This window comes from Mesoplodon mirus (assembly GCF_964341445.2).
Source record: "Mesoplodon mirus genome assembly, chromosome: 8".
NCBI lineage: Eukaryota > Metazoa > Chordata > Mammalia > Artiodactyla > Ziphiidae > Mesoplodon > Mesoplodon mirus.
This window is the reverse complement of record NC_138984.1, coordinates 15,772,705-15,834,057: the sequence shown is the minus strand read 5'-3', so window position 1 is coordinate 15,834,057 and position 61,353 is coordinate 15,772,705. Positions and strand designations below refer to the sequence as shown.

The 61,353-nt window shown below is 41.6% G+C and overlaps 2 protein-coding genes and 1 pseudogene across 3 annotated transcripts; all 3 read left to right on the top strand.

Annotated features, from left to right (window-relative positions):
• Nucleotides 1-10,127: 10,127 nt before the first annotated feature.
• Nucleotides 10,128-11,660, top strand: LOC309809399 (glycerol kinase-like; the record flags this gene model as incomplete). Its single annotated transcript, XM_082630453.1, has 1 exon — nt 10,128-11,660. The coding sequence occupies one exon, from the start codon at nt 10,128-10,130 to the stop codon at nt 11,658-11,660; it is 1,533 nt and encodes a 510-aa protein (XP_082486579.1).
• Nucleotides 11,661-13,376: 1,716 nt separating this feature from the next.
• Nucleotides 13,377-40,533, top strand: MOGAT1 (monoacylglycerol O-acyltransferase 1; the record flags this gene model as incomplete). Its single annotated transcript, XM_082630076.1, has 6 exons — nt 13,377-13,470; nt 26,803-26,981; nt 27,560-27,764; nt 29,952-30,126; nt 30,683-30,882; nt 40,335-40,533. 6 exons carry the CDS (start codon nt 13,377-13,379, stop codon nt 40,487-40,489), a joined length of 1,008 nt encoding a protein of 335 aa, XP_082486202.1. The 3' UTR covers nt 40,490-40,533.
• On the top strand, nt 22,390-23,642 carry LOC309809185 (oligosaccharyltransferase complex subunit OSTC-like; annotated as a pseudogene). Its single transcript has one exon. The product of its transcript is annotated as an oligosaccharyltransferase complex subunit OSTC-like (transcript).
• Nucleotides 40,534-61,353: the final 20,820 nt, after the last annotated feature.

Here is a 61,353-nt window from a genome sequence, read left to right as displayed (position 1 = left end):
AATTCCCATATATATTTGGGTATATTGCTGAACTATCTATTCCATTGATAGTACTAAACTATTTTAATTATTATAGCTTTATAATACATTTTAATATTTGAAAGTGTTCAATGCTTTTTTTCAAAAATTTCCTGACTATTCTCTCATGTTACTTTTTCTACATGAGCTTTGAATTCTGTCAAGTTCTGAAAAACATTCTTTTGATGTTTTACTAGGAATCAAATGTAATTTATGGGTTAATTTAGGAATTTTTCTATCCAAGATCCGCAGCCTCCATGCAAGTTTTTGAACATGTCAGGCAGTGGTCCACCTTAGATGCAGCAGTTTCCTCTGTTACAGTGTTTTTGCCCCCAGACTCCTGCAGGGCCAGCTTGCTCAGCTCCAACAAGTCTTCCCAGAAAGACCTATCCCTGACTATACTATTCATTATGGTTATTAGATATAAATGTCTCTCCCTGATAAAACATAAATTTCATAGAGCAGAGACTTTTGTGTACTAATATACACCAAGAGCCTTAAACAGTGATTGGCACAGAGCAGACCCTAGATAAATATTTGAAGTTTTCTTTTAATGATAGGAATATCATATATTTATATAATTAATAATATATTATTATATATTATATCTATTGTATCATCTTTTCTTTTTTAAAATAGATACTTCAGTAGAAAAAAATGGGCAAAGAGTAGTAACAAACAATTCAACCAATAGAAACAAAAAACAAAAAGTGAGGAGGGGAGGAGAAATGCAAATTAAAACAACAGTGAAAGCAGGGATATTTTCTCCAAGGAGACTGGCAAAGATTAAAGAAATAAATGATCCGCCCTCATGCTGGCAAAGATTTAGAAAGCTGCCACTCTTAGGCACACCTGTCAGGAATATAAACAGTAGCTTGACAATAAGAATCAAACTTTTAGATATGTATACTCTTTGATCCTGAAATTCCACTCTTGGGATTATTTAAGGAAGTAATCAAGGAAGTATTCTTCTGTTTGTAATACAGAAAATTTGGAAACAACCTAAATGTACAACAATGTGGGACTTGATTAAATAAATTCTGATACCTCCATACAATAGACTACCATGCAAACATTAAAAATGATACTAAATTTTTTAACATGAAAACGTCTACAACATATTGCATGAAAATGAGTTACTAAACAATATACTTAAAATGATTTTTTAAATGCATGTATGTATGTGAGTGTGAAAAAAAGTAAAACGGCTAGGATGGTATACAGCAAAGTGTTAAGTGGTTATATTTGGGTGGTGAGATAATTTTTGTCATTGTACCTTTTGTATTTTACAGAATTGTAATTAGCAGGATTATTTCTATTGTGAGGAAGAACCAATCGTGTTTGGTTCTTCTCCTTGCCTCATCAAACATTGGTAGACAACCTCACTCTTTCATCACCACATAGGTTGTGTAGATCTGTGGGATCATGTTTGCTTTTGTCTGTAAAACATGTAACGTAACACAGAGAAAGTTTCTGAAATGATTGGGCCACTTTCCTGTAACGCTTGTGGGTTAGGCAACAGTTGAGAAAGAGATTTGTCAGATCTGAAATTCTTCCTACATAGATCCTGAAAATACAATGCTGTGTTTGATGACATCTCACACTAGAGCAGCAGAGAGTGGCAGCCTGGTCCATCAACAGATGAATGGATAAAGAAGATGTGAGATACACACACACACACACACACACACACACACAATGGAATACTACTCATCCATTAAAACAATGAAATTTTGCCATTTTCAACAACACAGATGAACTTGGAAGGTATTATGCTGTCAGACAAAGACTGTATATCACTTATATGTGGGATCTAAAAATTAAAACAAGTGGGTAGACCTTCAAAATGGCGAAGGAGTAAGACGTGTAGATCACCTTCCTCCCCACGAATACATCAGAAATACATCTACATGTGGAACAACTCCTACAGAAGATTCCCACACAGAGGATCGGTGCTGACCGGCACTCACCAGCCCGAGAGGCTTGTCTGCTCCCCCGCTGGGGCAGGCGGGGCTGGAGCTGAGGCTCGGGCTTCGGTGAGCACAGGAAGAGGACTGGGGTTGGTGGCGTGAACACAGCCTGCAGGGGCTTAGTGCGCCACGGCTAGCCTGGAGGGAGTCCGGGGAAGGTCTAGAGCTGCCGAAGAGGCAAGAAACGATTGTTTCGCGGTGTGCAAGGAGAGGGGATTCAGAGCACCGCCTAAACGAGCTCCAGAGACAGGCGCGAGCCGCGGCTGTCAACGTGGACCCCAGAGACGGGCATGAGACACTAAGGCTGCTGCTGCCGCCACCAAGAAGCCTGTGTGCAAGCACAGGTCACTCTCCACACCCCTCTTTCGGGGAGCCTGTGCAGCCCGCCACTGCCAGGGTCCCGTGATCCAGGAACAACTTCCCCGGGAGAACGCATGGCGCGCCTCGGGCTGGTGCAACGTCCCGCCGGCCTCTGCCGCCACAGGCTCGCCCCGCATCCATGCCCCTCTCTCCCCGCGGCCTGAGTGAGCCAGAGCCCCGAAGCAGCTGCTCCTTTACCCTGTCCTGTCTGAGCAAAGAATAGACGCCCTCAGGCAACCTACACGCGGAGGCGGGGCCAAATCCAAAACTGAGCCCCCGGAGCTGTGCGAACAAAGAAGAGAAAGGGAAATTTCTCCCAGTGGCCTCAGGAGCAGCGGATTAAATCTCCACAATCAACTTCATGTAACCAGCATCTCTGGAATACCTGAATAGACAACAAAGCATCCCAGAATTGAGGAGGTGGACTTTGGGAGCAAAGGTATATTATTTTTTTTCTTTTTCTCTTTTTGTGAGTGTGTATGTGTATGCTTCTTTGTGTGATTTTGTCTGTATAGCTTTGCTTTTACCATTTGTCCTAGGGTCCTGTCTGTCCGTTTTTTGTTTTGTTGGTTTTTTTTTTTTTTTTTTGGTTTTTGGTGGGGTTTTTTTGTATAGTTTTTAGCACTTGTTATCATAGGCGGATTTGTTTGTTTCTTGGTTTGTTTGCTCTCTTCTTTCTTCTTTTTAAATTACTTTTCAATTTTTAAAATTTTTATTACTTATTTTTTATTTTAATAACTTTATTTCATACTATTTTATTTTATTATTTATTTTTTTCTCCCTTTTCTTCTGAGCCGTGTGGCTGACAGGGTCTTGGTGCTCCAGTCGGGTGTCAGGCCTGTGCCTCTGAGGTGGGAGAACCCAGTTCAGGACATTGGTCCACCAGAGACCTCCCAGCTCCACGTAATATCAAACAGCAGAAGCTCTCGCAGAGATTGCGATCTCAACACTAAGACCCAGCTCCACTCAATGACCAGCAAGCTACAGGGCTGGACACCCCATGCCAAACAACTAGCAAGACAGGAACACAACCCCACCCATTAGCAGAGAGCCTGCTTAAAATCATAATAAGGTTATAGACACCCCAAAACACACCACCGGACGCGGTCCTACCCACCAGAAACACAAGATCCAGCCTCATCCACCAGAACACAGGCACTAGTTCCCTCCACCAGGAAGCCTACACAAACCACAGAACCAACCTTAGGCACAGAGGGCAGACACCAAAAACAACAGGAACTACGAACCTGCAGCCTGCAAAAAGGAGACCCCAAACACAGTAAGATAAGCAAAATGAGAAGACACAGAAACACACATCAGATGAACGAGCAAGGTAAAAACCCACCAGACTAAACAAATGAAGAGGAAATAGGCAGTCTACCTGAAAAAGAATTCAGAGTAATGATAGTAAAGATGATCCGAAATCTTGGAAACTGAATGCAGAAAATACATGAACTGTTTAACAAGGACCTAGAAGAACTAAAGAGCAAACAAACAATGATGAACAACACAATAAATGAAATTAAAAATTCTCTAGAAGGAATCAATAGCAGAATAACTGAGGCAGAAGAATGGATAAGTGACCTGGAAGATAAAATAGTGGAAATAACTACCACAGAGCAGAATAAAGAAAAAAGAATGAAAAGAATTGAGGACAGTCACAGAGACCTCTGGGACAACATTAAACACACCAACATTCGAATTATAGGGGTCCCAGAAGAAGAAGAGAAAAAAAAAGGACTGAGAAAATATTTGAAGAGATTATAGTTGAAAACTTCCCTAATATGGGAAAGGAAAGAGTCAATCAAGTCCAGGAAGTACAGAGAGTCCCATACAGGATAAATCCAAGGAGAAACACGCCAAGACACATATTAACCAAACTATCAAAAATTAAACACAAAGAAAAAATATTAAAAGCAGCAAGGGAAAAGCAACAAATAACATACAAGGGAATCCCCATAAGGTTAACAGCTGATCATTCAGCAGAAATTCTGCAAGCCAGAAGGGAGTGTCAGGACATATTTAAAGTGATGAAAGGGAAAAACCTACAACCAAGATTACTCTACCCAGCAAGGATCTCATTCAGATTCGATGGAGAAATTAAAACCTTTACAGACAAGCAAAAGCTAAGAGAATTCAGCACCACCAAACCAGCTTTACAACAAATGCTAAAGGAACTTCTCTAGGCAGGGAACACAGGAGAAGGAAAAGACCTACAATAACAAACCCAAAACAATTAAGAAGATGGTAAGAGGAACATACATATCAATAATTACCTTAAATGTAAATGGATTAAATGCTCCCACCAAAAGACATAGACTGACTGAATGGATACAAAAACAAGACCGTGCTGTCTACAAGAGACCCACTTCAGACCTAGGGACACATACAGACTGAAAGTGAGAGGTTGGAAAAAGACATTGCATGCAAATGGAAATCAAAAGAAAGGTGGAGTAGCAATTCTCATATCAGATAAAATAGACTTTAAAATAAAGACTATTACAAGAGACAAAGAGGACACTACATAATGATCAAGGGATCAATCCAAGAAGAAGATATAACAATAGTAAATACTTATGCACCCAACATGGGAGCACCTAAATACATAAGGCAAATACTAACAGCCATAAAAGGGGAAATTGACAGTAACACAATCATAGTATGGGACTTTAACACCCCACTTTCACCAATGGACAGATCATCCAAAATGAAAATAAATAAGGAAACACAAGTTTTAAATGATACATTAAGCAAGATGGACTTAATTTATATTTATAGGACATTCCATCCAAAAACAACAGAATATACTTTCTTCTCAAGTGCTCATGGAACATCCTCCTGGATAGATCATATCTTGGGTCACAAATCAACCCTTAGTAAATTTAAGAAAATTGAAATCATATCAAGTATCTTTTCCAACCACAACGCTGTGAGACTAGACATCAATTACAGGGAAATGTGTAAAAAATTCAAACACATGGAGGCTAAACAATACAATACTTAACCAAGAGATCACTGAAGAAATCAAAGAGGAAATTTAAAAAAAAAATACCTAGAGGGCTTCCCTGGTGGCGCAGTGGTTGAGAGTCCGCCTGCCAATGCAGGGGACACGGTTTCGTGCCCCGGTCCGGGAAGATCCCACATGCCGCCGAGTGGCTGGGCCCGTGAGCCATGGCCGCTGAGCCGTTGCGTCTGGAGCCTGTGCTCCGCAACAGGAGAGGCCACAACAGTGAGAGGCCCGCATACTGCAAAAAAAAAATAAAATAAAAAATAACCATATGCAAAAATTCTGATTAGGGAAAAAATAATAAAGTGGTAAGCTTTTATGTCTGTAATTTCTTCTCCAAAAACAAACATTGTCCAGTTCCTTATCCATAAAGTGAGGGTAGGACCTCTCCGGATGGTTTGGGGATAAAGTATGTTGAAACAATTTGAAACATGTTAAATACTTTTGAATATTAGACATTTATATTCCAGGTAACAATCCAAGTGATCTGAGACTATTAATTCTCTCTGGTATTAAGCTTAGTAAAAGTGGAGTTGCTGCTGTAAACTGAGGTGATAGATGATACAATTTACAATAACTGAGTTTGTTGTAATTGCTATGTATCCAAAAGGAGTTCTGTTCTGGCTGAAATCTTTTATGCGTTTCCTGTAAGTCTCCTGGGGCATTCTAATCCCTTTGTAGATTACCCTGAAATTTTTAGGACTACATTAGAGTTTGGACTTTATCTTAAAAAATATTTTAAGCAGAGAAATGACATGATTGACTTGGTATTTTGGAAAGGTCACTTTGGGTGCATTGTGGAGAAGGGATTAGGTGTGGTAGTTCAAGGGGCAAAACTCAAGGCACAGAAATCACTTAGGAGGTTGCAATAATCCAGAGGAGAAATGATAGCAGCCAGGCTGGGGAAATGGCATGTGTTGGGGAAAAAAGTAATAATAATAGATCCGAAGAATCAACAGGTCCTATACCAAGTAGCCATAAACAACCAGAAAGATACAAACATGAGTGAAAGCCCGTCCATTGGATTGGACCTTCTTGGAAACTGGAAGTAAATGATGGAGCCTGCTTTGCCACGCCTCCAAGGACACTGCTGTTTGAGTTGCTGACTGCTTCATTCAAGAGCCTGTCCTGGACCCAAGTTGGTTGCAGTAGGCATTCCCAGTCACTTTCCCCTAGTTTTTCCCTTGTTTGGGTTGCTGGGGCCCCAGTTAGGTTCTCAGGCCGGGTGCAAACAAAAGGGGGGAGAGGTTCATGAGAAAAGAAAGGACATTTCATAAATATTAGTGATTACCGTAATAATTTCTCAGAGTGATTGTTCATAGTATTATAAAAGTTTAAAAGAGCAGCTATGGAAGCACCTGTTTTGTAGAGCAAGTAACAAATATTAACATTAACTAATGGAAAGATAAAAATTGAACCTATATCAATGGAGCTTTTAAAGGAGAATGTGAAAAGAAAGCACAGTATACAGAGTCTGAGAACTTGTATGTGCCTATAGCAACAAGAAAACACAGAGGAAAGGTAAACTTCAGACCATTATCATGGTGGCTACAAAGTCTCACTCTCTTGGGAAAGACTCCTGAAACTTTGCCCAGAACAAACATACTCCAGCCCTGTCAGATTGATAACATAGTTCATTGAGGAGAAAATCAGAAAACAGAGGGGCCTGGGCAAATTTCTTGAACTTTGTTCAGAAGAGCCTTGAGAATAGAATTTCGTGAAGGACATTCCATCGAAATTAACATAGTGATGGTCCTCTATTTGACTTTAACCCAAGCCAGTCACTCTCAATGAATTATGGTAACTGTCATGGTTGGGTTCACAGTTTATGTGGTGTGTGTGTGAATGAGAGAGAAATATTTATCTTTATGACTAAGGCATCTTATGAAAACCAGAACAGTGACCTTTGTCCTAAACTGTCCCCTTTAAGGACTCTCAATCTAGAGAGAATGCTGTTTCCTTTTAAACTGAATGACAGGCACATTTTAACTTAAACTACAGTAAAATAGAAAAATGTCATCTTCTTGTTAGTAGAAGTTAGCTATGGTAAAATGCACAGGAAACAAAATAAAAAAAGGAAGTGATTTTTAGTTATTCATTTCCAAGGATAGGCTTTTGTAATCTATAAGGCAATCTAAACGATCACCTTCTCATTCCTTAATTAGAGTTGAGAAGTGGAAAGAGGAACCACACTCGATTGCCGGAATCTCAGATCTTCAAGCCAGACAGTGTTGATTTCCTTTCACCATGGCCACTTCAGGACTTAACCACGGCAGAGGTGCTTTATAAATTTTTGTTGAATTATTGAAAAGTTATGCATGTTTTATTCACTCATATGTACCCAAAGCCAAGCACATAGTATATGACTGGTAAATATCAATATTTGTAGACTGAATGAATAACTAACCCCAACCCAAACCATGACAAAGTTGGTCCTCTGCATTCTTCTACCAGAGGTTCAGTGACCGGTTCCTCTGTTTCAACATCCCCTTCCTCCCTCGTGGTATCATTTGAGGAAGAGCTTAATATAGCAGTTACTTGCTCAGGCTCTAGAAACAGACAAGCCTATTTTCAAAAAACAGAAACTTAGTTTTACTACCTACTAGGTGAACAATTAGTTTGACCTCTAGCCTCACTATCTTTACTGGTAAAAGGAATAATAGTACCTACCCTGGAGAGTTGCTGTGAGGCTTAAATCAAACACAGCACAGAAAGCATGTAGCCCAGTACCTGGTAGATGGTAAGCACTGAGTAAAGTGTATATATCACATATAGTTTTTTAACTGCAACCCTGTTTAAACTTTGTATTTCTCCAAATATTAGCCTACCCACCACCACCAAAAAAAAAAAAAAAATGTGGTTTTCAACCTGGGTTTTGCCGATCCCTCAGAGGTTCTGTAACTGTTTGATATCAGTTTCATTTTGCTAAAGATACACCTTGGGAAGGAGGAAGATACTGAGAAGGTGGGAGTCAGGATCCCCCTTCATTTCCAACAAGAGCAGATTCACTTTGATTTCTTTTATGAATTGGAGTTATTTGAAGATTAAAAAAAATCCCCCTGCTAAAGTCAAAGTTTGAAACCATGATCCTACATGACATTGCTTCTGCTCATCTGTTGTTTGTTTGTTTTTTTATTTTTATTATTATTTTTTTGCGGTATGCGGGCCTCTCACTGCTGTGGCCTCTCCCGTTGCGGGGCACAGGCTCTGGACGCGCAGGCTCAGCGGCCATGGCTCACAGGCCCAGCCGCTCCGCGGCATGTGGGATCTCCCCGGACCGGGGCATGAACCCGTGTCCCCTGCATCGGCAGGCGAACTCTCAACCACTGCGCCACCAGGGAAGCCCTGCTCATCTGTTTTAGTACAGTTGTAAAGAGATCTAGGTCTACTCCTTGCCAGTAACTGGCTGGGGTACCTTGGACAAATCCCTCATCTTCTCTGCTGTAAGCTCCCTATTCCACAAAATGTGTAGTTTGGAAAGAAAACGTGTAAGGTTCATGTTTTCCTATTAGTTTTATTTCTAGAGATCAACAAAACTTCTACAGAAAAGTTGTTTTGAATAGCTTGTTGAATTAAAACGTTTTGAATAGCTTGTTGAATTAAAAGTTTCTCACCATTTAACTCCAATAATCATTTAACTCCAATAACCTGGTACACAAATAAACATGTGTTGACTGTTAAACAAATGAGTGAATGATTGATTTAGTTGCTCATTAAAATGGTGATGGACCCTCATGGGTCCCTGCTTTGCTTAAAGGAGCTGTGATGGGGTATGACAGTTCTTTTCTACCTGCTGAGGGCGCGAGGACGATGACAAGAGCATGAATCAGATGAGTTAGCTCCAGGTGACTCGGAGCAGGAGTTCCGGGTGTGCTGCTCTTCTTATCTCCTAATAGACTGTGAACCCAATTAATCAATCCATCCTGCCATTCACATCTCCCAGGCTTATGTCAAATCCATCTCTAGTCTCCTTTGCTAACACAGTAGACCAAGCCACCATCCTCTACTCTCACCTTACAACAGCCTCCTTAGGGTCTCCCTACTTCCACTCTTGTTACCTCCAATCTCTTCTAATTAGGTGCTCATTCTCTATCACTGGAACTTGCATGTTTCTTTCAGGGCACTAGCACACATTTGGTTTATTTTCTGTTTCTCTCACTGGACCGTGAACCCCATGAGGACAGAGACCTTTCTTATTCATCCCAACTTATTCAGCCCATCTCCACTCCTCACCTAGTGCTTAGCACATACCAGCCTTTCCATAAATAATCAATGAATGAATGCGTGTGAATTCTCAAAGGCTCAGAGACCCTGTCTTAATTCACCTTTGTGTTATCAGCACACAGGGCAATGTCCGGTACAAAGCAGGAATTCCCTACATATTTTTTCCACGTGTGGGTCAACAGATGAAGGGATGACTCCTTTCCAGGTTTTAGACAACAAAACCGTATTTGAATCTTCACTCTGCCAGCTGTGTGACTTTGAGCCTGGCCTTCATTAACTCCCAAAGGCTGGTGAAAGGCTCTGCACAATGTCTGACACGGTGTGTACTCAACGCATCCCCACTACCAGTGGGGTAAGGTGCAGGGAAGAAATCTAGAAGAATCTAGAAGAGAAGAGGGAGGGGCGGGGCGAGAAGCTCCTTGCCAATACTGCGTTCTACGGCCGCCCGCCGGCTGGCCCTCCCGGCTCGCCTTCCGCCCCTCCCCCGCCCGCCGCCGTCACCCGGGAAACGGGACGCTATCGCCCGCCCGCCGACCTAAGTGAGTTTCATGGCAGCCACGAAGAAAGCAGTTTTGGGGCAGTTGGTGGGAGCAGTGGACCAGGGCACAAGCTCGACGCGCTTTTTGGTTTTCAATCCAAAAACAGCCGAACTACTTAGTCATCATCAAGTGGAAATAAAACAAGAGTTTCCAAAAGAAGGATGGGTGGAACAAGACCCTAAGGAAATCCTGCAGTCCGTCTATGAGTGTATAGAGAAAACGTGTGAGAAGCTTGGACAGCTCAATATTTCCAACATAAAAACTATTGGTATCAGTAACCAGAGGGAGACCACTGTGGTCTGGGACAAGTTAATTGGAGAACCTCTCTACAATGCTGTGGTGTGGCTTGATCTAAGAACCGAATCTACCGTTGAGAATCTTCGTAAAAGCATTCCAGTAAATAATAACTTTGTCAAGACCAAGACAGGCCTTCCACTTAGCACTTACTTCAGTGCAGTGAAACTTCGTTGGCTCCTTGCCAACGTGAGAAAAGTTCAAAAGGCAGTTGAAGAAGATAGAGCTCTTTTTGGGGCCATTGATTCATGGCCTATTTGGAGCTTGACAGGAGGAGCCAGTGGAGGCGTCCATTGTACGGATGTAACAAATGCAAGCAGGACGATGCTTTTCAACATTCATTCTTTGGAATGGGATAAAGAGCTCTGTGAATTTTTTGAAGTTCCAATGAAAATTCTTCCAAATGTCCGGAGTTCTTCTGAGATATATGGCCTAATGAAAGCTGGGGCCTTGGAAGGTGTGCCAATATCTGGGTGTTTGGGGGACCAATCTGCTGCATTGGTGGGACAACTATGCTTCCAGGATGGACAAGCCAAAAACACGTATGGAACAGGCTGTTTCTTACTATGTAATACAGGCCATAAGTGTATATTTTCTGAACATGGCCTTCTGACCACAGTGGCTTACACACTCGGCAGAGACAAACCAGTACATTATGCATTAGAAGGTTCGGTAGCTATAGCCGGTGCTGTTGTCCGCTGGCTCAGAGACAATCTTGGAATTATAAAGACCTCAGAGGAAATTGAAAAACTTGCTAAAGAAGTAGGTTCCTCTTATGGCTGCTATTTTGTCCCAGCCTTTTCAGGGCTATATGCACCTTATTGGGAGCCCAGTGCAAGAGGGATCATCTGCGGGCTCACTCAATTCACCAATAAATGCCATATTGCTTTTGCTTCATTAGAAGCTCTTTGTTTCCAAACCCGAGAGATTTTGGATGCCATGAACCGGGACTGTGGAATTCCACTCAGCCATTTGCAGGTAGACAGAGGAATGACCAACAACAAAATTCTTATGCAGCTACAAGCAGACATTCTGTATATCCCAGTAGTGAAGCCCTCGATGCCTGAAACAACTGCCCTGGGAGCTGCCATGGCAGCCGGGGCTGCAGAAGGGGTTGGCGTTTGGAGTCTCGAGCCTGAGGATTCGTCAGTTGTCACCATGGAGCGGTTTGAACCTCAGATCAATGCCAAGGAAAGTGAAATTCGTTATTCTACATGGAAGAAAGCTGAAGTCCATGGGTTGGATTAGCACTCAGTCTTCGTAAAATGGTGACCCTAGCATCTTCAGTAGTTTACCCTTGGGCTTTTTTATAGTGAGTAGTGTGGTAATGTTAATCGGAGCAAGGTACCTATCAGGTGTGCCATAAATAATTCCAAGTCATGGATTCCAAAGATGCGAGCTCTTTACCTAACAAGAGAATTCAGTGATTCTGTCTCTTAATGTGCTGACACTATTCATAGACTCTGATTTTATTTATAAGCCACTTGCTGCATGACCCTCCAAGTAGACCTGTGGCTTGAAATAAAGAAAATGCGGCACACACAAAAAAAGTGATTTCTCAATTAGGAACAAAAAAAACAACCGCAAGTTTTGCATACAAAAAGTCACAAACAACTCCCCTGAACTACCCAGTGGTTGTTATTTTTATCCAACTTTCTATTAAAATGTTGAAGGAGAAAGGGGCATGGTGGGGGGATGGGTAGTCAACTCTGTTGTTTTGCCCTCTTCCAGATCCCTTCTAGCAATGACTTGACAGCTACCTGCCACTTGGTGTTGGTCATCTATACAGGAAGATTTACAAAGAAAATATAGTGGGTGCTCACAGCATGAGGCACAATTTAGAATCCATCCATTTATTTAACACATCATAATTGAAACCCTTCACTGGCAAATCTTAGGGTAAAGACTTGAACCCTAAACACAGCCTGCAAGGATCTGGTCCTTGGCTACCATTTTTGACTCATTTCACTCCATTCTCCTCCTTGTTCCCTGAGCTCCCACTATATTGGTCTTCTTTGAGTTTCAGCCACAGGACCTTTGCACATGTGCTTCCCTTTGCTTGAATTACATTCACCGTTATAATTAAAGTCAAGGTCACTTCTTCTGAGACTGACCTTCCAGTCTATGTCCTAGAACCTTCTCATTTATTCATAGTAGCATTTCACTTTGCAATTACACACCCAATTGTGTGGTTATTTTCTTTATGTTTCTCCCCCCCCCCCCATAATTTGTACCCTCTGAGAATCGATGAATGATTTGGTTACTGAGTGTATCCCCAGCGCCCAGGATGGTTCCCGGCACGTGGGAGGTATTCAATAAATGTCCTTTGAATGAATAAGCGAAAGTTTTCCAGGATTCGTCTAGGAATCTGAGACACAAAGATGAGGAGGCCCCAGAGTTTGGGGGTGGTGTGGGGAACACAGACCAACAAACAGATGGGTACCAAGCTCCAGAGAAGCTAACTCCTGCGCCTTCCTCCAGCTGGTGGGAGATCCTAACCCTTCCCCAGCTGCAGACATCCTCGGAGGAAGAGGTGGGTTTAAAGGCGGATGCTGAAGCCTAGCGTACGGTAATCGACCAGCTGAACAAGGGTCAGAGCCCGGTGGAGATCCCAGGTCTTGGGCGAGGTTGCAGGAGCCCGCGTCGCCGAGCTCTGGCAGGCTGCCAGGTGACCCCTCTCGTCCACCCTTGTGCCCCAACGCGGCGCGCTCTCATCTGCGCCCGGGCGCGCCAGCCAATGCGCCCCGGGCGCCGCAGCTGCTCCCGAGCCCGGGCGCGTGATTGGCAGCCTCCAGCCTCAGCCCCGGCGCGCCCTCCCACCCAAGACTAAGTCCAGTCCGCGCCCACTCCGGGGCGGTCGCCGCCTCCTCTGCGCCGGGGTGCCGGGCGCTGGGCCGGCAGGCGCCGCGGAGCAGCGAGGTCCCAGGCGGCAGCGCTCGGCGCAGTCCTCGCTCCGGCCGGGCCATGAAGGTCGAGTTTGCGCCGCTCAACATCCCGCTGGCGCGGCGGCTGCAGACGGCGGCGGTGCTGCAGTGGGTCCTGTCCTTCCTTCTGCTCGGTAAGGACTCCCGGCCGCGCAAGATCCGAGCGAAACACCGCGGTGCCTGGGGCTCCGTCTCCCCCGTCCCGGACATCACTACTTCCCTTGTAAGCCAGAGCAGGCAGGTCACAGAGGGCATTTGTAGCTAATTTAGGACTCCCCTCTTTGATAAATCTTTCCACGTGAACCTTATAGCAAGCCACTGATTGGCGACTTCATTTTCCCCTGTGCTGTTTTTAAAACTCGAGGTGTACTTTACCCACAGTAAAAGGCACAGATTTTAACTCGATGAGTGTTTACAAATATATACATCCAAGTGTAACCACGACCTAATCGAGCTATAGGACATTGCCCTTAAGCCCCTCAAAAGTAGATAAACTCGTTTCTTGAATTATTGATTCATAAATGGAAAAGCAATGCCCAAGGATTTGAAACCTGATTCCTTCCTTATCCCCACCCTCATAACAAATATCTGTGTTAGCTTTCCCGTGTTTAAGATTTTCCGGATGCAGAAAGCTACCTTGGTGCAAAGAAGACTGCACCACACGTTAGGTTGGGTTGGATGGCCTCTGTCTGTAAATAATTCGACCCAGGAGAGTGTGTTCTAGCCAGTTCCCAAGTTAAGCCCATGTAGAAATGCACAGGAGCCAGTCACTAGATGGGGCAGGGGGTTTATCTGGGAGCTTTTTCTCTGGATGTTTGTTCTGCTCTTGGGGGGGGGCGGGGGCATGGGGAGGGTCAGGGAAGAGGAGGGGGTATAAGAGGACAGGAATTACTGCGAACTTAAACTCTTCAGAAGGCTAAAGTCATTTGTCTGCTATAAGGTCATGGGTTGTACACTGTCCAGGCCACAGTGATAAGAAATTCAGTACACTGTAGAGGTTTACAATTTTGAAACCATTTTACATTTTGAATGCCTGGATCAGTGGTTCTCAACCCTGGCTGCACATTAAGATCACTGGAGGAATGTCTAAAAAATAAGATGCCCAGGCTCTATCCCTAGAATTCTGAATTCATTTGTTTCAGAAAGGAACCTGCACATCGGGATTTTTTTTTTTTAATAAACTCTCCAAGTACAGCTAGAGTTTACTTAAAAAGGAAATTCGAATAATTAACTCATTAAGTCCTCCTAGGCCAAACTGTTGAGACAGCATTACACTTTGTTTTGCTCTAGGCCAAAGTACCATTGAGGTAACAGCTACACTTATCGAGGGCCTCGTGTGTGTCAGGTCCTGTTCTGCCAGCTACAGCTTGGCACTTGCCATCTGCCTCTACAAATCTAAGCACCATACACTAGTAACCATGTAATCTTCACAACAGCCCTATGAGGTAAGGACTGTGTCTTCCTGCGCTCATTGTACAGATGAGGGAACTAAGAGGTGAAGTGAACTCTTCAAGGTCACACAGTTAGTAGGAGGTGGAGGGGCTGGGTGCAAACCTAAATATTGTACCCAGAGTTCCTGCTTTAGCCACTACGCTGTCCAATTTAATGCCTTGAACCTGGAGACTGACTTTCTTGCCCATCAGCCAGCACATCTCTGATAGCCCACTGTCCTTTCCTTCCATAGCCCTTATCATTGCTTGTATTTGTGTTATGTCTGTGGTTACTTGAGAAAGGTCTCTATTGACATCTGTAGGAGAGCAAAATTTGCCATCCCAAAATATGTCTCTTTGGTATATTAATTATTTTAAGCTGGTTATTTTCTAAGAAGCAGCAGACATAGGAAAAATTCTGAAAACCTAGCGGGAGTTACCCTTTTGTAAGAAACATTTACACTTATAAGGGAAATCTCTATTTGTAAGGGTGTCTCCCTTGCTGTACCAGGAAGAGGATGATGACCAAATCTCTAGAAACCTACCAATGAAGAAGGCAGGGACTTAAATTTGCATAAAACCTTACCCTTCCTTACTGTGCTTTTCCTGATAACGTCTCATAACTGACTCAACCCACGTTCAATATCCTTTTTTGTCTTTAGCTGAGGATGGTATTTAAGGGGAGGGTTTTGGCCATTTTGGCAAGTTACTCAGTTTTCCTGGGTATCCCCCAGGCATACATATTATTAAAATTTTGTTTGATTTTCTCCCATTAATCTGTCTCATGTCAATTTAATTCTTAGATCAGCCAGAGGAACGTAGGAGGGTCGAGGAAAATTTCTTCCTCCCTGATACATCCTAGTTTACAGGCTCAGTGAGGGAGTACCCAGCACGGGCCTGGCCCATGGAAGGCACACAATAAGTACTGGTTGAATGTCTTCACTCTGTCACCCAAAAGGGAAGTGGTCCACCCCACATGTCCCTATTTGTATCAACTCATGTATGTAAATCCCCACAGCGACCCTAGAGGTAGGGGCTAACCCCTGTACTCATTTTCCAAAGATAGAGCTTGGAGGTGTAGTAACTGCTCAAGGTCACAAGGTGGGTGGTAGAGCCTTATGTGTCACATGTGAATGGACTAATGACTTAGACGTGGCCCACCAGTCCTAATTTGAATCAAACTACAGTGGCTTGACAGACAATTCATTTAAATGCTCTTATTGCATGCATTTGACATTCGTGTTACTAGGAGCATATTATTTTGTATTATCATATATTTTGGAAATTTTATTATGAAAAATTCCAAACACACAGAAAAGTAGAGAAGGGTATAAACTGCCATATACCCATCACTTGGATTTATAATTATTTTAACAATTTGCTATATTAGTTTTACCTATTTTGCAAAAATATTTTAAAGCAAATCACATTGAATTTTAATCCCAAGTACTTTAGTATGCCTATTATAAAATCGTTTTACATAATTATAGTAACATTGTTCCCATGTAGCATAATTAACAGTAATTGCTTAAAATCATCTAAACCAAGTCAATATTCGTATTTCCTAAAATTGAGCCCCCGATACACTTTTATGTGTGACTTACTTGAATCAGGATCCAAAAAAGCCCCCTGGGTTGCATTTAGTTTTTAATTTAGAACAGTTTTTCCCTCATTTGTTTTCTTGTCAGTGAAGCATTGAAGAAGCCAGGTTATCTGTCCTGCAAGATGTGTCACCTTCAGGAGTTCTCTGATTGCTATTTTGTAGGGTTAAAATGTTCCTCAATCCCCTGTATTTCTTCTAAAATGGAAGTTGGAGCTAAAGGTTTGATTAGATTTAGGTGAAACCTTTTTGCAAGTCCTTTTCCGAGGTGCTGCTGTGTGCTCATGTTGCATTATGTCAGAATGCACATGATGTCTAGCTGTCCCATTATTAGTGCCTGAGAGTGGTCAGTGGGTACAGGTAGGAAGTAATGTGAGGGGTGGTAATTGACATGCTGCAGATAAAAGTTCCCTGTTGACCGTTGACCTTTCACCTAGTCTCCATTAATGATCCTTGACCAAATTAACTGTTTTATTTGGGACTACAAAATGGTAATTTTCATATTCTATCATTCATTCTTCACATATTAACTAGAATTTATGCCAGGAATAATTTTTCCTCATCATCTAGGGCCATTGATTACCCTACAATTCAATTCTTACAGTAAAGGCAGTATAAACGCTTACCTATTTCTTTCCATTTTAATTATTTTAAAGTAAGGAGTTCATGTAGTATCTCCTTCCAATGGTGATAAGAGAAGTTTTATTAACTATGTATTTTAAAGTCTCTAAATCAAAATCTTGGAATGCATTTTTCTTTCCACCATCAGGAAATGAGTTTAAGCTATTAGCACTTGGGATATATTTTTTAATTTTTTTAATTTTAATTTTTTATTATTTATTTATTTTTTTATTTTGCGGTACGCGGGCCTCTCATTGTTGTGGCCTCTCCCGTTGCGGAGCACAGGCTCCAGACACGCAGGCTCAGCGGCCATGGCTCACGGGCCCAGCCGCTCTGTGGCATGTGGGATCTTCCCAGACCGGGGCACGAACCCGCATCCCCTGCATCGGCAGGCGGACTCTCGACCACTGCGCCACCAAGGAAGCCCGGGATATATATATATATATTTTTTTAAAAAGTAAAATGTTTCATTTAGTCATGAAATCAAATACTGTTTCCTCGAGATAAATGTTAAGTGCCTGTCTTCCAATCGTATAACATTGTATTATTTTTCGGTGTGCAACATAATGATTTGATATATGTCTATTGCAAAATGATTTCCACAGTAAGTTTAGTTAAAATCCATTACCACACATAGTTACACATTTTTTTTTCTCTTATGATGAGATCTTTAAGATTTACTCTCAGCAACTTTCAAATATGCAATACAGTATTGTAAACTATGGTCACCATGCTGTACATTACATGCCCAGGACTTATTTATCTTATAACTGGAAGTTTTTACGTTTTGATCAATTTTACTCATTTTGCCTCCCCCCGGCCCCCCCGCATACCTCCACCTTTGGCAACCACCAATCTGTTCTCTGTATCTATGAGCTTGTTCTTTTGTTTTGTTTGTCCACACGTGTAAGATTATGTATTTGTCCTTCTCTGCCTCACTGATTTCACTTAGCATAAAGCTCTCAAGGTCTATCCATGTTGCCACAAATGGCAGGATTTCCTTTCCATGGCTGAATAATATTCTATTTCATATATGTAGTATATATCACATTTTCTGTATCCATTCATCTGTTGATGGACACTAGTTGTTTCCACGTCTTGACTATTGTAAATAATGCTGCCGTGAACATGGCAGGGTGCAGATATCTTTTCCAGATAGTGATTTCATTTCCTTCAGTAAATGCTGGGAAGTGGAATTGCTGGACCACCGATCTTCCAATCTTAATATTCAAGAAACTGAAACATTACTTTACTAGCTTGTGTGCTACCAACCTGCTAACTGAAAAGTGGAAAACTGAAAAGGAGAGAGACAACATTTATTGATCATCTTCTATCTACAACTCCTTGTGGCAGGGATTATTTTATTGATTGATTGATTGCGGTACGCGGGCCTCTCACTGTTGTGGCCTCTCCCATTGCGGGGCACAGGCTCTGGACGCACAGGCTCAGCGGCCATGGCTCACGGGCCCAGCCGCTCCACGGCACGTGGGATCTTCCCGGACCGGGGCACAAACCCGTGTTCCCTGCATCGGCAGGCGGACTCTCAACCACTGCGCCACCAGGGAAGCCCTAGCTTTATTTTTTTAGGTGAGAAAACTGAAGCTCAAGAGGTATGTATCTTACCTAAGACCATGTGGTGAGACTGTGATCTTTTACTGAATGGGTCTATTTATTTACTTATTTCTTTAAGCAGCCTTATTGTGACACTGTCAAACAGTTAACTGCCCATATTTATTTTATTTTATTTTTTGGCTGTGCCGTGCGGCTTGTGGGATCTTAGTCCCCCGACCAGGGATTGAACAAGGGCCTTTGGCAGTGAGAGCTCAGAGTCCTAACCACTGGACTGTCAGGGAATTCCCACTGCACATATTTAATGTGTACAGTTTAAGTTGTCACATATGCACACCCGAAAAAAATATTGCCACAATTAAGATAGTGAATATAGCCATCATCCCCAAAGGTTTCTCATATCCCTTCTGTAACCCCTCCTTCCCCCATCTACAAGCATCCACTTAATGTGGTGCTGTCATTCATAACACTAGTTTGCATTTTCTAGTGTTTTATATAAATGGAGACACAGCATATGTACTCTTTTTTTGGGGGGGTCTGGCTTCTTTCACTGAATATAATTATTTTGAGATTCATTCTTTTTGTATGTGTATTAAGTAGTTCATAGCTTTTTTGTTTCAAAGTGGTATTCTAGTGAGTGAATATATTGCAATTTGTTTGTTCATTCATCTATTGATGAATATTTGGGTTGTAGCTATTATCAATAATACTGCCGTGAACTTCTACCTACAAGTCTTAACGAATGTATACTTTCTTTATTCTTGGGTAAACCTAGGAATGGAATGGTTGATCATGTTATGGTTGGAGCAGGTTTAACTTTTTAAGAAATTGCCAAACTTTCTTCCCAAGTTGTTATACCAGTTTACATTCCCACCAGCACTGTATGAGAGTTCCAGTTGCTCCATATCCTTGCCATCATTTGATATAGGCAGTCCTTTTAATGTTTGCAACTTTAACAGGTGTGTAGTGGTGTCTCTCATTGTAGCTTTCGTTCACATTTCCCTGATGTCTAATGATGTTGAACATCTTTTCATGTGCTTGTTTGCCATTTGTATGTTTTCTTTTTTTAAAATAATCTTTCTTTTAATATAGTCTTATTTCATTTTTTTAATATAAATTTATTTGTTTTATTTATTTATTTTTGGCTGTGTTGGGTCTTTGTTGCTGTGCACGGCATTTCTCTAGTTGTGGTGAGCGGGGGCTACTCTTTGTTGTGGTGCGCAGGCTTCTCATTGCGGTGGCTTCTCTTGTTGCAGAGCATGGGCTCTAGGCACGCAGGCTTCAGTAGTTGTGGCATGCAGGCTCAGGAGTTGTTGCTCACGGGCTTAGTTGCTCCGCGGCATGTGGGATCTTGCCAGACCAGGGCTCAAACCCGTGTCCCCTGCACTGGCAGGCGGATTCCTAACCACTGTGCCACCAGGGAAGTCCCTGTATGTTTTCTTGGTTGAAGTACCTGTTTAAATCTTTTGCCCATTTTTGATTGGGTTGCTTGCTTTCCTATTATTGAGTTTTGAGAGTTTGTGTTCTTCTGGATACATGTCCTTTATCAGGCATACACTTTTAATAGATTTTTTTCTTCCAGTCTATGGGTTATCTTTTGTGTATCTGAAAAGCAGAAATTTTAAATTTTGGTGAAGTCTAACTTATCCATATTTTCTCTATGGATTGTGTTTTTGGTGTTATATCTAAGAAATCTTTGCTTAATCCCAGTTCACAAAGATTTTCTACGTTTTCTTCAACTTTTATAGTTTTAGGTTTTACATATAGATCTATGATCCATTTTGGGTTCATTTTTGTATGTAGTACAAGGTCCAAGTTAATTTTTTTGGCATATGTTTAATTGTTGCAGCTCTGTTGTTCAAAAGAAAAAAAAAGCTGTTTTTTCTTTACTGCACTGGGCTTGTGCTTTTGTCAAAAATCAGTTGTCCATATATGTGTGCATTTATTTCTGGATTATTCTGTATCATTAATCTGTTTATCTATCTTGATGCCATTACCATGTTGTTTTGATTACTGTGACTTTATAATAATTCATGAAATCAGATAGTGTTAGCCCTCAAGCTTTGTTCTTTTCTTCAGAGTTGTTTTGACTATTATAGGTTCTTTACATTTTCATATGCATTTTAGAATTGGTTTGTCAGTTTATACTAAAAAGCCTGCTGGGGTTTTCATTGGAATTGCTTTTTGATTGAGATTAGTTTATAGTTTAATTTGGAGAAAATTGACGTCAAAAAATGCTGAGTCTTCCACTGTTGATTTTATTTATATCAGAAGTTTTCAACTTTAGAGTATATCTAAGAATCACCTGGGGACTTGTTAAAATGCAAATTCCCCAGAGATTTTGATTCTGTAGGTGTCAGGGAGGGCCCTTAAAATTGTTCTCACTTTTTATTTTGAAGTAACTTCAAAAATAATAATTGTAAGTTTTTTTTGTAATTTTCTATATTTCTTCATCAAATTCCCCAAATGTTAACACTTTACCATGCTTCCTTTATCTTTCTCTCTTACACATGTATATCATCATCATCATCATCTGAACTCTTTAAGAGTAAGTTGCAGACATGGTCTGCCTTTATCCTTAAGTACTTCCGCACATATTTCCTAATATATATCTCTTACATAACCACAGTACAATTATCCAAATCAGAAAAATAACAGTGTTGCTGTACTATGACCTAATCCAGAGGCCCTATTCATATTTCAGCGATTGTCCTGCTGATGTCCTTTATAGCAAAGGAATCCACATGTTGTATGTAGTTACATCTTTTTAGTCTCCCTTAATCTGGAAAATTTTGAGGGAGCACATTTTAGCATTCACTCTAGTGATTCATACTAGATTCCTGGACTTGCATGAACACTATTGTGCCTCTTTTATCATGGATTATTTATGTGGTTTTCAGTTTGTAGGTATACAAAGTATTTGTGCTTCTTTTGTCCTTCAGCTTGTAAAGCTTTCTGAAATAGTATGAAAATGGGACTGGTTTCAACTGGATCCTTGTTATAATTTATTTGACTTCATTAGGCAAAGAAATAGGTCCAATAATGAATTCACTTTTAAACAAGGAAAATGCAGATCCTTGTACGGCAATACTTTTTAAAGGCGGTATGGAGCAGACCCACATATGAGGAATACTAGGCTGAAAAATTCTGCAAAGTGTTCTGAGATTTGTCTTTGAGCCCCATCCTCATCCTAAGAAATTCTGAGAGGCAAGTTTTCTTAAAGCAGGAATTTTAAAAATTAGAGGAATGTTATACTTACATTCTTATACTCAGCAGATGACACCGATTGATGTTTTGAAATACAATGCCTCAGGAATAAAAAGGAAAAGAATGTGACGTGCTAAAGGATTTTGCTTGCCTCTCAGTTGTTTTCTTTCTCCACACTATGTTAAATGGCTAAAATAAGTATAGAAACAGTTTTCCCAGGGGGAAAAATGAAAACTTCTTGGATACAAGTGGAAGGGATACACATACAAGTTAATTTTTTTTTTTTTTTTTTTTCCGGTACGCGGACCTCTCACTGTTGTGGCCTCTCCCGTTGCGGAGCACAGGTTCCGGACGCGCAGGCTCAGCGGCCATGGCTCACGGGCCCAGCCGCTCCGCGGCATGTGGGATTTTCCCGGACCGGGGCACGAATCCGTGTCCCGTGCATTGGCAGACGGACTCTCAACCACTGCGCCACCAGGGAAGCCCTGGATTGCTTTCTTTAAAATGGCTAATTTATGTTATGTGAATTTCACCTCAAAAAACAAAAATAGCAGGAGGCAGCTTCCTCAATGATGTAGAGAAAGTAGAATCTATGGCAGTTAAGTAAAAATAGAGTATAAGTGATTGGGGGCTGACTTGTGGTTTCTTATCCAGAATGTACCCAAGTCAAGGAAGCTGAAGTTTAGGGGAATTCCCTGGCGGTCCAGTGGCTAGGACTCTGCACTTCCACTGCAGGGGGCACGGTTCCATCCCCGGTCGGGGAACTAAGATTCCCACACACTGTGATGCAGCCAAAGGAAAAAAAAAAAAAAAGAAGAGCTGTTCCTGGGTGGTGCGTGGGGCTGGCGGCCGACAGCTGCCCTTGCCGCCACCAACATGGAGAGTTTGTACTGAGTCCCGTTCTTAGTGCTCGAATGTCCCAACCTGAAGCTGAAGAAGCCGCCCTGGGGGCACATGCCGTCGGCCATGACGATGTACCACCAGAGCGGTGGTGGTGTCTTACTTCCTCATCGCCGGAGGAATCATTTATGATGTTACTGTCGAACCTCCAAGTGTCGGCTCCATGACTGATGAACATGGGCATCAGAGACCAGTAGCTTTCTTGGCCTACGGAGTAAATGGACAATATATTATGGAAGGACTCCCATCCAGCTTCTTGTTTACAATGGGAGGTTTAGGTTTCATAATCCTGGACCGATCCAATGCACCAAACATTCCCAAACTCAATAGATTTCTCCTTCTATTCATTGGATTCTTCTGTGTCCTACTGAGTTTTTCCATGACTACAGTATTCATGAGAATGAAACTGCCGGGCTATCTGATGGGTTAGAGTGCCTTCTGAGAAGAAATCGGTGGATACTGAATTTACTCCTGTTAATGAAGTTTTAAAGGTTGTACCAGTCCTCTGATATGAAATATGGAAAAGGATGAAAAGCAGCAGAAAAGAAACATCTAGTGAAAACATAGGAAGCGTATTATAGCTTGGACTAGAATGCCTTCTTGGTATCAAAGAGACAAGCTTATCGGTATTTTTTCCTGCTGGCCCATACTGACATACCAACGATGTTAAGTGGCATTTTCTTCTTTTTTTTATTTCTTAAAGAAAATATACTTCATTTTTACAACTATAATATTGAATAAAATGATTAATTTTTTACAAACCCCTTAACATTTTTTGGAGATGACATTTCTGACCTTCAGAAATTAATGTAAAATCAGGAAGTGAGATCCCATAAGCTGAGAACTCTGGACAGCTGATCAGCTTTACCTGTGGTGCTTTGCCTTTAAACAGAGTGTGTGACAGTACATCATTTCAGATATGTATGTAAGACTGTTTCCTGAACAATAAGATGTATGAAAGGAGAAGAAATAAATAATTTTTCTAATAAAAAAAAAAGGAAGCTGAAATTTAGGCCTTCAGTGCAACTTGGTTTGTGAATCTAAACAATTTTTTTTAAAGTATCAACATTAGTTTTCCGAGCTGCACAATGTTTTGGAGTAAATATTTTTAACTTTCTCTCCTGTTTGACCTTCAGTTTAGGAGAATCGTGTTACCTTGGATTGCTTAGTGGGATAAAAATAGAAAATAGAGGTGATCTAGTCACCTGGTTTTTATAGTGTTTTCTGCTTTCAATCCAATTTAGGATCAAGGGATTAAAAAACTATTTTGGTGCTGTTTGTGATATGAAATAGAATCTTTATGCAAGATTATGTTATTAGAGAAAAGTTGTTAGAAGCCCAAATATTCAAAAACAAAAGAATTTGAATTAGTACTGACAACCAATGGAATGTTGCTCAGTCATTAAAAATAACACTTATGGGGGCTTCCCTGGTGGCGCAGTGGTTGAGAGTCCGCCTGCCGATGCAGGGGACACGGGTTCATGCCCTGGTCCGGGAAGATCCCACATGCCGTGGAGCGGCTGGGCCCGTGAGCCATGGCCGCTGAGCCTGCGCGTCCGGGGCCTGTGCTCCGCAACGGGAGAGGCCACAACAGTGAAAGGCCTGCGTACCAAAAAAAAAAAAAAAAAAAAAAACACTTATGGAGAGGTTTTAATGCCAAATTTATAATACCAAGCAGCTAAGATGAGATAATCGTAAGTGATCAAATACAGAATAAAATTATGTGTGATCAACTGTGTTAAAAAAACATAACCTGTTTGATGGAAAAAGACAGGAAAATTTAACAGTAGTTTTTGTTGGGTGACAGGAATATGAGTGTTATCTTGTCTGCTTCTACTTTTTACATTCTCCAAATGTATCCTAGTAAACACAGTTATTATAAAAATGGCTCCCATTTGTCAAGCGCTTGCTCTGTGCCAGGCAGTGTAACATCTCTCTGTTTATTCCCCCAACAGTCCTTGGAGAGTGGTGCTGTTATTAGCCCATTTCACAGGTAAAGGAATCGAGGCTCAAGAAGTAAAAGGCCTCACCCCAGGTCAGGAAGCTGGTTGGTGGCACATTCCAACATAAGGAGTCCAATTTCCCATCCATGTCTTAACCACTGTACATGCAAAACACATAATAAATGTTAGAGACATGCAGTGTGTATTCACCTAGAGGAATGTGGTTGGGTGAGTTGACCATTGAATTAGTAGCCGGAGGACTTTGTTTCTGGACCTACTTTTGACTCACTCTGTGGTTGAAATTAAGTCAATTTGCTTTTGGTCTTAGTTTCTCCACCTTTATAGTAAAGAAAATAAAACCTTTCATGTGCCTGATTCTTTATGCTTATGAACCTGCTTATGTACTTGTAATAAACACATGTTTATGGTGTTAGGACCATTAGCTGGGGATAGTTTGGTTTTCTAAGGAAAAAAAAAAGTGCCTGGGTTTAAGGATTAGGCAGATCCAGGTTCAAGTCCTTTGGACACTCAAACTCCCTGAGCCTCAGTTTCCACAACTGCAAAATGGGGACAGAGGGTTGCAAGCAGGAGTAAATAATGTTGCCCATGCGAGACAGTTACTACTCAGTACCTATGCCCTCCCTCCCTTGCTCCATCATAGCTCACCTGATTCAGCTTGGGGTAGAGAATAATGAGACCTATTTATGTTTCTTGTAAATGTTTTGCACATTTTAATAAAATAAAATTAATTAACAGGGGTACATTGTCAGTGCACAGACCTGGGTAGAAGGAAGCAGGTAAATCAAAATAGAGTGATCTTGGTAGGAATGAGGGCAGAGGACACTCTTTTGGCCTCACTTCTAGACTCGTGGAAACTTTCAGAATGCAAGAAAACACCCCACTGAACGGTGGAGGGCACATGCTTCCTTAACCTTTCACACACTTTTAACCTTTAACCCACCCTGGAGAGAGCAAGTCAGTCCTCTAATGGGTTCAATTCAGTATTTGGGTTAAATCTATACTGGGAAATGTATTGATTTATATATTTCTAGAAATATACACATGTGTTCTGTTTTTGCCAGAAAAAAACACACCCAAATCTATACCTACATCTATAGCTATAAAACAATAATAGATCGAGGTGCTCATGTCAGATACCATGATGGATTGTTTGGGGACAAAGCTCTTTTTAATAAAGGTGAGAATGGATAGGAGCTTGGGGGACCAAAGTTAGTACTAGATTAGAGACTGCAGCACATAATAAAGAAGAAAGAGGTAATGGCAACTCCTTAACCCAATAGTAATAGCTGGCACTGGTTGAGCACTTACTCTGTGCCAGGCTTTCAGTCTTTGTGCTCCGCCCCATTGATATATTTTTCTTTTCATAAATAGTTTTTAGTACAACACATAGCACAGGCATAAAAAGAAAATGTCTAGCTTAGCTTAACGTATTACTTTAAGGCAACTATTCTTGTCCCTACTGCCCAGGTCAAGTTTTATCAATTCCTGCTTCATCTATTTGAAGCTACAGCCTTAGGTGCACAAGCAATTAGGATTGCTCTGTCATTACGAAATGTCAAGAGAAGTGGTAAGTGAGCTAAGGTGTAGAGTCCCACCTGTGCCATGTCTACCTCTGGCAGTAGACTTCCGGGAAATGAAGTTTGTCATTGGAATGTGCCCTCTTCATGGGCACGTGCATAACGGCTGCTCAGTCAAGGTGAACACTTGTAGTAGGAATGCGTCCTGTCAGCGACAGTTCCTCGATGTATCATGTCGGGGAGATGGTGTAGGGCCATGGGCTTTGAGAATGCACCTTGAATTTAGACAGGTCGGCCACTTACACCTCCGTGTAGTTTGGGCAATTCACTTAACCTCCCTAAGCTGCTATTTTCCCTCTTATAAAAAGAATGTTAGGACTGCTAGGGCTGCTTCATTGATGCTGTGGCTATATGAGGATTAAATTTAAAAATATTTTGGTGGAATCCACAATACGGTACTTGGTATATACTAAACATCCAAGAAATGTTAGGTCATACTGTACCATTGCTGTCTTGTTACATCACCTCACTTGAACCAAGGTTCAGTTGAACACACTTTGTATATATTAGATTCCCCCTACCTTGGGCGAATGATTGTACAGTACAGTGAGTAGATGCTAACTGACCCTGATTCCTGAGGTCTTCCCCTTTCTTACAGCACAGGTGTGCCTTGGAGTCATTGTGTTCCTGATCATATACAACTACTGGTTCCTCTACATCCCTTATTTGACATGGCTTTACTTTGACTGGCAAACCCCAGAGCAAGGAGGCAGGAGATCCGACTGGGTCAGAAGCTGGACCATTTGGAGGTACTTTAAGGACTATTTTCCAATTCATGTGAGTAGATTTTTTTTTTTTTTTTTTTTTTTTTTTTTGTGGTAGGCGGGCCTCTCACTGTTGTGGCCTCTCCCGTTGCAGAGCACAGGCTCTGGACGCTCAGGCCCAGTAGCCATGGCTCACAGGCCCAGCCGCTCTGTGGCATGTGGGATCTTCCCGGACCGGGGCACGAGCCTGCGTCCCCTGCATTGGCAGGCGGACTCTCAACCATGCGCCACCAGGGAAGCCCTAGACTTGTTTTATATAGTATGGTTTTAAGCTGGGAAAAGAATTCAAATGTGTTTTTATCACATATTTTTCAAGCTTTTCCCTTTTTAGAGGGAGAGAGCCTGCAATTCAGCCCAAGTTACTAAATGGAGTCTAACCTAAATTGACAAAATTTAGAAGGCTGTGTATGAGGGGCTCTGGGTTCAGGAAACAGTTTAAAAATTTGGAAACAGCTCTACCCCAGGAAACGAAAATGAGTCATATTCTTCATTTCCTCTTGAACGTAGAACTAATTCTGAGTCCTTCTGTTTCTTATTGGAAACTAATCAGGGAACATTTTATTCTTTTATGTCAATATAAATGCACTGTAGCTCGTCAAAACTTGGGATTTGAATCCAAGTCACAACTACATATTTGGGTTTCACCCCCATGGAGTGCTTGTTGCTGGAGCCTTTGGAAACTTTTGTACAAATTATTCAAACTTCAAGGAGCTGTTTCCTGGCCTTACTGCGTATCTTCACGTGCTTCCATTTTGGTTCCGGTGTCCGTTCTTCCGAGAATATCTGATGAGTGGTGGTAAGTGAAGGCAGATCACTGTTTCTCTAGGGTTCTGGGTGGGCAGGACCACACAGAATGTCCCCTCCCAAACCAGCTGGGTTTACAGTTTCTTAGAGTAAAACTCTAAGGAGATGGATTTGGGAGAACTCAGCACACATAAGTGGGGTTTGAATCCATGTGCCACGTGTAGAGATAGGGTTAAAAACAACAGGGACGAAAAAGGAGCCTGTCTTAGTTCAGCTGCTGTAAGAGAATACCATAGACTGGGTAGCTTGAACAATAGAATTTATTTCTCACAGTCTGAAAGCTGGGAAGATCTGGTGTCTGGTGATGGCCCACTTTCTGGTTTGCAGATGGCCATCTTCTCATTGTATCTTCACATGGTGGAAAGAGAGAACATGCCAGCTCTGTTCCTCTTCCTATAAGAACATTAACCCCATTCCTGGGGGCTCCACTCTCATGACCTAATTACCTCCCGAAGGCCCCACCTCCCAATACCATCCTATTGGGGGTTAGGTTTCAACATATGAATTTTGGAGGAGCGTAAACATTTAGTCCCTAACAGCCCTGAGAAATAGCAGCATTTAAGCATGGCCTGAAGAAGGGAAGCCTCAGGAGGAAACTGAGAAGTGTCCAGAGGCCAATGAGGACTGCCAGGTGTCTGGAAATCCACGAGGCCCTCTTTCCAGTGGAAGCAATGCCTCCAGCTCTGACTCAGGGCACGCAGAGCAGAATGGCCGTGGCTTTGAACTCAGGGAAAGCTCACACCTATTTGCGCTCAGGTTCTCTACCCTCTAACCTACCCTCCTCCGCCTCTTCTCTTCAGAGAGTTGCTGATCATTCAGAATCCTGTCCTAATTTTATATTCCCCCAATAATAGGAACCCACAGTAAAATGAGCATGTAATTTCCTTCAAGAGACGAAGGGTCGTGTCTTGATAAAACTAACACGTTCTTTTTTTTTTTTTTTTAACATACAGGATAGCCCATTCTCAAGGCTCTGACCTTTATTTATTTAGTTAATAAAATATTTATTTATTTTTGGCTGCATTGGGTCTTTGTTGCTGTGCACGGGCTTTCTCTAGCTGTGGTGAGCGGTGGCTACTCTTCGTTGCGGTGCGCGGGCTTCTCATTGCGGTGGCTTCTCTAGTATGGAGCATGGGCTCTAGGTGCGTGGGCTTCAGTAGTTGTGGCCCGCGGGCTCTAAAGCACAGGCTCAGTAGTTGTGGTGCACAGGCTTAGTTGCTCCATGGCATGGGGGATCTTCCTGGACCAGGGCTCGAACCCGTGTCCCCTGCATTGGCAGGTGGATTCTTAACCACTGCGCCACCAGGGAAGCCCCACATTCTTTTATGACTAAAAAAAAGAAAACGGATAAAATCAAGAATGGAAGGAAACAATAAGACATTAAAAAGTGGTTGTCTCTGAAATATGGGTCACAAGTTGTTTGTGTTTTCATTGTGATTCTTTTCCTTGAAGAGTTCATAGTATTTTCCTCCAAGAGTACATAGTCCTTAAAATCTGAAAAGGAGTCTTTAAAGTTATTTTTACATGGGAAAGGCTGATATAAAGGCTGAACAATTATGTAACTTACATCTTAAATAAACAATTTACCAAAGTCAAACTAGACATTTGGGAATCACGCACGGGTTTAGCAATTGATGTAGGTTATTTGTCAGATGTCTGAATTTTTGAAACCATTTACATTATAAATCCATGTCTGAGAAATAAGAATCCATAAAGAATACCTGAAAACAGACCATTGTGTGTTCAAAAGATCCAGGGCAACCTCTTGGAGGTTATACTGTTTGGTTCTGAGCAAGGATCTGCCAGAATAAGGAGCAAGACTACCACATACACCTATGCAGATTTGTACACTGAACAACTCTGGGGGCACCTTTCACTTATAATGCAATATGAATGGAATCTGTAGAAATGAGCAGTACACAACCTACCTGAACAAGTGATAGACCTAGTAATAAGCAAGTGACATTTTAAAGACCTAACCCTGTCACCTGCCAGAATGTTAGATCTCATTAATGGAATCTATTACCAAAGGTTCGGCTATGAAAAAATTATAAACCTGCAAACTGCTCCAAATGTAAGCAGTCTAGGAAATTCTGTGAAATATTTGCTGGTGCCATAGACTATTATGATAAGAGTGTAAAAGGGCAATTAGTTAACGCCTTTTGTTTTATTCACTAAGGGTCAGTCTCAGTTTCCAGGAGAAGTGTGTCTCACGTGCTAAGCAAGGAAGGAGGTGGAAACATCTCAGTCATTGTGCTTGGGGGTGCAGAGGAATCACTGGATGCCCATCCTGGAAAGTTCACTCTGTTCATCCGCCAGCGGAAGGGATTTGTGAAAATTGCTTTGACCCATGGGTAAGTGGCTTTTCATTTCAGGCAACTGGGTCAGGGAAGTGAACACATTATTAAATGAACACAAAGAAGTAAAGTAATTTTTCTGGCCCTTAAAGACGGAGCTCCTAATCGGCTTCCCAATGAAAGCAGATGTAAATGTTTATGGGGAATGAAATACAGCCTTCCCACTAAGGTAACTCAATGTCATGGCATCCAGCAATTCAACTTGTCTATAAGAGGAAAACAAAAAACCACAAAATTTTATATGCACAGTATAAATTCCCAGCCAAATGAACAAATGAACCATGGCCAAAACCACAGATGACAAAGAAGCTTCCTGGAACCTTGAATTTCTATAGAATAAAATTCCACAAACCACTAAGACTGCTGAGGTACCTCCCCAAAGGACCTCAAGTATAAGTCAGTTTCAACGTACGGAACATGAACTTGGCACTGTAGGGAGGCTTGGGAACATTAAAGAATTGTTAGGAATCTGTTGTAAAAGTCAGCTGGGCTAAATGAAATATTTAAATCCTTTTCATTGAAAATGCTTATTCTTCCTCCTTGTTATTTGCAGTGCTTATTTGGTGCCAGTGTTTTCTTTTGGTGAAAATGAACTATTTAAACAACTTAGCAACCCTGAAGGCTCATGGCTTCGAACTGTGCAGGAGAAACTACAGAAGATCATGGGATTTGCTTTGCCACTGTTCCACGCCAGAGGAATTTTTCAATACAATTTTGGCCTAATGCCCTATAGGAAACCCATCCACACTGTTGGTATGTACATCAAAGACTCGAGGCCTGTTAAACTGAGTAAAAAGGATTACCTTACTTTGAGCTATGTTTACTGTTACTGAAATAACTTTGAGTAAGAACTTCCTAAAATAATAATCCTATAGGTGTTATTTGAGCTTCGTTTACAGTCTGTCTTTTATTTATGAAATGACTATGTTTTCCATTTGAATGGGAATCAATTATTTTAAAAATATTGCTATTGAACTACAAATAGAATTCAATTTTAGAAATAGAATTTCTAATACTCTATGATGAATCTATTTCTCTGTACTAGCAGATTACAACATAGCAGTTCTTTGAACACGTTACATCAGAGTCTATTAATATGTGAACATTTCTGTGTAATAGATGTCTTCATCATGTTCAGTTCACATAGGCATCAGCTCATACGGCAAAAGCATTTTTTCCCCAACTAGATACATGTATTCTAATATAGACTGATTTTATCTTTAAAAATGGCACGTGTGGGGGGATTAAAATGGGGGAGGAGGATGAGGAACACATTAACCCCAAACTCCTAATTTATCCCTCCCCCCGTCCTTTGCCCTTTGGTAGCCATAAGTCTGTGGGTCTATTTCTGTTTTGTAAATAAGTTCATTTGTATCTTTTTTTTTTTAGATTCCACATATAAGCAATACCGTATGGTATTTGTCTGTCTCTGTCTGGCTCACCTCTCTAGGTCCTTCCGTGTTCATAGCTCTGTTTTTTTTGTGTTTTTTTTGCGGTACGCGGGCCTCTCACTGTTGCAGCCTCTCCCGTTGCGGAGCACAGGCTCCGGATGCGCAGGCTCAGTGGCCATGGCTCACGGGCCTAACCGCTCCGCGGCATGTGGGATCTTCCCGGACCGGGGCACGAACACGCGTCCCCTGCATTGGCAGGCGGACTCTCAACCACTGCGCCACCAGGGAAGCCCCATAGCTCTGTTTTTTACTTAATGCCTGTCAAGCATGCATCTCTTTAAAGATTCAGAACAAAAGAAAATTGCTTCAGTGAATCCTTCCCCTTACCCCCGAACGATTACATCAGAAACACCAATTCTAGTCTCTAGCATCCTCAGAATCCTGCTATTATGTGAAGCCTTTTAAAAACCAAGCTAAGAATATGCATGTTTCATAAAGACTCAGCTGCATGCTCTTATGGTGGTCAGGTGGGAGTCAGACGGCTAAGAGCAGCCTGGTTTGTGTGAACCAGACCCTCAGACAATGTGTATTTAAAGACTTTTATTTACTTGGAGAAACACAAGTTAGGGATAAGTTATTTACAGTTCCATAAACAAAAGCAAATCTATGTATCATTCACGTGCGCCAGAGAATAAAACACAACATGATTTTGAAACCATGATCTAAGTTGCTATGCTCATTTCTGTTTTAAATCAGTGCGCTTCAAACCCAGAGCTGTTTCTCTGCTGACTCCCTGACACACCCCAAGCAGAATTCAGGCAGCGTCCAGAGTGGCAAGTTATTTTGGGGTCCTTCTGCTCCCCCCTCTACTTAATTAAGAGTTTGTTGGGGTTTCCCTGGTGGCGCAGTGGTTGGGGGTCCGCCTGCTGATGCAGGGGACACGGGTTCGTGCCCCGGTCTGGGAGGATCCCACATGCCGCGGAGCGGCTGGGCCCGTGAGCCATGGCCGCTGGGCCTGCCTGTCCGGAGCCTGTGCTCCGCAACGGGAGAGGCCACAACAGTGAGAGGCCCGCGTACCGCAAAAAAAAAAAAGAGTTAACTCTACCTTGTATCACAAGAACTCATTAGATATTAGTTGAATTCACCCTAAATCATTACTGCATCTATAATCCTCTCACTCCCAGGTGTCCAGAGATGCTCTGATTCTCCATCCTGTAAATAGTTTTCCCCCATATCTCTCAGACCCCACTTCATCAGCAACTTCAACCAGAGCATTCATTTTTTAAAAATAGATATATTTATTTTATTTATTTATTTTTGGCTGCGTTGGGTCTTTGTTGCTGTGCCTGGGCTTTCTTTAGTTTAGGTGAGTGGGGGCCCCTCTTCATTGCAGTGTTCTCATTGTGGTGGCTTCTCTTGTTGCAGAGCATGGGCTCTAGAGCGCGGGCTTCAGTAGTTGTGGTGCACGGGCTTAGTTGCTCCGCGGCATGTGGGATTTTCCTGGACCAGGGCTCGAACCCGTGTCCCCTGCATTGGCAGGCGGATTCTTAACCACTGCGCCACCAGGGAAGTCCCCAGAGCATTCATTGCAGTGTGAGCAAGATTCACTAAGATTCACTAGGACTGTAATGGTTTTGTCTGTTAATGTCCTATTAGTTAAAATCCCTTTAAAAATGTGCTCTGGCTAATTCTAAGGTGCCATCATCAGTCTCTGCTTATTTCTTACACCAGACTTTGCTAAACCATCAGGTTTCTCTGCATCCTCCATCAAGACCTTCTTTCCTCTTTCCTGAGGGTCATAATGGACATAATTTATAAAGAAGCTACCATATATTTTCTTTATGTGTCACAAATAGCATGTCATTTATATATTTTATCCAGGTTATTATCAGTTTATCCAAGAACAATAAAGCGTTCACATAGATTATATTTTATTACATAATAATGGAGAGAAACTGATTTCAATGTCACATCCATCATGACAACTGGGAGAGAAAAAGGAAATGAGTTTAGACTTTAAGAACAGTGTGTAAAGGGTCGCAGTTCCTTGCAAGAATGTTGCATAACTAAAGACTAATTTGTTGATTCACAAATTGTCTTGAGCTCCTACCCTGTGGGCACTGAGAATATAGCAGAGAACAAATAAGGCAAAATCCCTGCCCTCCTGGAGGACTGTGATGCAGAAACAAACAAACAAAAAAGCAACATTCTTGCAAGGAACTGTGACTCTTTACACACTGTTCTTAAAGTCTAGTCTTTACTTAGGCCTGTCTGATTATAATTCTTAAGTTTTCAGAAATAGAACAAGTACATATTAAAATTTTTTAAGATGTTACTATTAGGTTCAAGTCGTAGAGCCGGTACAGGTGGTATGACAGAAAGTTGTGTGGGTAAGAAAGTAAAATACAAGGGAAACTTGCTATTTAAAAGAGGAAATTTCATGTGTCCTAGTATGTGTTGGATTTAAGTTTTAAAATGTCATGTTGAAAAAATTCAAATGTTCAGAAAAGTCTCATGAGTAGTAAAACGAACTCCTGTGTGCCTTTCTCCTAGACTCACCAGTTAACATTTTTGCTACGGTTTTTCTCTCTCTCTAATGGTATCATAAATACACCTTTTACTGTTGTTATTGCTGAACTGTTTAAGTGCAAACAACATGACCATTTGTTCCTAATTACTTTTATGTCTATCTCTTAAGAACAAGATTATTCTCTTTTATAATGTCAGTACAATTCAGGAAATTGAACGTCGATTAACTACTATTAACTAGTGTACATGCCATACTCAAATTTCATCAGTTGCCACAATAACATTCTTTTTAGCTATGGGTTTGGGTGGGGGGCAGTTTTTTTTCCCATAGCAGGATCATACGCTGCATTTAATTTTCACTTTCTTTAGCCTACTTTAAGCTGGAATAGGTTTTCAACTTTTCTTCGTCTTTATAGCATGAGCAGTTTTAAGGCTGACAGCATGATCGAATCAATGATGTCTACAACTTACTCTCAAATGGTTCTACAAAAATAAAAATAATAATACATGTGTATATCCATATACATATTGTGTGTGTGTGCACAAAATGTTTAAAACTGGTGAGTCTAGAGGAAGAGCATGCAAGTGCTTATTGTATTATTTTTTCTATAGGTTTGAATTTTTTTTCTTTTTTTGATAAAAAAGTTAGGGAAGGGAATGTACCTTATTTAAATAAAACTGGTTTGGAACCACTGGAGGACAAAAGTAGTCCATTTTGTTTCAAGTCATTATTCTATCCTAATGGGAAAAAAAGCAGGCTAATGGATTTTCTGAAATAGAAAGGAAGGAAAGGGAACCTAATTTAAATTGTAAAGTAGGGATTAAAGGAGGTAATAATAAAGGAATTAGTATGATGCCCAGTACAATGTATTAAGTGCTCAGTAAATGTTCATGAGTGTGTGTGTGTGTGTGTGCATACATATACATACTTATATACACACATACTTAACATTGGGCGTCTTCTGAGGCTCCATCATAAGCCAGAGGTTTACTTGAACCCAGGTTTCGACTCTTCCCAAACCCCACTCTGCCCAGCTCTCTGCCTGGTCTCTCTCTTGTGTATGGCTATGTAGCATCTAAAGAAAGAGTAATTCCTATGCGAGACCATTAGAGACAGAAAACTCTGTAAAATTTTCACAATTACAGAGAAATAGAAAAAAGACTCCTTATTGTGAGATATCTACTCTTTGCCTCAATGAGAAGAAAATAACTCCCATCTCCAAGCTCTTCTCCAGCTGCAAATACAATAGCTCGTGAAGCTGCTTATTCTTCATCTAGGTAAATACAACACAGCATCACAGAAATTAGAGCAAGACTGCTGTGTAAGGCAATAAAGACATAACTAACCCTGAATTGTTGGATGGAATTGAAAAGGGAACAAAGGAGCATGCCAGCTATAAAAAGCACCGAAACATAAACAAGAGCTAAGATTCCTGACTCTGCCACAAGTAGATGTTAGCTGATTTTTCCAGGGCAAGGAGTTCTACCTCCTGAGCAGCCTGATGCATCTGGTTTTTCCTTTGTGTTATAAAAAGGGAGTCAGGCAGCAGTCTGCAACTAACCCAGTCTTACTGGAAAACAGCTTTCTTCTCCTTGATAGTAAAAATCTCCTTTTTGTGGAGAGAGGGAACTCTGGTCTTCTAGGGCTCTGGGGACCCTTCTCAGATTTGCAAGTTTTTGTTTTGTTACCTCTGTATGTATCCCTAAAAAATAATTGAGAAAGGTTCTTACTCTCTAATCCAATTTTGGGTTAGTTTAGTAATGAGGGGCAGAAGTGCTGGGTTTAAATCTTCATTTCCTTTGGTTTTTGTTTGTTTGTTTTTGTGTATGTGTATATATAGTTTAGAAACTTTCAGCATCTCAGTTTCTCTGTGGGTAAATAAGAGAAAGACAAGTATGATGGTGTTTGTCTCACAGTTTAAAGGGAAAAATCTAATGATGACAAATTCAATTTATATGAGCGTGTTTGAGCTCTCTGGAAGAACTATCTGAAATAGAATAAAACCATTAATAGGAAAAGAACAGGATTGGAATTAGCTGTAGGATATCTCAGGAAATAAGACTCAATAATTCAGAATTCACAAGCCCTAATTGAAGTAAGCTGGGAACTACACTCTTCATCTTCTTAGACCACTGTATCTCTTTATAAATCCCCCCTCCCACCCAGAATAGCTGCACTTAACCTCTCTTCTTGGGATAATTTCACTAAGAAAACAGAAGCTATTTCTATAACACCACAAATTTGCTAGTAGATTTGCAGGTAGATTTCTCAATGAGCACGTAAATTTCTCAGTTTCTTTCCTCAAACAACAACAAAGATCACAGCTGGATGGAAGCTTCAAGGTCGCCTACTCTTTTATTGCATACATGTGAAAATTAAGGCCAGAGAAGAAGTTACTTACTAGCTCGGTGTACCTGCTGGTGAGCTAGCACTGGATCTGGTCTAGCCTGGTGCTTCTTGTGCAACACTAGCCCCCAATTCCACCCCATCATTTCAGCCTCTCCTAGTCTGTATTTCAACCACAACTGACATGGGAGTTCCCTGGCCGTTCTGTGGTTAGAACTCAGTGCTTTCACTGCCTTGGCCTGGGTTCAGTCCCTGGTCGGGGAACTGAGATCCTGCAAGCTGTGGCAAAAAAAAAAAAAAAAAAAAAAAGTCAACCACACTGACAGCGAGATAGTTATGTTAAATTACAAAGGATTGATGTTTACTATGTATGTTTGACATCCAAGCTTTCAAGGAAAACTGTATAGGAGCTTCTTGAGGCTATATATGGTTAAAAACGTAGCAATTTGAGAATACTAATGCTGTGATAAGGAGATTATATATCTATACATAGGATATATAGATTATGTGTAACATTGTATATAAATATAGATAGATATAGATAGATATCTTCTTAATATATATCATAATATATGTGTGTGCGTTTGTGTATATACATTCCCTTCTCTGTGCTCCCTTACCTCCCATACTATTGTCACACTTCCTTCTACTGATATTTATCACTTCCTTCTTTCTCTGGTATCTTCTTAACTAATCACCTTTTGTTACTAACATGGATCGAACCTTGGATGTAGCATGGGGAGACTCCGGGTGGGCAAAGGAAGCCCTGCGAGTGCCATTCTGTTACCTACAGCCCCATTTGACCTCACGCCCAAGCTAATCAAATGTAGTAAGCAGTTTGCCGTTCATTGAACATCCTGTACCTTTTCAACTCTTGGCATCGGTAGCAGCATCAGGCCAGCAGAGGGCGCAATGAGTAGCAGAGAGGACTGAGGACAGCAGGAGGTGGAGCCACGTATATCTAGTCTCTCAAAATCTGACACAAGTGAGATAAAAGTTATTTATTACATAAATTTCTTAAAATACATGTAGAAATGGCTAGGTTTTAAAAAATTAATTAGTTCATTTTTAATTATACAGATAACACCAATGCCTTCTCATTGTAGAAAATTCATACAATACAGATAAAATGTAAACTCCCCCATCTTTACCTTCCTCCCTCCAGGTAAGGGCTATCAGTGTACCTTGTAGATTTGCTTAGTGCACTAAAAGCTTATAATGCACCTAGATATAGAAATTTTTAATAAATAGGATCATGCTATGTTATTTTACAACTTTTCCCCACCTACAACATTTTCAACATCTCTCTGTGTGTACATACATACATATTTCATTTTTTAAATTGAGATATAATTGCATATAACAGCTTCAAGTGTTGATTTGATATTTGTATATATTATAAAATGATCACCACAATAAGTCACCATACACAGTTACAAAAATATTATTTAGTTTTTTAAAAAATTGCTGCCTAGGATTCCACTGAATGAATGGTCTGTGGTTTGTTTAATGTTTTTTTTTATTAAGACTTTTGGTTGGTTTTGTTTTCCACCATTACAAACAGTGGAATCCTTGTGATTATGTATGTTTTCTAGTACAGATACTTAGCAGTGAAGATATATATTCTTTTCATTTTTTTTAGGATGACATTAAACAGAGCCAGAATAGAGGGCTGTTGCCTCATGAGTTAAGATTTCCCAGGCAGTGATAATAGAGCACTGTGGTCTGGCTGTCAGCTGTACCAGAGGAGCGAGCTGCTGACGTGCACACACAGCGATGTCCTCTTATCTCCCAGCTGCAGCCAGCACAGTAGTTCATTTGACTCAAAGTCAAAACCACAAGCGTCCTGACAATCCAGCGTCTGCTGAGAAGGAAAGCTCTTTATTTGCTACCAAAAGAGATGGTGTGACCACGGCAGGCAGCCAGTAAAATGAAAAAGGGATGGGAGCTGGCATGCCTGACAGATTCTGATTGGGAGATATTTCGGTGGGAGCATTTAGTCCATTTACATTTAAGGTAATTATTGATATGTATGTTCCTATTCCCATTTTCTTAATTGTTTTGGATTCATTATTGTAGGTCTTTTCCTTCTGTTGTGTTTCTTGCCTAGAGAAGTTCCTTTAGCATTCGTTGTAAAGCTGGTTTGGTGGTGCTGAACTCTCTCAGCTTTTGCTTGTCTGTAAACGTTTTAATTTCTCCATCAAATCTGAATGAGATCCTTGCTGGGTAGAGTAATCTTGGTTGCAGGTTTTTCTCCTTCATCACTTTAATTATGTCCTGCCACTCCCTTCTGGCTTGTAGAGTTTCTGCTGAGAGATCAGCTGTTATCCTGATGGGGATTCCCTTGTGTGTTATTTGTTGTTTTCGCCTTGCTGCTTTTAATATGATTTCTTTGTGTTTAATTTTTGACAGTTTGATTAATATGTGTCTTGGTGTATTTCTCCTTGGATTTATTCTGTATGGGACTCTCTGCCTCCTGGACTTGATTAACTATTTCCTTTCCCATATTAGGGAAGTTTTCAACTATAATCTCTTCAAATATTTTCTCAGTCCCTTTCTTTTTCTCTTCTTCTTCTGGAACCCCTATAATTCAAATGTTGGTGCGTTTAATGTTGTCCCAGAGGTCTCTGAGACTGTCCTCTGTTCTTTTCATTCTTTTTTCTTTATTTTGCTCTGCAGCAGTTATTTCCACTATTTAATCTTCCACCTCACTTATCCATTCTTCTGCCTCAGTTATTCTGCTATTGATCCCATCTAGAGTATTTTTTATTTCATGTATTGTGTTTTTAATCGATGCTTGATTCATCTTTAGTTCTTCTAGGTCCTTGTTAACTGTTTCTTGCATTTTGTCTATTCTATTTCCAAGATTTTGGATCATGGAAATAGAATCTTGGATCATCTTTACCATCATTATTCTGAATTCTTTTTCAGGTAGACTGCCTATTACCTCTTCATTTGTTAGGCCTGGTGGGTTTTTATCTTGCTCCTTCTCCTGCTGTGTGTTTTTCTGTCTTCTCATTTTGCTTATGTTACTGTGTTTGGGGTCTCCTTTTTGCAGGCTGCAGGTTCGTAGTTCCCGTTGTTTTTGGTGTCTGTCCCCAGTGGCTAAGGTTGGTTTAGTGGGTTGTGTAGGCTTCCTGGTGGAGGGGACTAGTGCCTGTGTTCTGGTGGGTGAGGCTGGATCTTGTCTTTCTGGTGGGCAGGTCCACGTCTGGTGGTGTGTTTTGGGGTGTCTGCGGAGTTTTTATGATTTTAGGCCACCTCTCTGCTAATGGGTGGCGTTGTGTTCCCGTCTTGCTAGTTGTTTGGCATAGGGTGTCCAGCACTGTAGCTTGCTGGTCGTTGAGTGAAGCTGGGTGCTGGTGTTGAGATGGAGATCTCTGGAAGATTTTCGCCGTTTGATATTATGTGGAGCTGGGAGGTCTCTTGTGGACCAGTGTCCTGAAGTTGGCTTTCCCACCTCAGAGGCACAGCACTGACTCCTGGCTCCTCAATTTGGGATGATTTGTTGTCTATTCATGTATTCCACAGATGCAGGGTACATCAAGTTGATTGTGGAGCTTTAATCCGCTGTTTCTGAGGCTGCTGGGAGAGGTTTCCCTTTCTCTTCTCTGTTCTCACAGCTCCCGGGTCTCAGCTTTGGATTTGGCCCCGCCTCTGTGTGTAGGTCGCCGGAGGGCGTCTGTTCTTCGCTCAGACAGGACAGGGTTAAAGGAGCAGCCTCTTCGGGGACTCTGGCTCACCCACAACTATATTTTTTAAAGTTTCCTTGGCTGTGGATTATTGTGGTGTTGTTGGTGGGTGATGGAGATGGTGGTGGTGGGGAGGAGGAGGAGGAAGAGGAGCAGGAGATCTTTCTAGGGCTGTCCATTAGAGGTGGTAGTTTGTGATGGAGTGGTTTTGATTTCTTATGTATGATGTATTCTCTGTTTTTGCAGTTGGCCGCCCAATCCCTGTTCATCAGACCCTGCACCCAACCCCAGAGCAGATTGAGGAGTTGCATCAGACCTATATGGACGAGCTAAGGAAATTATTTGAGGAGCACAAAGGGAAGTATGGTATTCCAGAAAATGAAACTCTCATTTTTAGATAACTGCCCTCTTAGAAGGCATGCAAGAGGGCGAGAGACTATCCCATTGAAAGAACAAATATTTTAAATAAATTAAATTTTTTCTTTGATAAAGTAATCATATTTGCAACTGAGAAGTATTATGTATGGTGACAGATGTTGATGTTTATCTATGGTAACTAAAAACCCAGTGGGTGACTATAGGGTAAGGTTGAAGATGATTATCAGCCTTTTAATCGTCTTCCTCATTTAGGAAGGTAAAAATTATTTTACAAGTTAAGAAAAGGTTTAGAATTATTCACGTGCGGGACTTCCCTGGTGGCACAGTGGTTAGGGATCCACCTGCCAATTCAGGGTACTCGAGTTCCAGCCCTGGTCCAGGAAGATCCCTCATGCCTCAGAGCAACTAAACCCGTGCGCCACAACTACTGAGCCTGTGCTCTAGAGCCCACGAGCCACAGCTACTGAGCCTGCGAGCCACAACTACTAAAGCCTGTGCGCCTAGAGCCCATGCTCCGCAACAAGAGAAGCCACTGCAATGAGAAGCCCATGCACCACAGGAAAGAGTAGCCCCTGCTTGCCACAACTAGAGAAAGCCTGTGCGCAGCAATGAAGACCCAATGCAGCCAAAAAAGCCCCCAAAATTATTCATGTGCTTAAAAAAAATGACAGCTTCAAAAAAAATAATTAGACCCCTTTACTAAATATTACAATAACTTAATGTGGCATTTTCACTGAATATGACAGCTGTTGTTCAGCACAGCTGGAACATTTACAAGACAGTGTGTAAAATAATTTGCCATGTAGAACTGGAGGACATCATTTTTTTTTTCTGCTTGAACAGACCATTTATTAGTGAATAATGTTACTTTTAAAACTTAGATAATTTGATCCTTTAGGTCATATCAACCAACACATTTTTATACAATATTGCAGAATTTTAATGCCATTTTGGAAACAGGATGAATCTACCATATGGAAACCCATGTGGATGACAGCATGTCTTCTCTTTTCTAATTATGCTTAGAAATATTCATTGTTGCCATTTGCTTAGAAATATGTTCATTTGCTCCAGGTAAGGAGGTCTTTTGGAAGACATGCTTTGGACGAGTTTTAAGACATTGAAATTCCAAAAGATTTTCACAGTAAAAGGAGGGGTTTTAATTGTCTTCCAATATGGCCTCTTCGAGTAAGATGAGCTCTGAGAGACAGCGCCCTCTCTGGTGAGATGTGACCAGTTCACCATTGACTCGGGTTATATGATTCTCCCTAAACCAGAATGTCAGGTCCGAGAGGGCGGGATCCTTGTCCTTCCTGTTCATGGATGTCTCCTTAGCGCCTGGGTCAGCTCATGATACATAGTAGGCATGAAATAAGTACTTGTTGAATGTGCGTATTTCTAGGTGAACACACAAACCTTGCCATAGGTGAAGAATATTTTAAAGCTGTACCATAGTATGAACCCTATTCTAAGAAAAGACGTACTTTCCGAAGGAGGTAATTTATGTGTGATTGTCCCGTGCCGGTAATTGACAATATCGCAGGCTGGTTTGTAAAGAGCAAGTTGAGGAGGGTTTCTGAGAATTAGTCACTAAGCATTAAGTAATTATCCAATAAGTAAGAAGAATATCTAGTTTCCAAGTGATCTTCACTGCCACATGTCTTTCTATACCTCCTCCACTCTCAGTATTTGGGGACAACTTTATTGAGTTGTTGTAACTTACTGTTAATACGTGTTAAAACCCCTAATTTTTAAAGCATCGGTCCCTGGGCTAGAGCCTGGATTGGGTGTAGCAACAGCAAAACACAATCATGCTGGGTAATGCCGTGAGTAGAAAAGCATTTCACACACGAAAAAGGGAACCTTCTCAATTGTTCTATAGAAGACTTTTAGGCCAGCATCCCTTTGGCTTCATATGGTTGAGCAGTCCAGGAGGCCACTGACCCAAAGCCTTAAAATTAGATCAGTTTTTTTGTCAAAGCAGGGAATAGGGCACATCCTATTTTATTCTCTCTCTCTCTTTTTTTATTCTGGCCTCTCCTTGTGGCTTGCGGGAGCTCCCCGACCAGGAGGTTGAACCTGGCCTCTGGCAGTGAAAACGCCAAGTCCTAACCACTGGACCTCCAGGGAATTCCCAGGACACATCCTATTTTAATAGATGTGGGTAATTTGACGATAAATCCTTTTTTGGTATTACTCAATACCAAACAAATGTAAAAGGAGCACCATTTACATAAAACTATGCCCTAGCTGGTCAGGGGTAAGTCTTTCTGAGCAGAGCTGTGAGGCCCAAGTAACCACAACAACTAAAGGCCTTTAAGTATTATAAAATCCGGGCTTCCCTGGTGGCACAGTGGTTGAGAGTCCGCCTGCTGATGCAGGGGACACGGGTTCGTGCCCCGGTCCGGGAAGATCCCACATGCCGTGGGGCGGCTGGGCCCGTGAGCCATGGCTGCTGAGCCTGTGCGTCCGGAGCCTGTGCTCCGCAACGGGAGAGGCCACGACAGTGAGAGGCCCGTGTACCGCAAAAAAAAAAAGTATTATAAAATCCATGAACTTCATTCCTTTGGAGAAGTTTATGAAAATCTCATGACACAGTCTTTTGTGATCTCACAAGGTATGAATTTTAATCTCACACTCAGTAGTGAGGCGGCCAAGATGACCACCAACCTCCACTGGATTGTCTAGGAAGCAGTTAAAGCCCATGCGTGGAAAGCAGAGGCCCTGAAAAATGGGAAAAGTTCTGCTCTGATGAATTTATTTAGAATTATGCCATTTAAAAAATCTAGACATCAGCAACTTTAATTTTGGCATACATAAAATCTTATTTTTAGGTACGTATTAGGGAGTTGATCTCCAGAGGTCTTAATCCAGCAAAGCCAGAAGTCCTTTCATAAACTCAAAGCATAGTTGTAAGTTCCATACAGTCCTACAGACTGCAAATGAATATATATATATATTTTTTAATTTATTTATTTATTTATTTATTTTTGGCTGTGTTGGGTCCTTGTTGCCGCATGGGCGTTCTCTAGTTGTGGTGAGCGGGGGCTACTCTTCGTTGCGGTGCGCGGGCTTCTCATTGCAGTGGCTTCTCTTGTTGCGGAGCACAGGCTCTAGGCGTGTGGGCTCAGTAGTTGTGGCTCCCGGGCTTAGTTGCTCCGCGGCATGTGGGATCTTCCCGGGCCAGTGCTCGAACCCGTGTCCCCTGCATTGGCAGGCGGATTCTTAACCACTGCGCCACCAGGGAAGCCCACAAATGAATATTTTGATAGGAATTTTTGCTACAACACAAACGTGAGCCATATATTGTATTCACTAGTATGGTTGGATGGAGATCTCCTCAACTTTAAAGCTTCTCATCTAATATATAATTATATGTAAAATTTAAACAGCAAAACAAAACAACAACAAAAGTAACCCCAGAACACCGGAAGAGAAACTGGGCATATTGCCTTAAGAAAATGTGCATTTATGCTATTTGATTTGGACATCTCTTTCTCCTGTTTCCTTTGCACACCAGGTGCAGGCTGAGTCATTTCCTTTGTCTTGCAACGAGAAGTATTGAAATGGTCCCTACCCAGCTAGGTCTATGACGTTCACATTGAAGTTTGCAGCTTTGGTGCTTACGAAAGCCAGCCAGTTTTTCTCTGTCTCAAGGGGAACCAGGGCAAGGGATGCTGCGTGATTTATGCAAACCCTTCACCATGACTGTGAAAACAGTCAAAGTCTGTATAAATCAGGGGTGATGAGTGAGCCTTTATTATTTGTGTAGGGTTAAAAGTAAAATCCCTACTTCCAGTAGAAGGTACATTTCTGTCAAGGGAAGCACAGGAGGTGGAATCTAGATTCAGTGCCCTTACTTCTGTAACTTTGCGTCACTTCCAAACTACCTCACTGGTGCAGATTGCCAAATTTGTGATAAATGTGAAAACATGTTTGTGGTGCATTATCTTTGTCTTCTCTTCCTCTGAAACAGGAGAAAATGTTGATGGGATCTGTCGGTTGGTTGGTTTTTTCCAAGAGCCCAAGTTTGCTAGTTCTCATATATATATATATTTTTCTAAGCTAGGTGATAAAATGTCTATTTGTGGGGCTGGGAGAGTTCCTTCTAGTAGAATTTGTATATCTTTTTAAAGGAGAAAAGCAAGGCAGTGTTGAAATAACCAAATCGTTGCTCCTGTTTCTCTGGGATGGTAAACACAGAAGCAGTTCTTTATATTTAAAACAAAGGGATTTCTCTAATGCCTTGTATTGGGTTGACCAAAAAGTTTGTTCCAGATTTCAATGTTACGAAAAACCGAATGAACTTTTTGGCCAACCCAATATTTTAGTTATTTTAATTAATCCTTCCCAAGCACCATCAGCTTAGGGCCTTGATATCTTATATGAGAAGAAGAAGTTTTATCTCAATCCATAGATAACCCATGGGGTGATGAGTTCCTCGGTGGCAGAAACTGTGCCTTGCGTGTGTTTTGATCCTGGCCCAAAGAGAGCAGACTTCTGCCATCTCTCCGTGAATGCTTGAGGCATTGACCAGGAAGTTGGATGGATGGTGCCCTGGAAGCCCAGTTTTAGAGCTAGAAGGGACTTCATAGTCTGTCAGTTATTCCTTCTGCAGATGAAGCAGTTGAACCCCAGTGAGGTTTAATACGCATTGGAACTGACCCCATGTTCTAGATTGAACAGGAGGTACTGCTATTCTGTGACTGTTGATTAATAAACCCAGGAATCCTCCTATAAAGCAAAAGCATCAAAGAAGTAGAGTACGATTAAAAATACACTTAAGGCAAGGAATTTAACAACTCTGCAGCAAGCTCTGTCTTATTGGTATTAAGAATATTTTTCTTTCTTGAGATCAGTACACCACATTGTTGACTTTTCCTTTTTGCAAGAGCTATTTTGGTGATGCGTCCTGGGCAAAGCCCAAGTTTCCAACAACAGGCTTAGCCACTGGGACCTGATGTATTGGAGCAGCAGGATGGGGCAAGCTGCCTCAGGCCCAGGGCGGGTGACAGAGCCTGCACACATCTTCCCTCTCAGCTGTGTTGTGATTGTTACTTCAGCCAAAGCAATCCCACTCCTCAGACAGGGGTGCAAGCAGAGCTTCTATCACCTCGCAGTCCGCTCCAGGCCCCAGTCCATTTTGGCTTCAGCCTCCTCCAGCTGGCTTGTCACAGCTGATTTTTTTTTTAATAGCTCTTAGATTCTGGTTATGAATTATCTTAGACTCTCTTGAGAATAAAGATAAATCCAACCTTCCTTGTATCCCCAAAGGCTTTGGGAATTGGCGTGATTCTCTCCTATTCCATTTCCAAACCAACTTGGAGCTTAACGTCTTGTTGGTTGGATTTCAATCCCTCTTTTATGGGGATGCAGTCATGTTGAGACAACCAGAGAAAGTAACTATCCCATTCTTTTCTGCTCTCCAGGCTTCTATGTTCAAATCATCCTTTAGCCTCTGGCCTTCCACTAATTGGCTGTGTGAAGTGGGCTCAGTGGCTTCCTATGTAAATAGAGTTAGGAGTGAATGATCTCCGAGGTTCCTTCTGGCTCTGTCTCTGTGGTCTCTCCCTGGCCTTTTTTCTGTCATTGTGATGACATCTAGTTGGAGATGCAGATTTATGTGATGACTTTTCCTTTTCCTGTACCATCCTCATTTGATTGTGTTCCTCCAAGACATGCAGTGAGTTCAAACGATTGTCTCACTTTCTTGTCATTTATAAAACACAGATTGCTACTGAAATTTCTTCACAGTGACCTTTCATCATGGTGTTTTTAAGAAATAATTTAAATCTCTAAGTAAAAATCAGAGAAATTTATCTATGAGGCTTCCTCCTTTATATCATCCAAAACTAGGGCATAACAGTTTATTACTTGTTAAACTCTTTATAGGGGATGGTGAATTTTTATATTTTCATTATTGGGTGTGTGGCTGTGTGCTTTTTAAAAGCTCTCGGTTTGTAAAGTTTTGACCAATAAATGTGTTTTCTGCCCAAGTTATAATTGTGTGGGTGTGGTGTTTCACGTGGATGGAATGCTTTTCCTTTTCTCACACCTTGACAAGGCTGAATTAACTTGGACTTGGGGATGGATACAAGCTAGGGAATTCCAGTGAAAAGGTGAGCATTGCAAATTCTCCTACTGAAGAGTCAGTCCTTTAAATTCACGTGATGGGATAAAAGACAAAACAGAAAGCAGGGGCACGGCTAACGAAAAAGTGCAAGTGTGCGGGGTGAAGCAAAAGCAGAGGACAGTGAGAGGAAACAAGTCAGGAAATTGCTGTGGTTTTATGTGGTTGGAATAAGTGTGAAACCTCTCAGATCCAGAAATCAAAAAATTTACAGGTTCTCAGTCAAGTGAATCACTTCTAGTGGGTACTGGGTTTCTTTTTGGATGATGAAAGTGTTCTAAAATTAGATTGTGGTGATGGTTGCACAACTCTGTGAATATTCTAAAAACCCCTAAACTCTACACTTTAAATGGGTGAATTTTATGGTGTGTGAATTATGTCTCAATAACGACGTTTTATAAACTCAAGTCAACCAGACACTTGCCAAAATAAAGGAAGAAGTTTAAAAATTCTTTTGTTTAATGTGTCAGAAATGAAATGGCCTCCCTTTGATGCCAGCTCTTTGAATGATAAAGTTTATACCTTGATTTTTGAGACCTGTTGGTGTTTCTGCTGTTCCTTTTCAAAACAGGTGTTTTCAGTACTCTTTTAAAGTATTTTATTGGATAAAGAACACGCCGTTTTATTTTGGTGTAAAATACTGTTTGACTTTCATTTTTCCCAGTATTTTATTAATACTGTAGCTGAAGGCTAAGTAAATATTATCATGTAAAGATAACAATCAACATTCATTGACCACCTACAATGTGCCAGATTCAGGGCTAAGTACTTTGCGTCATGGAATTTAGCTCTTAAAATAGCCCTATGGATTGGTACTATTTTTATCCCATAGGAAACTGGGGCTCAGAGCAGCTAAAAGCTCTAGTGGAAGCAACCCTGATGGCGGGTGGTGGAGCTCAGACATGATGCCAGGGCCAATGCTTTGGGTGTAGGGCTCAGGAGCCCTGGGGTGTGTGCCATCTCTTTCAGTAACTGGCTGCGTGACTCTGGGTAAGTGACCTTGTATTCTTTACCTATCAAATGAGAAGGTGGGACATGATTGTGAAGATTCCTTATAGGTCCACCTAGACGTGATTCTATTCTAAAACCGTCTACATTTCCAGGCCACTCCCCAAACCCAGTGGGCATGGCAGCCATTCTCAGCGCTGAGAACAACTCTGGGGACCCATTGTGAGATGGAAACATGTTGTGTTTGCCATTAGAAGGACAGAGTGAGGAGTTTCATCAGTGGATTAATATTTGTTGTCAAAGTTTAAAATGTTATAGGAAGAATACGTGTTTAATTAAAAGTCTTGATTTTGGGGGGAAACTGTTACTACCTAGAGCATTAGCAGGGGAGAGATCATTTTTTCAAACTGTATTTTATTTTATTATTTTTTTTTAAATTGAAGTATAGTTGATTTATAGTAGGTTAGTTTCAGGTGTACAACAAAGTGATTCAGTCATATATCTATTCTTTTTCAGATTCTTTTCCCTTATAGGTTATTACAAACTACTGAGTATAGTTCCCTGTGCTATACAGTAGGTCCTTGTTGGTTATCTATTTTATGTGTAGTAGTATGTGTATGTTAAGCCCAAACTCCTAATTGATCCCTTCCCCCCTTTCCAAACTGTATTTTAAAATTCATTTTCTTTATCACATGTGTGTATGTATATGTGTGTTCCTAAGTACCTTTTAAAATTTTTCTCCATACAATTGCCGCATGTTCCACATTTTAAGAAGAAATGTCTCCTGATTGACGTCTCCTTCCCTGTTTTCTCCAGTTCACCACAGCAACACTTGAATTTAAAAATTCAAGATGGAGAGGAAGTTTGATATTTAGTTTGACCTGATACTGGCATTTTACATGTGATGCGGAAATAAAGGAATGCTGTGATCTATCTTAGATTGGTTGACTCTATAAAAGCAGGATCACATAATTTGTAATTTCAAATTCACTTAACTTTAAAATAACATTGAATCCATGCATATGGAATGTAAGTCATATTAAATAATTTTAGTGAGATTTGCAGAAGGGCTTATATATTATATAGCTATAGATACAGGCATTGATGTATAGCTGTATATATATTCATTACTGTTATTGAAATAATATCCAGACAATGGAAACTTTTTTTTTTTTTTTTGCGGTACACGGGCCTCTCACTGCTGTGGCCTCTCCCGTTGTGGAGCACAGGCTCCGGACGCACAGGCTCAACGGCCATGGCTCACGGGCCCAGCCGCTCCGCGGCATGTGGGATCTTCCCAGACCGGGGCACGAACCCGTGTCCCCTGCATCGGCAGGCGGACTCTCAACCACTGCACCACCAGGGAAGCCCCAGACAAAGGAAATTTTAAATCACTCAGAAGAAAAGTAAATGTGATTCATTTGGGAACTAGCTCTACTTTTAAAGGTGGATTTGATTTATGGTATTTTGAATAATATATAGTTGATTGAACTTAGTGCGGTTATTATTACCAGTAAACATAGGAGATATGGCATAGTGACACTACAGTGTTTCCAGAAGTTGCAACATAGTGTATTGTTTCAAACCAGGGCACAAGCATATTTGCACCTGAAAAGCACTGCAGCTCCAGAGGGAGGGTTGACCTTCCCAACCAGGGAAGACCTTGATCAGACATCCCACCCACACTCCTCCCCTTTTCTATCTTCTTCTGTTATTCAGGTTTTTTTTCAAAACATTGGCTTCTACTTTGTCCATAATCCAGGAAAAAAGAAAAATAAGAGGAAGTGAAGGGGTAAGTTAAATTGCAAGAAGCAACCGAGAAACTTACTTTTTGCCAGTGGTCAGGTCAAGGACCATGAAAGTAGGGAAGAGTTAATAAGAAAGCTACGGGGCTGCACGAGGAGGAGGAGGAGGACTCACAATTCTACATTTTACGTTAAAGGACTGTTCCCATTCCATTCCATGGTGTGTCCTTGTCCTGGAGGACTTTCATTTCAGTAACAGGTGACAGGAACACATCTGGTGCTGCCTGAGTGAAATGGCATCTCAGAAATGGTGCCCCAGTGAAGGAAGATCTATCTTTTTCTTGGCCCTTTCCTGGTAATGTGAAGGAGTGATTCCTGGGTTAGCAGTTCACATTTTCTTAGCTCTACCAGACCACTGTGATAAGGACCTTTGCTATTTACCTGATTACTGTTATGAATCCACTATCTCTTACCTAGACGTCTGGACAGTTGAAAATCTTAGCTGAAAGTATTTTTTTTCCCCAATACTGTGCCAGGTTGACAGATGATATGAGCAACTAGCCCAAAGATCAAATAGTCAAGAGAATGGACTTCCCTGGTGGCGCAGTAGTTGAGAGTCCACCTGCTGATGCAGGGGACACAGGTTCGTGCCCCGGTCCGGGAAGATCCCACATGCCGTGGAGCGGCTGGGCCCGTGAGCCATGGCCACTGAGCCTGCGCGTCCGGAGCCTGTGCTCTGCAACGGGAGAGGCCACAGCAGTGAGAGGCCCGTGTACCGCAAAAAAAAAAAAAAAAAGTCAAGTGAAAACAGAATAGTAAAATGGTGTTTAAATCTGCCTAGGCAATGTGACCATTAGAACTATGTATTTGCATGGTTACTGTTGAGAATTCGATGAAACAAACCATCAGGATAATTTGGCTAAGGGTAATTTGCTGAGTTTAGATGTTTAAATGGCAGAGCTTATGCAAAGCAGTGTGCCTGAGTGGTCATTTGTGGCCAGAGAAACCCCTTTTCATAAGGAACTACTGGTACTGAACTTTTGAATTGCTCCGAAGCTGTTACCACCTCATTGTGGCCTGACTTTATTACAGGTATTATTTTCCTTTCCACATCTTGATAGGCTTAGAAACTGCCCCAGGGCCATTATTTCAAAGGAGAAATTTCTCTTCCATCCTGTCTGTGATTTCTCTTTGCTCAGGGCTCTAGTTTTTGTGAAACAGAGGCATGCAGTAACTTCAGTCTGATCCTCTCTCTGGGGTATGTGTTTTCTGCTAATTCACTGAGTTCCATCAGGGTTGTTTCCTGCCAGAATTATTTGGCAAGAATCCGCTGAAGAATTATTTTCAGATTTGTTTGTAGTTACTAGATTCAATCGGAATTTCCTGCATCTCCTGGCAATTCAGAGATTTTCTTGGAGGGGCCAAGGCCCGAGCTGCAAGGTGTATTTCTACGAGTAAATGCAAGAAGTCTGGGCACAGCATGGAGGAAGATGCTTGGGGTCCAGTTCTGAGCATCTTCCCAGTCAATTTGACAATTTTGATCCAGCACTGACTCAGTGAAAAGAACCAAGGCACAAGACATGTGTTCTGCCCTCTACGGGGCCATAATTAGAAAGTGTGTTACAGGAGAGAGAGGGAAGCAGCTGTCACAAGATCAGCACCAGCCCAGAGCTTTGGCCATGTAGAGAGATGAGTTATGGCTGGGGGATCCGGGAGGGGTCATGGAGGGAATGGAATCGACTTGGGCTTGTAAAGCTGAGGAAGACCTAGGTGAGCACAAAGGAGAATCTCAGGCAGAGGAGTCAGGATAGGGTGGCCAACTTGTTACAGTTTTCCTAGCACTTTGCCGGTTTTAGCAGTGAAAGCTCCCATCCTAGGAACCCCTCAATCACAAGCAAAGTGGGATGGTCAGCCACCCTAGGCAGGAAGGCAGAGCGAGTGGCTACCTCGACCTGTAGGAGGGATGGCAGGGAGGCTTTTTGTTTTTTTAATGTATTAGAGAGCAGCTTTTAAACCAGTCTTTGGAAAATAAATAATTCCAGCTTACCTATATAGCCTATAATACTCTGAAATTTCCCATGTACTGGGAATTCAATGCGAATGATGGGCTTAAGGCTCTGGAAGGTCACCATACATGTGAGTGAGATTTTGTCATGAGTTCTCCTTAATGCCCCCTTTTGTCCAAGTGGCCTCAAAATTAATGACAGTGAGTATTCCCCAAGAGTCTGGGTCCTGTGGAGAGAGTTATTCTGTGACTGTGACCATCTTTTCTGAGCTTCATTTTCTCTCTACAAGGAGAAATTATTTTCTCCTATAATGGACTTCTAAAATATTTTTAATGAATGGGTGCCTAGACCCTGGGACTTTTGAAACTCCAGGTATACTTAGAGGTCTGAAATATTAGAAAATGCCCTAATCTTTATATAGCATATACTCCAAGTTTTTATTTTGTTTTGTTCTGCCTTGTACATGTTAAATATATAAATCTATTATTTATAAATTTATATTTATTTTAACAATACATTTATTTCATTTAATATAAGTATATATATCATTCAAATAAATCTTTTTTAAAGATTTTTCTTTTGATGTGGACCACTTTTAAAGACTGTATTGAATTTGTTACAATATTGCTTCTGTTTTATGTTTTGATTTTTTGGCCACGAGGCATGTGGGATCTCAGCTCCTTGACCAGGGATCGAACCTGCACCTCCTGCATAGGAAGGCGAAGTCTTAACCACTGGACTGCCAGGGAAGTCCTTCAAATAAATGTTATTTATTTACACCTTGCTCCCAGAAGGACTATAGATGGAATAGCTCTGCTAGAGATTTCATGATCTAAATGGTCGCTTATGAAACTTAATAAAAAGGAGAATTGAATATAAGAGTACCACATTCCAGCTGAGTATTTACTTACAATAATAAAATTATCTCTCTTTTATAGAAGATTCACTGAGTAGTAGGAACTAGCAGTGATTGATGCTTTTACATCTTTGCCACAGTTAAATGAGCACATTTAATTTTGGAACGCAGCTTCTTAAACGTTTTATATCCTTCCCACCCCAAGTACCTTGGCAGATTTAACTCGGGCTAAAGTTGAACTCTCCTCAGTTGGAGCCTGGGGTTACGTGACCACAATCAAATTCCGAAAGAAATGGAAAGTTTCCCATGGGAAGCATCTGTCTAAGTTATTCTTTCCCCGGTGACCATTGTTTAGACTAGGTTTAGAAAAACTATAGACTGCTTCAAATCATTTCCAACGCCAGAGACCGAAGAAAGCATTAGATCTTTGAACAAAAAAGTAATATATCAGATAAAAATGCAGTCAACCTTGTGCTTGTTTCATCGTGGTCACAAAAATGTCACCACAGCTCCAGACATCACATCTGTGTTTAAGGCAGGAAGAAGGAGAGAGGAGTCAACTGTCTTCTTTTACTTTATTAGGATCTACACTCTCTTTTCTACCATCCCTCTTGCAAACTTTCCTTGACATTTTATTGGTCAGAAATGGGTCACATGGTTTTCCCCTCCCCTTACAAATATCTCTGGGAAAGTGAGTATTGACTTTCCATTCTCTGTAGCAGGGGTCAGCAAACTTGAAGACTGAGACAGTAAATGTTAGGCTTTGTGGGCCATTTGGTCACAACTCACCTCTGCCACGTGATGCAAAAGCAGCCATAGATAATGTGTACATGAATTAATGTGACTGTGTTCCAATACAACTTTAGTTGTGGACAATGAATTTTGAATTTCATATAATATTCATGAAGTATTATTCTTCTTTTGATCTTTCTTCCACCATTTAGAAGTGTGGAAATCATCCTTGGCTCCTGGGCTATACAAACACAGAACCCCAGTCCTCTGTGAGAGAAGAGTGTGAATGGCTTTGGAAGGCCCACCACGTGCTGCAGCAAATAGGCCCTATACCTTGAATACAGATTATTGAAAAGTGCTGACATGTTCAATCTATCAAGCAGACATTAATTTTCCTGAGATCAACAAAAAAACAGCTGCTTCCCAGTCATGTTCCTAGTCATGAACAAAGTGAAGTTTACTAGATTCATTTAACTCAGGAAATCTGTACTGCTGATTTCCTGGATCAGGAAGCCTTATATATTTTACATATTTTGTTTTAAGTTGCCCTGTAGTGACTGCAAAACTGGATCAGACTCTACATGAGAAAACTCTAGAACAGTCTAGAACTGTAACCAGAAAATTATTGACACTATAACAAAAGCATTTGCATAATCCCTCAAAGGTCTGTTTGCATCAACTTCATAAAAATTCAGAGCCAATATTACCCTAGATACTAGTTAAAACAGGAAAGTGATGTGTTAGATACACTGATCTAATGATTATTCTCTTTGAAAGTATCTCTAAAATGTTACATGTTCATTTTCTATTTTCTTTTGAACTTCATAGTTAATTTTATAATTATGTTGCGTTTGTGTATTTCTATATAAATATTTAAATATATACGTATAATTTTAATATGAAATAATCCTAATATATATACTATGAATAATATATAAATATATAATATATACATATCTATGTAATCTGATACTTCCTTCTTATAAAAAGAAATGTATTGAGTTATGTAGCTGGGGGAGTCTAGGGCTTTAGGCACGATTCCAGATGCTCAAGTGATATCATCAGAACTAGTCTTGCATCATCTCTCCTCTCTTCTCTCCACTGTGTTGACTTCATGCTCAGACTCCCTCAATGGTGGTAAGATGGGCACCTACAGCTGCAGGCATACATCCTACCAGCTTAGCATTCCCAGAGGAAAAAGACCTGTTCTTTTCCCTAGGATTGGGTCTCACTGAACTGACTTGGATCATGTGTTCACCCCCGAACACATCACTGTGGTCAAGAGGTTGGAATATGCCGACTGACCTGGCTTGGACTGTGTGGTTGAGTGTCCCTCCCTAGAGCCGGCGATGTTATGTAGCTGGCTGGTTTGCCTGAACCACATGGTCAGAGAATTGAGAATAAGCGCGTCCCCAAAGGAAAATCAGAGCGAATGGATTCTGGAAAGACAAACAACTATCCATTACAATAACACTGGCATTTTACTTTTTTTTTTTTAATTTATTTATTTATTTTTGCTGTGTTGGGTCTTGGTTTCTGTGCGAGGGCTTTCTCTAGTTGCGGCAAGCGGGGACCACTCTTCATCGCGGTGTGCAGGCCTCTCACTATCGCGGCCTCTCTTGTTGCGGAGCACAGGCTCCAGACGCGCAGGTTCAGTAGTTGTGGCGCACGGGCTTAGTTGCTCCGCGGCATGTAGGGTCTTCCCGGACCAGGACGCGAACCCGTGTCCCCTGCATTGGCAGGCAGACTCTCAACCACTGCGCCACCAGGGAAGCCCCAGCATTTTACTTTTAACAAACGAATCAGGAAGACATTAAGGACAGTCAAAGAAAATGAAGGAGGAATGGGAAAACCATGGGAATGTCAAGAAAATGTTTTATAGTGAAAGGGGTCAAGGTCAGTGGTTCATAATCTTGGCAATGTATCAGAAAAGTATAGGTAGTTAAAAAAAAAAAAAAAAGATTTCTGCGCCTTACCCCAGACTGACTGCATCAGAATCTGAGGGTGAGGTCCAAGATTCTGTATATTTTTAAACACCCCAGGCAATAGATATGCAGCTTATCCGTAGATTTGCTTTGTGAACCAGTCAATGGGATTGCATTAGAGTACAGGATACATTGCCATAGCAAAGAGATCTCAAACTACAGAGGCCTAAATAAGGAATTAATTTCTTTCTGACAAAATAATCTGGAGGTGAATGGTCCAGGATGCTGGGTCTATTCATTCAGAAACCCAAGTTACTTCCATTTGTTTGACCACCATCTCCTAGGGAGTTGTCCTTGTCTGCATAGGTGAAGCTGGCTGCTACCATATCCACATTCTAGCCCAGAGGAAAAACAGAGAGCAGAGGAGCACAGAGTTGTATGCTAAGACCAAGGCTCAGAAGTACACACCTCACTTCCACTTTCATTGTATTGGCACAGGCTGCAAGGGAAGCTGAGATATAGTCCTCCTCTCATCTAAGATATAAATATATATTTTTTCTTGTCTCTAAACACACACACTCATATATATACATAAATAGCTAAATGGGCATACGCCCAGCTAAGATTTGATACCTAAAAATGAAACGTTTATTACCTTCAGTTAAACATGGTAAATTGAATGCTTGCATTAATCTTTACTCTTTCATGAAACCCTACTGACATGAGAATAAAGAGATAAAAATAGTGAAAAGTCAGAAAGTCAAAGAGAACAGGGGAGGAATAAGAGGAGAAAGTGATGTCAACCCTATTTTGCAAAATGGAAAACAGGTGAACAAGTGGTAACTGACTAGGCAGAACAGAAAAAACAGAAACTTAATGCCAGAGAGAGTTGAGGGGGAATGTCCAGTGAGAAGCAAGCTGATTCCCATTGCAGATTCTCGGAAAGGTCAAACCATGGAAGGCACCACCTATCAAAATTTGGGTGAGGGGAATTCCCTGGAGGCCCAGTGGTTAGGACTCGGCGCTTTCACTGCCGTGGCCCAGGTTCAGTCCCTGGTCGGGGAACTAAGATCCTGCAAGCCACATGGCACAGCCAAAGACCAACCAAACAAACAAAAAAACAACAAAAAAAGTTGGCTGTGGAGGGGACCAGAAACAGAGAGTAGTCGAAGATCTCTTGAAGAAGCAGACTCCCATATTCCCTGCCCTAGCTGCTGCAGCTTGTCCATCGCCTACCTGAACATAGCACGAGAGCTTTGCTCTTGGAAATTCTAGAGAAACTCTGAGCTTTGGGGCACCAAGCTCAGTGAAGGGGAATGGGGTGGTGAGGTGCCTTTACAGCAGATTGAGTGACAGTCTTCATATTGAATGGTAATTCCCACAGCCTCCTTCTCACACTAGGTTCCCATGATCCCGAGCAGCCGGTTTTCTATTACCCCCAAAGGGAGACTGGAGAATTCCTGTTTGGGGAAGGCAACCAACCCAAGAGAGAAGACATATAGATTCCAGTCCTTGTGGGTCCCCATCTGCCACAATATAATGATGCCGACCAATGAATAAACTCTATTTACACAGAGCTGCTGGTCAGCTTTTTAGTGGCAGTAATGGACATCCAAGAATCAACCGACATTTCAAGAAAGGCTTCAACAGGAGCAAATATAACAGATGAGGAACATGGGAGAGATGGCAGCAGCGGAAGAAAACGTACGATAATTTATATCTTTAGAGAGAGAAGAGAAAATTTTGCAACAATAAAACAAGAACAGAATGCTATGTAAAAAAGAGGATTAAGAAAAAAGATAGTGACATAACCATAGAGGGATGAGGGGAGGAGGAGAAAAATAGGTGCGGGAATGTATGTAAAATTCAATGTATGAATTTCAGTTGAATTCAAAATTCAGTGTATGTCAAATTCAAATTCAAAGTCAAATTCTCCTATTGCGTAGAATAGAGCCAACAGATGGAGTCTAAATTAAAAGTCAAGAAATAGCAATTTAAGCTTGTAATTTAGAATATAGATATAAACACATAAAGAAAGCTAAATGAGTAGAAAATTATTGACTGGAAGTGGGAACAGAGGGTGGTGAAGGTGAGACAGGAGACTGCAGCTTTTTATTATAAGCCAATACTTATTTAATTTACAAAACCGTGCATGTAACATTAAAATGTGTTTTAACATTTTTATTAGTTTTAATATTATTCTAAAATATTTTATATATACTTTAAAATAGCAAAAATGTTAATATCTCATTTCTTGAAGACTGCTTCCCAATAAGATGTTTAGCTATAAATGTACCTGAAGTCTCTGTGTGAAGTAATTAGTGAGAAGAGCAGCACGATGGACCAAGGGGAAGAAACAGTTTACAAGGGATCTCATGGGCTTAATACCTGAAGGCATTTGAAAGAATCCTGAAACTTTCAGGAGGAAAAGTAAGAATTCCTGTTTTACGAAATCTGAGCAAATCATTATGGACCAAGCAGCCAAATATCAACAGGGTTGGCAGATGTTGTAGAAATTACAGATGCTCTGTTACTAAACCTTTTTGTTTGTATATTTTAATAATGGGAAGTCTGTTCAGATAATACTGGGAAATGAAGACTTGCTTTTCCCTTTGAGTTACAACCAGAAGTGCTTTGCATAGCAACAGGCCAGACACTACTGATTGGCCTCTCAAAACCCCCTCTCCCTGACTGGCATCCCAGTAAACAGGTCAGATACTTGCTTTCTCAGTCTTAGTCTCAGCTAAGAGTGCCCATGTGGCCCAGTTCTGGTCAATGACGTATAAGGGAGTCTGCTTAGGGACCTCTGGGAAGTTTTGTCCTTCCTGATGAGGAGTTAGCGTACTGGGAAAGAGATTCTGCAGGCTGGCTTTGAACAGGGTGATGATGTCATTTTCCAGCTCTCTGTGGACGTCTTCCAACCACAAGGGCGTGACCAGGGGAATTTCCGAAGACACCAATCCAAAGCCCGGGCATCAACAAATCCCAAACCAATACCAGTAACTGTGTAACTCAAGTCTCCCCAAGCCAAAGTGAATCTGTCTTGCCCGTTGTTTTTGTTTTGTTTTTTTTCTACTTTCACCACTGGTCCAAATATATCATTGTATTACTTTCATAAATAATATTATGATCTTGGTGATTAGGCAGTTTCCCCTATGGCAACTGAGTGGAGGAAGGCAAAGTGATCCACTCACATCAATAGGATCATTCATTACATTTGTCCATTTGTAGGAAAGTTCAAAACAGCTTTTCAGGAAGTGGATCTTGGGACACAGATGTTGTAGGTGGGATGAACTAATGATTCCCTCATCCCTGGCGTTTGCTTCGAGGGGACTGGAGTAGCAAGAATCTTTAGGGCTGCTGGAGCCCCTGGGGCAGCAATAGATCCCTCTGGTTGCCTTGTCCATTTACCCTCAATGCACTGTACAAATATCATCCTTTACTCTGAGTACCATCAAGTAAAATGTGCCAGGAAGCCATGCATTGGGACTCACTCATGACCTTTATGTGCGTTCTCTCTCTTTGTCTTTACAGGAGCCTTCTGAAGTTATTATTAATCTCTTCCAAGGGTAGAAACTGAGTCCCTGGATAAGTTAGATATTTGAGGATTAAAAAATAATCAGACATTCTACCACTAAGAAAAGAATTTTATCCTATAAAATAAGGTTTTTAAAATCCCCACTCTAGGGTTGGGTCATTTTCATCTTTATCTGTTGATTCCCATGACAGACAATCAGCAAGCATTTGCTGAGCACCTGCTATGTCCTTAAAGGCCTCAAAGAAGACTCAGTGACCTGAAGTTCCCTGAAAAGCAAGCCAGAAACAGGCGAAAATGAGAAAAGGGTTCAGCCTATTAGGTTGGTGCATGGTGTGATACTGTTTTGTTTTACATGGATAAAGGCTGCTTTAGGGAACTACCTGGCAGTCCAGTGGTTAGGACTCAGTGCTTGCATTGCAGGGGGCCCAGGTTTGATCCCTGGTCAGAGAGCTAAGGTCCTTCAAGCCACATGGTATGGCAAAAAAAAAAAAAAGGCTGCTCTAAAGTCTGAAGGACGGTGAAGTACAGGGTGTTGAATGATCAGGAGGAAGCATTACTCCTCCCCAGGTCCTTCAACATCGGCACCCCAAAGAGAAACAAACTGTTATACAGGAAATACAGTTTACTTCCTGACTTCAGTCCCGTTTAAAATAAATAAAATAAAAATAGATAATGGAGGGCTTCCCTAGTGGCGCAGTGGTTAAGAGTCCTCCTGCCGATGCAGGGGACATGGGTTCGAGCCCTGGTCCAGGAAGATCCCACATGCCGTGGAACAACTGAGCCCGTGCGCCACAACTCCTGAGCCCGCGCTCTAGAGTCCACGAGCCACAACTACTGAGCCTGCGAGCCACAACTACTGAAGCCTGCGCACCTAGAGCCCGTGCTCCACAGCAAGGGAAGCCACTGCAATGAGAAGTCCGTGCACCACAGTGAAGAGTAGCCCCTGCTCCCCGCAAGTAGAGAAAGCCCATGCACAGCAAAGAAGACCCAACACAGCCAAAATTTAATTAATTAAATAAATTTATATATATATATATATTTAAAAAAGGGCTTCCCTGGTGGCGCAGTGGTTGAGAGTCCGCCTGCCGATGCAAGGGACATGGGTTCATGCCCCAGTCCGGGAGGATCCCACATGCCGCGGAGCGTCTGGGCCCGTGAGCCGTGGCCGCTGAGCCTGCGCGTCCGGAGCCTGTGCTCCGCAACGGGAGAGGCCACAACGGTGAGAGGCCCGCGTACCGCAAAAAAATAAAGATAATAGAGTGCCCCCATTCACAACCATTTGGGTGGCAGGGTCAGAATTCAGAAGTAGGTCTCCAGACTCCCTCTACAGCTGCGGAGAGAAGAGGCACACTTATTATTCCCAGCTCTCCATCCTCACGTTACCGCTTCCCTCGGAGGCGACCGGACAATAACGAACGTTCACAGCGAGAAAGGGACATGGCAGGACGCAGCTAGTGGGGCGATGTGCTGGAGGATGGTTTGCCAACCGCAGAGCTGAAAACTGGGAGAATGAGGGTGGCTCGGCCACCTCCAGTCCCTGTAATCGTGGTCGGTGAGGATGTGATGCGAGCAGAGAAGCTGGTACAGAAGACAGTGGCCGCCTTGTTCTGCGGGCCTGAGGCCGAACGTACTTCCTCACCATTTGTTTCTCTGGCCTCCTGAACTCCACTAGATGGCATTGTCCTCGCCCCGTGCCAGCTGCCCATGGTGAGAAAACGGGGAAGAGTTTGTGTGGGTGAACGCTGGGCTCCGTCTAAGTGTGCGTGGCATTTCTGACTTGTTTCTCTAACTTCTGGGGCTGTTAGTCTGAGACTCTCCGCCCCGAGGCTACTGCTGGTCAGATGTTTTATTTCCACTTGTGAACCAAGATGGTGGGGCTTGGATAAGGAATCAAAGAGGTCTGGGGGACCAGAAAGCTAGTAGGACCTTCTCTTTATGAGAATGAGGAAAACAAAGCCCCCAAAGGCCAAATGAATTTCCCCAAATCTCAAAACGACTTAGTGACAGAGGCAGGAAATTCTCCCTGCTTGGGATCCTGCCACCTCCTGGGTATGTGACCTTGGTCAAAAACCTCAACTTCTCTGAGCTTCATTTTTCTTATCTGTAGAGATTATAAAAGAATATTTTGTATAGGGATGGAAGAAGGAGCTGAGATTGTTCACATAAAGGGCACACTCCCCTGTCCGAGCACACAGTGCATATGGAGATGTTTGCTTTATATTATCATTGATTCCTAGGCTGTTTCTCTCCATTCAGTTCTGTAGGTCTTCACTGTGCTATAGCTAACTGTAGGAATCACAGTAAAAGCATCCCATTTGTGGAAACTCATGGAGCTATACACCTAAAAAGTGTGAATTTTAGTGTCTCTAAATTATACATGAACAAACCTGAGGGTTTTTAAAAAGACATTTATTCCATTTCAACTATCAAGTCTCATTAATCACATGTAACGCTGTCATTTGAAAAGGTTCTTACACAGTTATGGTGGCCAACTTAAAATATGAAGGCTAAAGTTTAGAAAGAACTGAATTTTTAAAGTACATTTATCTTATTCTAAGTGTAGTCACAATTGAGGTCAACTTGGGTGCAATTATAAATATTTTCCCAGAGTATTGGTTAAATATTCTAAAAGTTTCAGCAGTCAATTAACAAAATGTGTCCTGTGGTTAAATAAAGACCGGTTTGTTTGGGTACTTTTAAGGAAATTACTGATTTCCCCTTGTAGTTTGTGTGTGTGTTTTTTCTGCTGTGGCCTCTCCTGTTGCGGAGCACAGGCTCCGGACGCGCAGGCTCAGCGGCCATGGCTCACGGGCCCAGCCGCTCTGTGGCATGTGGGATCTTCCCAGACCGGGGCACGAACCTGCGTCCCCTGCATCGGCAGGCAGACTCTCAACCACTGCGCCACCAGGGAAGCCCCAGTTTCTGTGTTTTTTGTTGCCCAAAGACTTCAACGATTTCCATGAAGTCCAGAAGTTATTTCTCTGAAGCTTTGTAAAGTCAGAATGTA